The sequence below is a fragment of the Myodes glareolus genome, chromosome 16 (genome assembly GCF_982192425.1).
Source record: "Myodes glareolus chromosome 16, mMyoGla1.1, whole genome shotgun sequence".
NCBI lineage: Eukaryota > Metazoa > Chordata > Mammalia > Rodentia > Cricetidae > Myodes > Myodes glareolus.
The window spans coordinates 7,096,591-7,153,629 of record NC_142041.1 but is presented as its reverse complement, the minus strand read 5'-3'; the positions used below and the strand labels follow the sequence as shown (position 1 = coordinate 7,153,629).

General features: G+C 46.3%; 1 protein-coding gene and 2 long non-coding RNA genes across 4 annotated transcripts; 1 reads left to right on the top strand and 2 right to left on the bottom strand.

Moving 5' to 3' along the window:
- Window positions 1-4,016: 4,016 nt before the first annotated feature.
- On the bottom strand, window positions 4,017-21,633 carry Plekhf2 (pleckstrin homology and FYVE domain containing 2). 2 transcript variants are annotated; one of them, XM_048419994.3, is made up of 2 exons: window positions 21,615-21,633; window positions 4,017-6,643 (listed from the first exon to the last, which is right to left on the bottom strand). In XM_048419994.3, exon 2 carries the CDS (start codon window positions 6,627-6,629, stop codon window positions 5,880-5,882), a length of 750 nt encoding a protein of 249 aa, XP_048275951.1. In that variant the 5' UTR covers window positions 6,630-6,643; window positions 21,615-21,633; the 3' UTR covers window positions 4,017-5,879. The 2 variants fall into 2 exon arrangements, with proteins under 2 accessions (XP_048275951.1, XP_085533144.1); XM_085677018.2 differs by lacking the exon at window positions 21,615-21,633 and adding an exon at window positions 20,754-20,986.
- A 3,967-nt stretch (window positions 21,634-25,600) lies between these two features.
- Window positions 25,601-29,181, bottom strand: LOC146891382 (uncharacterized). Its single transcript, XR_014997240.2, has 2 exons — window positions 26,373-29,181; window positions 25,601-26,178 (listed from the first exon to the last, which is right to left on the bottom strand). It is a non-coding gene; the product is annotated as an uncharacterized LOC146891382 (long non-coding RNA).
- Window positions 29,122-38,068, top strand: LOC146891381 (uncharacterized). The gene is made up of 3 exons (XR_014997239.2): window positions 29,122-29,351; window positions 37,245-37,421; window positions 37,635-38,068. It is a non-coding gene; the product is annotated as an uncharacterized LOC146891381 (long non-coding RNA).
- Window positions 38,069-57,039: the final 18,971 nt, after the last annotated feature.

The following is a 57,039-nucleotide window of genomic DNA, read 5'->3' as shown; positions in this document are numbered from 1 at the left end:
CTCTAGCCAGGGCCGTCCGAGAGCTACAGTCACGTGGGGCTTGTTTGTATTTGCTGTTTCTCTTTGAGAAGCACATTTCGCTTTGCTGCCTCCCACCTGTTTGGTTGGAGGCGTCACCCCAGCCCCTGGCATTCATTTTGAATGTTCAAGTGGAAAGTTCCATTTCAAACCTCCTCCTGGGAGTATCTCCCCCCCTTTCCTTGTTTTTCCCAGAGGGCCACCCGGGAGCGCTGGCATCCATTAAACCTGGGCTTTTTCTAATTCCGCTTGATTTTGGTCTGATTTGGATTATTGCTTTGGAGGAGAGGCTTATCAGGCAGGAAAAACTTTACAGCATCCGCCTTTCCTGTCTTCCTTTCTCCTTCCATCCTTCACTCTCCCTTCTTTCTATCCCAGAAATTTCACAATATTTCACAATTATCATGGCATTACTCTTCCTTCTGAACAATTCATTCCTAAGGGCCGGCACGTGGACCAGGCAAGGTAAGTGTCTATGCAGATGGGGGGACCTGCACAGGGGCACAGAACCTGGGCAAGCTGAAAAATCTTGGAGCTAGGCAGCCTGGGACAGGAGTCAAACTGGGAGAGAGGAGGGGTCCGCTTCGGGGAGCAGCCAGGCATGAGAGAGCCTCCCTGGAGTGAGCAATGTGGCACAGTTATAGACCAAGATGGGGCGAGAACGTCCCAACGGCGAGGCTGTGGTGTCTAGGCTCAGTGAGAATGCTCAGGAATAGCGTGTGGGGTAACCTATGAAAGGAATCGGAGACCAAACCTGCCCTTCAAATAGTGTCGGAGGTGGCAGCCCAAGGGTCTAGGGTTGATGCTGAAGCTCACGTGACTGTCGAGTTGCAGAATGAGGCATCATGGGCCAGAGAACAAAGGATGTCCACAAAGCAGAGGCAGACCAACCCCAAGTGAGGTGAAGGAGTGGTGGGGTGGATGACCGGTGGTCGCAGCCCGGGTAACAACCCTGTGAGAACATGTGCACAGGAGAATGGGAGGGAGCGGGGGGGGGGGGGTCCTGTGTGAGGAAGGGTTCAAGACCCCTGAGTAGGACCAGAGTTGAGTGAGGACAGGCATGGTGGTGACGAGAGATTGGGTCACTATTGCTGCAATGAAACGCCACGACCAAAAGCAAGTTGGGGGAGGAAAGGGTTTATTTCCCTCACAGTCCATACCACAGTTCTTCCTCGAAAGCAGCAGGCGCAGGAATTAAAGCTGGGCAGGAACTTGGAGCCCCACTTTCACCATCTGCACAGGGGGGCCCCACCCACACCGGGCTCACCAATCTCTAAGAAAATGTCTTACCTGCAGTCCAATCTTATGGAGGTATTTTCTCAGCTGAGACTTCCTCTACTGGAATCTCTGAATTGTGTCAAGCTGACATAAAAACTAGCCAGGAGTGACCAAATAGTTTAAATATCTTTTTTAAAAGATTTTTGTTTTTATTTTTTCAAGACAAGGTTTCTCTGTGTAACCCTGGCTGTCCTAGAAACTCGCTTTATAGACCAGGCTGGCCTCAAACTCAGAGATTCTCCTGTCTCTGCCTCTCAAGTGGTGAGATTAAGGGCAGGTGCTACCACTGCCTGGCAAGATATTTTTGTGTCTGTCCATCCAAGCCAGTTTACAGGCAGTTTTGAACTGCATGATTTGGTTACTGGAAACCAAACTTCTGTCCTTTGGCAGGGTTAGCCTGGGCTATCATTTACCTATTTCAAAATTAGGTATTCTGGTGCTTTATTTTTGAGGCAAACTTGGCTGACTTCCTATTCACCATGCTGACTAATGGGACTGCATCCTGGCTGTTGAGCATTAGTGATGAGTATATATATATATTTCTTATATAGCCTATAGTCTAGTTATAGGATCCTAGCAAACACACCTGTGCACTTTGACTACGGTCCCTTTTCAAAGGGCCCCGCCCACCTCCCATTTCTTTCTCTTTTTCTCTGTCTCTCTGTCTCTCTCCTTTCCCTTTTTTCTCTTTCCACTCCTGTCCCCAGGGACCGGTCTCTGACCCACTCTCTCCTTCTCTCTCCTCTTCCAATAAACCTATTTGAGCCCTTTTGTATGCCATGACTTCTAGTGGGCAGACTCAGAAAACAGACGCCATCTTGCAGAACATGCCCAAGACAAAGCTGGTGTTAGTAAAATCTACATCAAAATAATTTGACTTTTCTGCCCAGTTACTAGAAAGGACTTAACTAAATGCATAATTTTTAAATCTTGCTACATAGTGAGTTTGAGACCATAAGAGGCTAAATGAGACAGTTCTCCAAAGGTATGCAAAACATCAACAGTTATATTAAAAAAGTGTTCGGCGTCACTAATCATCAGGGACCAGAACCACGACGGGCTCACGTGTGTTAGAATGGGTATTGTCAAGGTGAAAAGAGACAAGTGTTGGCAAAGGGATGCGGAAAGGAAACCCTGGCGTGCTGGCAGGAACGTCAGTTAGTCCACCCATTATAGAGAGCACCACGAAGTTCGATTCCAGGGACTCAACTGAGTGGAAGGAGAATCATCTTACACTGGTTGTCCTGTGACCTCCACATGTATGTGTGAGCGTGCGCGCGCACACACACAGATAAATGTAATTTTAAACATTATTTGGTAAGAGGAGCGTTAAGCGCTCACGAGTGCTACGGACGTGAACTGTAAGAACGTGTTAGGGACTAGATGGGCCAGCAAAGCCTACACAGTGTATGATTTCTCTGTGAAACAGTTCCCTTCCCCTCAAAAAGGCAAAAAGAAACAGAAACCGCAAGTAGCCACCTAAGGCCAGGACTGAGGAGAAACTAGGGCGAGCCTCCTGGGCAGGATAAGGACACCCTACGAGGGCGGTGACAGCTTTAGTGAGCACGAACCACGGAGCCGAACACAGCAAACAGGAACTGTAGGCAGGTAAAATGGAGTATGTTTCAAATAAAGCTGTTAAAATTGCTAAGTTAATAAAGGCACAAAATTATATTTCTCCAAACAAACTCACAGGAGCGTACTTAAAGAACACCTGGTAAGGTGGCATTTATTCTTTCTTTTCCTGATAAACTTATTAGATGTTACCAAAGCCTTCCAACTATTATTTTAATGTGAATTACTAAACAGAACAATAACTGGACAGCAAAGAAGACAATATCAACCACTCTTCCCTGTTCTTCCTATCCTCAAAAACGTAAGATGGTAAAGAGTTACCAGGACAAGCAACTGTGCCAGCTGCTAACAACAACCCCTGTGCTGGCCTCCTAAAGCCCCACGAGAGCTGGGCTGTGCTCAGGTGGTGGAGTGCTTGCCTGAGTCCAAGGTTCCAGGTCCAGGGCCTCATAAACCGGGTGTGAACACAGCTTGCACCTAGCAATTGGGTGGAGGGCGGACAGATCAGAAGTTCAAGGTCATTCTCAGCCACACACTGAAAGCTACCTGTTACACAGTTTGAGATCAGCTTGGGCTAAATGAGACTCCCCCCCAAAAATATAAATCTCAAAAGAATACGTAAATAAGAACTGTTCACTGCCCTCCCCTAGTGCCTATAATGTATCTGGCATTCATAATTACTTTAATAATAAGGTAAAACTGTGCATAATACTGCCGTGTGCGATCCGGACACTGTGAGGATGCACTGCCGTGTGCGATCCAGACACTCTGAGGATGCACTGCTGTGTGCGATCCAGACACCGTGAGGATGCACTGCCGTGTGCGATCCGGACACCGTGAGGATGCACTGCCGTGTGTGATCCGGACACCGTGAGGATGCACTGCTGTGTGCGATCCGGACACTGTGAGGATGCACTGCTGTGATTGGTGTGATAAAAAGCTCAACAACCAACAGCTAGGCAGGCGGTATAGGCGGGGTTTCTGGGCAGAGAAAGGAAGAGGAGGTGGAGCCTAGGTGTGCAGGGAGCCAGGGAAGAGAGGTGACAGCACAGGGACAGAGATCATCAGTAAGAAGTCTCTGTGCCATCATCTGTGAGCACCTTACAGCCGGCAAAGGGAAAAAAGAAAGAAAGAAAACCAGGAAGTAAGCTGCAAAATATTTTTATTGTAAAAACAATCAATAGAGGTTGATAATGCAAATGTTATCTCAGGACATTTCCCCTGGGTTCCTGAATTTGCTCAACTCCTGCACACAGCAAGTTTCCATCCGAATCTCTCCGATTTTATGGTCCTTTTCAAACATTCTTATTGACTAAATGTATATGTTTGCTTTGAAACAAACAAAAGTCCATCTGATAGTAAAACCAACAAAAACAAGAACAAACCTCCAAGCCCTAGATCTATTGTGCTTTTGTTTCACATTTCCTACAGGGAGACCTATATAGCTCAGATGCTTCCGAACTGAACAGCGACGTAAAATTAGTACTGCAACCACACAGTGAGCTACCAATGAGCCTTCCATCCACAAGACATCTGCAGAATTATGCAGGCTTTTCAATGTGGAGAGAGAGAGAGAGAGAGAGAGAGAGAGAGAGAGAGAGAGAATGTTTAGCCCTGTTTCTCCACATTTAAAGACCTAGCTATCGCAGCCTGCGAGTGACGAGAACGCACACAGCACGCCCAGCACTATGCCGTGAACGGGCCCTCGACTTATGGCTGCCTCCAAACAGAAACTACCATGTCTCAAAGCAATCTCACTGATGGTCACGATTTAGAGACATCAGTGCTCTATTTGCATATATTGCAAAATGATTTCAAAAACAGATTAAATATATGATTGCTTTACAAAACTAGAAACTATTTGGGGCACCACAAACTCCATGAACTACACCACGGTCAATCAAGACAATTTCACAATAAAACTGACAATGCTTGAAGACAGGGAGTCTAGTCAAACTCAGATCTCCTCCAGTAAGACTCCATGTTTTACTGTGGGATTTAAACAAACAAAGTTTATTTTTGCCAGGCGGCAGTGGTGGAAGCCTCTGAGCCCAGTATTCAGAAGGCAGAGGCAGGTGGATCTCTTTGAGTTCAAGGCTAGCCTGGGTTATGTAAGTTCCAGGATAGCCAAGGCTACACAGAGAAACCCTGTCTCAAGAAACAAGGGTTTCAAAAGATTTTTCCTTTTAGAAATAATGTAAAGCAAATAAATTCATATGTAAAAATGTCTTAGGAAAGAAGAGCTAATGGAATATGTCACTCTATGTGATAAATTTCAAATCAAATTCCTGAAAGTGGCAGGCAACTGGTTAATTTTAAACATATCTGTGACCATTATAATTTGGTGCCTAGAAGATGTAAAAATATAATCACAACTATTTTATGAAAAATATGTGTTCATATAAGGGGGAGATTTAGTTTCTCGTAGCTGTCAAATAAATATTCTTAATTCTATCCATCACACACTCATTTATTCACCACCCGTCAGAGCACCAGTGTCTTAAATCAGAGAAATAAGAAGTAGGGCTTGTGTTTCGTGTGGCAACGCTGCCACAGTAAGGCACCATGTGGCATCCAGAGAAAAGGGAAGTAAGGAACTTCCAGCCATGTTCTGTCACTGATGTCTTAGCCACTACACAGAATGCTCGAGGAAAGCTACTGATATTATTAATCCTGTTACACTCGTGTTCCCATCATCTCGTGCTTTTAGTTTTTCCTTCAGTGGAGAAAATGTAGTACAAGACCTGTTAAATAAACACCTTTCCAACTTACAAGAAAATCATGTAGAACTAAGAACAGAAGCCAAGACTCATCGATGTTCACAATCTGCCCTGTGAGGAGCAGGGGAGCGAGCGAGGGCTACTGTCTGCAGGATACAGAGGCACAAGGGCAGAACTTCCTCAGGCAAAGTCATGGCTAGAGCAAAACTGAGAGAACTAGGAATCGGACATTTCCCCAAAGCTGATTCTCAGATAGTCACACCCAATTAAATATTTCAGACCACGTCCTCAGTCACTGCTGTCGTCGTCATCGTCCTCGTCAGACACGTCATTTAGAGGCGGCTTCAGTGACTGACTGTAAGAGTCTGACCTCGCCGGCTGGCAGGCTGCCACGTCCCCAGTGGAAAGCAGCTCATAGCAGAAGTCACATATCCGCACAGGCTTCGAGGACTGGCTGGGAAGAAGAAATCTCTTCTCAGAGCAGGGACCACAAACAACAAAGCCACATTTGCGGCAGTGGTGCCGCCGATTAACTGGTGTGAATTTGGCTTTCTGACAGCGCATACACACGGTGGCCTCAGAGTCAGGAACCCAAACAGCAGCATGTTCACTACTGGGCGTCTTCCCGCTTTTGGAGAGCAAGTCCGTGACACACTTGTTTATGTGGCTCATCCACTCCGACTTCTCGGTGGCGGTGGCAGCGTAGACTGCGAAGGATTTGGTCGGTGTCTTGATGAGCCACCCGTTCCGCAGCTCCCCTTCATCCTTGATGGAGTCGATGGTGACGTTTTCCAAGGGAATAATGTGTTGCTTGTTGTATTTTTTCTTCTGGATGACAATGTTGCCATATACAAGAATATCATTAAACAGGAAAAACTGCCTTGCTTTGGGCTTCTTTCTGCAGAGCTTAGTCAATACTCCCTCTCCAATAAGCACGCGTCCAGGGATGGTTAAGGGCTGACCAGCTGCTCCGAAACAGTTTTCCACTATACTTATTCGTCTGGTGTTTGCTTCACTGTTTGCTAGGCGATCCACCATCTTTTACTAAGAACCTTTAAGGGAAAGAAAGAAAAAGAAATTAGCACACAGAAATTACAAATTCCTATAATAGAAAATAACAAAATTTAATATACCAAGATACTGCTTTTCCCTCCAATATTCTTTCCCTCTAAAGTAATCACGAAACACACTGTATCTTCAGTGTTTACAGATACCCAAACCTCTATCCTCCACACAGTCCTCCTGCCTCTGCCTCCCAAGTGCAGGATTACAGGTGTGTGCCACCATGACCAGAACAAATAAAAACAACAGTTAGCACATTATGTCTGCAAAATAATACACCCAATTCCATGAAACTGAATCTCAAACTGATGCTGGAGAACAGAATGTCTAATACACACTTAAAAACATGGTCACCATTTTTCCAATAAAATACATATAACCCCTGGGCCGGGCCTCTAATTTTCTTTCCTGGATTATTCCCAAATGTTTCCCAACATGCTTCCCTGCTTCCAGACTTCCCTTCTAAACCAGCCATCGGGCAGAGAGATCTAAAATGCTAACTTGACCCTGTTGTTGTTACTTCAAATGATTTCCCTTAAATTTAGCATAGCATGTAAGGCTCTTAATTACCTGGCAGGTTTTTGTTTTTAATTGTTGTTTTATTTTTGAGATAGGATCCATACTATGTAGCCCAGGTTGGCCCTGAACTTGCCACCTCTACCCCAGACCCCTGAGCATTGACAGGCAAGTGTCACCACATCCAGTAATTCCTAGGTCTCTGTTTCTCCAACCTCAACCTAAGCCATTTTCTACCCAAACACAGCATTCGAAGACAATACTACCAACATGTCTCAGTGCATCTCACTGCTGTCTTCCTTACTACTACAACTCCTGCTACCTCTTAACCACCCTCCAGGACTTAGCATCTCTCTTCCGGTACATCTTCTTATGTAGACAAAAACAGAACCAGTGCCGGGTGGTAGTGGTACACACCTTTTACTCGGGAGGCAGAGGCAGGCAGGTCTCTGTGAGTTCGAGGCCAGCCTGGTCTACAAGAGCTAGTTCCAGGACAGGCTCCAAAGCTACCAAGAAACCCTGTCTCGAAAAAAAAAAAAAAACCCAAAAAACAAACAAACAGTAACAGCAGCAAAATCCCATCCCCCATATTTGTTATATTCTATTATTTCTTAGCATCTTTTCTACCTAAGGACTGAAGTCCATGCATCCACTGACTGTAGAGAGACCTGAGAGCCAGAGGCCTCTGACAACCATTTTTAAACTGGCATGATCTCAAGTACCAATGTACTCAGGATAAACAAGAACATTTTACCAACCTACTAATTTAATGATCATAGATTTGATCTCTAGACAAAATACTGAGCTCTCTCAAGTCCCTGAACAGTGCTCTATTTCACCCACTAACCGAGTACTACTACATTAACAACCAAACACACTCAAGAACACCAAGGTTTGAAAGAAAACATTTAAAGAAAAACACAGCATGATTAAGTCATCTTCAGCTCACCAGCTGAGACACTGTAACCTTTCTTCCATGAGCAGCTCACTGGAAGTCTGGCTATTCCCGGCGGAGCACCAGCATGCCCAAGGGTACTTCCAACACTGAATGAGACATTGGATGGCTTCACACCTTGAAGCCTTAACTAAGTGACCAGCCCTCTCTGTCTCCGGCTCTCTCTCCACTCCTTTTGAGACTAGTACCACAGCTCAGTGACAAGGCACAGGCTCCACCTCCAGCTTAAGGAAACTTAAGGAAAGCAAAGTTTACCATCCTATGATGGTACACCAAAGAAAGGGTCAGTGAGGTGGCTCAATGGGCATAGGTGCTTGTTGACAAACTGGATGACTTGGTTCAATCCCCAGAACACACAGGATAGGAGGACTGTCCTCTGACCTCCACAAGCACAACTTGATAAGCAAGGTGTCTATAAGCATGTGTATAACACACACACACACACACACACACACAATCTCTTTCTAAATGTAAAAAAGTAAATTACAGAATTAAAATGACATGAAAAGTCCAAACTCATTTATTATTAAAGCCATTAAAACACTAAAATACTTTTTATCAGATTATATGTGGCTGTGTAGAGCAACAGGCACCTTTGTACTTCATAGAAAAGAAGTATACCCACCAATTTGATATCCAATCAAATAAAACTTTGGGCCAATGAGATGGCACAATGGGAAGAGGCACTTGCCAACAAGCCTAACAGTTCCATCTCAGGGGCCAGAGGACCTGGATGTGACTCTCATGCACAGGTTTACCCACTCATACAAATAAACATGTAGTAATAATAAATTTTACTTGGTAAAAAAGATATGTACATAATATTCAACATAGCACTATTTATAACAAATAGATGCCACGATGCATCCTTAATCAAACACCGAGAATGAGACAAGCAACAGAAACACATTCAATACAGTCAAGTGGGGAAAAGAAGTGAACATCACCATCTCAAATACAGGCTACACTTCATCAAACCTAAGACACTGAAGATCTGGAGATACTTGTATCTTTTTTTTTTTCAAGTATTTATTTATTTATACAGTATCCTGCTTGTAGGCCAGAAGAGGGCACTCGATCTCATTATAGATGGTTGTGAGCCACCACATGGTTGCTGGGAATTGAACTCAGGACCTCTAGGAAGAGCAGTCAGTGCTCTTAACCACTGAGCCATCTCTCCAGTCCGAGATACTTGTATCTTATGTGCCACTGATTAAAGTCTCCAACTAAACATAGCATATTCTCAATAAGACATCAATTTAAACACATAAAATACAATTTATCTTGAGATTAAGTATACTATTAAAGTATAATCATAGGTACTATGTGAAAGTACAGAGAAAACAAAATTTTAAAAAACCCAGCATCTACAATATCTTGGATGGATACTGTTATCTATGGAAAACAGGAGATAAATACCATTTAAAAGGTATCCATTCCTGAAACACTGATTTAGGTGCATGGACAAACACGATACAAGCAAGTTTCCTGCTCTTCAAGGGAAACAAATAAAATCCATTTCATTTGGATTAGTAACTAATGCTATGAGCTCTTCCTCCTTCCTTCCCAGTCTCAAACTTGCAGACTTGCTATATAGCTAGAGACAGAATTTCAGATGCCCTTGCCTTTATCCAGGCTGTGGGGCAGCAGGCCTGTAATCCTAGCACTTGGAAGGCCAAAGTGAGAATTAGGAGAACAAGGCCAGCCTACAAGAGACCCTGTATCCAAGCACCAAAGGAAAAAGAAAAAGTTGAACAGATGACTCAGAAGTCACCCCAACGATATGGTCAGAAAGGTCTTGCCAAACTGGTGAGAGGACATAAGGCTACTGTAGGCAAAAAGGACAACTTCAGAGGACCAGAGGTAGGGCAGACATTGCCACTTTTAAAAACTAAACTATGTGTCCCATTTAACCCAACTCCTAAACACTGCAAACAGGTGTCCTATTGTGGCTACTACTGGGATCAGCACATAAATGTCAACAGTGCATTTCGTACCTGGTACATTCTGACTGAAACCATTTCAAACCGTGGTGAGTGACCAGAGGTTCTTATGATCCCCGGGGAAACACCAACGAAGCCTGGAACTGACTCAGGCAGAGCTGAGCGAAGCATTGAGCAATGTACCCACAGCTGCATCCCCTGCTCACAGCACCTTACATACGTGTGTGGGAGAAGCTCCATGTCATGGGTGAGTGTAGCCACAAAGGGTTACAAGGTTTGGCCAAGGCTGTCACAGCACACCAGGATCAAGGCCGATGTCTCTGTAACACGGTCCCACTCTACCCACACAGAACTCAACTCAAGCTGCCGCTAACCTCCAGAAACCCTACATACACTGCAGACACAGGAGTGCAAGCAAATGACCTAAAACGCCATCATTTCCCTAGCCAGTCTTCCAATAATGTTTCACTGCTCAAATTTTGCAATTTAAGCCTGAATTTTCATTCAGAAATCTCCCCCTCTTAAAAATTCTATGATTATTTCCACTTATTTTAATAAGTATGGCATCCCTCTTCTGATTTCCGAGAGGCTGTGACCTATGTCTGAAAAGCAACGGGTAAGTAGGAGCTAAGGCCTCTGGCTTTAAGCAGACCCTTCCATTATTCTTCTTGGTTCTGAAGTGGTTTCCATGTGTCTGACATGAAAAGCAATGGACCAGAAATTACACAAACCCTGCTTTACACATGCACACGCACGCACGGGGCAGGGTGTTAGTGCACACACTATACTGGGGCGGGGGTAGAGTACACGGGGGGAGCAGTGAAGAAAGTCATCAAAAGGAGCATACAGTCACTGTGATCCACATTACTAGACACCTCAAAGCAACATTCTCTAGTAACCCCAATCCTCTGGCTTAACATCGAAGAGACTTCTCTCCAGCCCCCACCACCACCACCAGCACAACCGCGCACTAAGACTAACAGAGACTGCTGTGATGACCAGAACGCAAGAACACTGGCGCAGCCAAGGACAGAGTCCGCTACAGGCTTTACTCAGGGTCTTAGAGGGAAAAGGGACCCTAACATGGGGTCCAATATGAATGCTGCCTGCTTTTCTAGGGAAAGAACACCAAAGAATATAAAGGACTACAAAAAAACAGTCCCAATCTCTGGCAGAAAAGAACTGCATATTTTTAAAGGAACACGGTCTTCTGTGGAGACCTTAGCTCCCGTTAGAATGTGACACAGTCTTTAATGGGGATCTTAGCTCCTGCTAGGATGTGACAGTCTTCAGTGGAGACCTTAGTTCCTGTTAGGATGTGACGCTGGAAGAGGCAAAAGCAAGACAGAGTCTATTTACAACTCAAGGAGGCCCACCTGCCTAGACACTGTGCGGGTTCCTCCTACTGGAAACCAGGGGAGCTCAGCTATCCTTACAGGTGAGTTTAAACAGAAAATGTATCTAATTTCTTTCTTCCCTTCCCTTTGAAATGGGGTCTCACCAAGCAAGCCTGGCTGGTCCCTCTGCCTGGAGTTACAGGCATATGAACCATGTCTGGACAAACTTATTTTCTTACTCATACTTACGATTTCTAGTATTAATGAATTCCAGAATTCAAACTCAATAGGTTACAGTAGAAAAAAAACACACAAAAAAAAACCCCACTACGAGCCAAAAGGCCTGATTTTAAAAAAGAAAAAGTACCAGCAGCCACCTTCAATAAAACAGTAAGGTACTTTCTGTCTTTAAGATAACGCTGACTTACATACTAAGTGGGCTGGCTGGATTTCCCATTACAGCAAGTCTTATTTGCCTGAATCTACCAGCACCCCAACCTCCGCCCCAACTCCCTATCCCCTGCCCAGGGCTGAGAAGCGGACCCAGGGCAAAGACTCCACCACCAAGCCATATTCGGCAGACTCCATTAAGTGCACCCCGGACTACTGACTCACACTGCAGTGCTGTCAAGTGAGAGCCGCTGCAGAACTGAGACTTCCCAGAGGAAGAGCGCTGGGGTTGGGACAAAGCGGTGTTGCCTGGACACAAAGCTCAGTGACAGAAAGCCTGCTTCAACCTCCAGCAACTCCCGCACAGACAGCACAAAACACCCTGCCTAGGCACGAGGATGAGAGCTAACTATTCCCTCAGTCCATGCAGCCCAAATTCCCATCGACTTTTAATAGCCACACAATCTAATAACCAGCATAATACAATTACTTTGGATAAAAATCTAAATAAAATATTAGCATACTAAAACAAGAAATACTTGAAATTTAGCAAACTAGATTTGAATGGATTTTACTTTTTCAATCAGCAAGAAGAGACTTTGCTCCTCTGGCCTGTCCCGTAAGATTCCTGCCCTGGTAGCAAATCCTGTTAACTGTACTGCGGAATGCAGAAGTCAGTGGTGATAAAGCAAACAGACTGACTACTTGGAAAAGAAGGAACAAACTTTCGTAGTTTATGTTTAAGCTTACTGATGCTATATTTTACATTTAAATTAAAGCTGAGAGAAAATGAAAACTCAAAGAGTTGAATCATATTATAAACTACATTAACTGTTAAGTCTTCCTAGGCACCACATCTGCCTAATACAAAAAGGTAACTTACTTCCATAATCTCAATTATGAAAGGAAAAACAAATATGCTTAATCAATGTCTATTAAGATATTTTACTCTTTCACTTAATAATGTTACGTGGTGGTGGTACATGCCTTTGATCTCTGTACTTAGGAGGTGGAGGCAGCTGGATCTCTGTGAGTTCGAGGCCAGTCTGGCTACAGAGCGAGTTCCAGGACAGGCTCCAAAACTACAGAGAAACCCTGACTTGAAACAATAAAATAAGATTGATGATGATGTTAGGTGAAAATAATTAACTTTATCAAACCAATAAATAGTAAATAAGTAAATGCAAAGCAAGCCATAGAATCATTACACGAGTCCAGGAGGGAACACATCTACTACCCTACTCCAGTCCCCCACCACTCTGAACTCAGCAGAGGACACATTCACCTCTCTCTGGTCTATCTGCTGAATTCTCACCAGTCCCTCCACAGATACTCTAAGGGCCAGACACTAGATCATCGTTAAATCTCCACACCACTTAGTAACATATACTTTACTAAATCTTTCATTAAAATTTGGATACACATTTACTCTAAATATTTGGGAGTTCCTGGAAATAAAAACAGTATTTCCTACAACTACATATACCCAACAGCACAGAATGGACACCAAGTCGGATGGGGCTGTGGCTGCAGGTGGAGTCTGCGGAAGATCGACTCCATCTGTAAGGCCTGCTAAACTTTAAGGGAGACGGAGCTGCTCCCCACCATCAGGCACGTCACGGATCCACAGATTTAGATTGGAGAGCAAACGTAACTCATCTAGCCACATCTAATTATGAATTCTAAATATCCAGCCTGGAAGTTCCTATTTTTTTAAAAAAAAAAAATCCTCAGTATGTCACAATAATCTATAAGAGTTCTTTCCCTACAAGCACATCTGTGCACCAACAACGCTGAGCTGAGCGTGCCCGTGGGTAGCACAGAGCTGACGACTTAGAAAGTACCTAGCAAGCTTACCAACATTTCTTTAGCATTGTTCAAAATACTTCTGATTTGCTTGCTTTTTATTTATATATGGTACCAAAAATGAATGAATAAGACACAGGAATGAAGGATTTTAATATAAAGCACAACTGGTTAAGTACTATAATAAAATCAGCAAAGCAGGAAGTAAGGGGATGAATATATGGCACACATAATTTACCATTCTAACATCTGAAAGAGTAAGTGAAATTTTAAAAGGAAATACATACAAACACAAAGAAAATGAAAACAAAACCCACTAAGCAAAGGCAAAAAAATCTGATGTGTGGTTCTTTTGCTAAGCTAATGCACACAGCTGCAGCAAAGGATCCAGGGAGTCATTAGTTAGAGGAAAGAGAAAAGGACAACACTTTTGTTCCTGAGACTTCCGGCTTCAACTTTTAGAAGAACTAGTCTGATTTGATCTAGGTTTTCCTAACATAACTATGCAAACAGTTTAGGGTCTGAGCTGGAGTTGGGGTGACGTTACTATGACTAGGTGGATGTAAAGTTAAAACTACCCTCCAGGCTGGAGATGTAGCTCAGCAGCAGTGCCCTGGGAGAGGATGGACGGAAGGTACAAAATGATCACTACAGTTTTAAGTAATGTGAACGCAAATAAAATCACTGATAATGACAACGGATTCCAAGGAGTAAAACAGTCACTAGCCATTTGGCACCATACAAAACTCTCGTAAACAAAACACTCAAAACTAAAAATCTTTGTGTAAAAAAAAATTATAAAAGCAAGTATATATAATTCAGGTATGTTTCTATAGTTAAGAGAATGATGGCAGTAATCAACACACACACACACACACACACCTTTGATCCCAGCATTCAGGAGTCAGAAACAGGCGGATATCTATGAATTCAAGGCCAGCCTGGTCTACAAAGTGACTTGACTACCAGGCCAGACAGGGTCCCACCCAACACACACACACACACACACACACACACACACACACACCAAAAAAGGGGGGGGGGTAAGAAAGGGGTCTGGTATCCCTGCAATGTACTAGAAACCGGGAAATAAATAAAAATCTGTGCACTTAAAGTCTAAACAGCAGAGAAGCAATGAGAACCAGCTAATTACCCAGAAAACACACAAAGGCAGTCTTAGGGCTAAGAGTTGAGCTGTGGCAATTCTAACCACGTGCACATCTAGGCCCAAATCTGAAACAAAAGAAGTAGGTTCTCCTCTGAAAGAAGCCCAGGTACAGTTCCCCTCAGGTGAGCAGTCCTTGTATCCAATCAGAGAGCTGCTGGTTGCCATTAAGATATTCATGCCAGTCCCACACCCTTAGGGCTCTTTGCCCTGCCAGTTGCTGTGGTTTACGGCATCACAGCTGGGCAGGACTGCTGTTTACTTCCCGCCCTTGGAAGCCTGTGGTGCCTTCTGTTCCTAAGCTAGGCCTCAGGAGGAGGCCTTCAGGTCACATCCAGCTCAGGTCCCTCTGAGTCCTGTGTGCATGATGTCTTCAGCAGCAGGGCTTACCTCCAACCTCGGAGGCAACTAAGGGCAATAGTAATAGCCTGTAGCATTTTTGGGAATCTTCAACACCCTAGCCAAAAATTCAGAACATGGCTTCTCAAGCCTGGTGTTGGGAATATTGTCACTGGCACTTTATTAAACCAGCTTAATTTCTAGCTACATTCTAAATATTTATTCCTATACCCACTGATAAGTGTAGTTCTCACCCCTCATTAAAGAAACTTCTCTTTGCAACAGACTGAGATCTTTACAAAAAAACCAAAAACCCAGAACCAATCTAAGTGCAGGGAACAAGACATCACAGTATGGTGCACAGTCAACAGATCCAGTTCCTGCATCTAAGACTCATGAGTGATTGCAGAAGAAAAGGGCAGAAAGGTTTTAAGAGCCAGAGAAACAGGAAGTTTGCTGTGAAATTCTGTCTTCTAGAAATGTCAGAGAAGATACACCCATGAAGTCTTATCAACATGTCTGCCTAAACAAGACCCGAAAAACAGTGACACCAATGGATGTGCTAACATGGAAGGGGGAGTTCTTGGGGTGTCAATGCTAGACCAATAACCGCGGCAACCGGGAATGCTGAGAACTGGAAAAATGTCTTCCCCAGCAAAGAGCCTCCTAATCAGTTATCCAATACCAACTGATCAACCCTGAAAGCACATACACACAGGAGACATTTTACAGGCAGAGCAGGTGTCACTCATGTATTTAGGACTATACATATATGTGAAGATATATATATATATGTGTGTGTGTGTGTTGTGTGTGTTATAATGATATATACATATATAAAACAAAACAAAAAAAAGAGGCCACAAATCTGAGAACAAGCGTGGTATGAAGAAGGAAGAGAAGGGAGGAAATGATGTAACTATAATTTCAAATTTAAAATCATTCTTTCAAAAAAGAAGGTTAAACTATTTGGAAGAGTAGATGATGGCACGCATGTCTACCCTAGGAAAGCAAGTAGGAAGTACAGTGGTAGAGTACTAATTTAAAAATAATTTCTACATCTCTGTGTGTGCTCACATCTGGTCACATGACTGCCAGGCACACAGTGCAGATCAGAAGACAGTTTGCAAACAGTGTTTCTCTCCTTCCACCATACGGTCTCTGGGGTGAGCACAGAGCATCGGGCCTGGCAGTAATAGCACTCACTTGCTCCAGCATCTTGCTGGTAAAGTAAAGAGGTGGCAAACTGCAAAAAAAAAGTATCAAGACTAAAGCTGGGTGTGGGGGCGCATGCCTATAATCCCAGCATTTGAGGAAACAGAGGCACGAGGATCAATAGTTCAAAGTTATCCTCAGCTACTTAGTGAGAGGCCTGCTGCTGGGCTATGTGAAGCCTGCTCCTGCAGAGGGAACTGACACCCTCTGCCTCCACAGGCGCCGCCCTCACGTGCACAGATCCACACACAGACAAGCACCAGCACACCTAATTAAAAATAAAGTTTAAAAAACAGACAAAACCAGAGAATGTAAGATTGGAGAATTTAGACTTGAATACACAGGCAACGGGGACCAAATTTTTTAATAGGAAAATATTAATATACAGAGACAGCACACAGGACGAAGTGGAGAGAATATGGAGACACAAGACTGTAAGCAAAGAAAGCAGAAGAGTATTACAGCAAAAAAATAAAAGCCAAAATACATTACATATATGCATAAAGAAATCACAGTGAAACCCAATGTTTATGTAATTAAGGCATGCAAGCAACGGAGGGCAGAACCGACACCATGAAATACAGGGGAGGGCTGAGCAGTCGGTACAATTCAGGAACTGGCTGGGATTCCGGGATGAAAAGGAGTTCAGAGCCTGTGAAAGCTGAAGGAAAGCCTGCAGAGGTCTGCTAAGTGTTCTTAAGAAACTGGTTTGGCTCATTTATCTTGAGGTCCTTCAGAGAATCCAAACGATAATCATTCAGGATGTCAAACAGAAAAGTCAGCATGTGTGGGGTTCCAGAACAGCGGGGATTCAGTTGTCCACAGGAGACAGTTGGTAAGTGGGAAATTCAATCAAATGATACTATGTGCCAAGAACTTACACAAATATCTTAGTGAATCTTCACAACTCTCTGAAGGAAACTTCTAAAGCCATTTCACGAATGGCTCCAGTGGAGCTCCGAGAATCCAGTTAATAAGGAGCCGAGGCCAGGCAGGACTCGGCTTTTCGTCCAGGCTTCCCCGTTCACTTGTTTTCTTTCTAGTGTGTTCACAGCCATTATTAAAATGCCTTCTATTTTCCTTACCGGCCCTCCTCAAATTGTGCTACTCGTTTGTGCTTTATAGATTGAGGAGTCTTGAATGGGGCACACACCACTAAGGAAGCAGAAGCATAAGATGAGAATTTGAGGTCAGCCTGAGCTTCCTAAGGAGACACTTCCCCCAAAACCGAAAACACCCCCAACAGAACAAATAAGGCAGGTACATAGGGAAGGACTACGAGAGGCACAAAGACTGGGGGTCTAAGGTTGTCCTTGACTCCATATGGTGCTGCAGAACAGCCTAGGCTGCAGGAGACCTGCCTCAGAACACAGACTGAAAAAAGACTTCTTAGGTGAGGACAAGAAGTTAATTTAAACTGTACAGTCCTTACAAAATTACAAAACACCTTAACCTAGAAAAGTTTTGCAACTTAAATTAGCATTTGAGGATTGCTACATAAGCAGAGAGCTTGTATGCAGAGCTGAGTCTCAAAGATAAATCTCAATAGAAAATGTATGGTACACATACAAACTATAACCGTCTCATTTTCCAGGCACTACTATTTCTAGTGGGGCAAATATTCAATCAGACTTTAACACAGTGACTGTCACCCTTTTGTTCATCCACAGCGGCTTTCCACCAATCACATATCAGTCATTATCCGACTCAAGTCTGTATTCCCACATCAAAATTCAGTTGCCAAAGTTAATTATTATTATTAGTTTTTTCGAGACAGGGTTTCCTTGTGTAACAGTCCTAGCTCTTGTAGACCAGGCTGGCCTCGAACTCACAGAGATCCGCCTGCCTCTGACTCCCAAGTGCTGGGATTAAAAGCATGTGCCGCCACCACCCTGCAAGTTAATTATTTTTTAAAAGAAAACACTACAAAGGAACAGTCTGACCACCTAATCTGTAGATGGAATGAGGTCACAGCATGAAGGGGAAAGACCACAGAAACTCAACAACTATCTCATGGAAAGCACATGTACAAGGAATCCATTCAAACCTTTCCTGAGCCTCTGTTGTGTTCTCAGTTGAATGGAGGACACGTAAATCAGACCTCACTCGCTGCCTGCAGTCAAGGCAGCAGTGCAGACCTGTGCAGCACTTCCAGGACGCCTTGGGGGAAGGGAACGGACTATCTCCTCCCTCCCCTCCCTGGGGGTGGGAGGGGGAGAAAGAGGAAGCTCGACAGCAATGTGGGCGGAAAGGCTTCAAAGTACAGATTTAGGAGGCTGTTTTGGTCCTGTTGGGGTTTGGTTTGACCCCAGATCAAACTCTGCATCCCTGCCTCGGTGTCCGTGTGCTGGGATTGCAGGCACACTCCACCAGGACACGCCCAGCGTTACCTGAATGGCTGTAAGAAGAAAGCAATCAGCACCACACCCTTGCATTTCCAGCTTTTTAGGAGACAGTTATACTGGAAACCGATATTGCAATCAAAGGATAGGGAGGGAAAGAAGAAACAAGATGGGCAGAGAAGGCCCACAGGGACGAGCTATGATAGGCAATAGCAAAATGAGAGGGCTTCAGTCACTGACTTGCATTAACTCTCCTTGTGAAAGCAGCCAAGTAACACCTTACAAGTAAATAAATAAATAAATAGTCCCAAACCATAAATATACATAATGGAATTGACCCTGACAATAAAGCAATATATTTTTTTTTAAAGAACTAAGGAAACTGGCAAACCTAAGAAGGTACTTTTACGTTGGAAAGAATGATGGGGGACAGGGGGCACCGGAGGCCAGGCCTAACAGCCAGAGTTCTATCCTTGGGGCCCACACGGTGGAAGGAGAGAAGCAACTCCCCAAAGTTATCCTTTGACGTCCATACTTGTGACACGTGACTGTGTGCACGCGCGTGTACACACACAAATAAATAAAAGATAATTTAAAAAATAAATAAATAAGGGCCAGAAAGGGGGCTCAGAAAGTAAAGAAAGGCGCTGGCCCCCAAGCCTAATCACCTAAGCTGGATCCCCACAATTCATGTGATGCAAAGAAACTCTTCTGACCTCTCCGAAGACAAGTGTTCTGACCTGTGTGCCCCCACCACACACAAATGAGTGTTTTTTTTAAAAAATTAAGAGTAAAAAGAGACATATTTTTGGGCATTTACATTGTTAAGAGCCTTTTCCCTCAATTAACATAATTATATTAACATATATATATCACATAATTATAAAGCCGCTTTTTTTAAAAAAAACGATATTTACTAGGCTCGTTCATGCTTCACACCAGTTTCGTCTGGGGAGGACGATTACATGTGCTTTCCAAATAAGCAACTTAATACCATCCACCTCTCAATGCTATCATGACCCACAGTGATTAAAAATAGCCTTTGTTAATTCTGAATTAACCCGAGGCCCCCATAAACTACAAGAGTACAGAAAGAGATAAAGGGCAACATTTTAATAAGGAACCAAAAGGAAAAAAAAAATGGAAAAAAGTTGAGACGTCAAGATCACATCACCCTATTCTGTTTGTTGTGGTTGGTTGTTTCGGACAGGCTCACTCTGTAGTCCAGGATAGCCTCGAACTTAGAACGATCCTCTCGCCCCAGTATGCCGAGTACTCGGAATACATGTTGGCAAGAGCCAATACACCGGACTACTTTATTCTTCAGAAAGTAACGTATGCCTTAACGTCTCAACTGAACGTTCATGTCTAAATTTTTCTTTAATAGGTCTCTTAGGCAACGTAAAAAAAAAACCATAACAAAGGAGGCATTTACCAATTTCACGTATTAGGAGCCTGAATTGCTGCTTAGGTGTAACCTGAATTCTTATTCCTTTCCATTGCACGCTCAACTCAACTTATTGCTTTACTATTCTAGGAGTGTACAAGGCTACTCCAGCAACTTCGGAAACCAGTTCTTGGCCTTTTATAACATGAAAGAAAAAAAAAAACTCAGCAAAAGATCATAACACTTTAAAATACTCCAAACAGACTGTAAGTCACTGCTCCCGTCAGAGCCACTCTCCGCGGTGCCATTTTCCTATAAAGTCACATAAAACGCGCTGCTGAAGTCACAGCGTGCTCCCGACGCCCAGTCCCCGCAAAGTTTTCCGAGCCCACAGTTTGCGGGCCCGAATCCTAGAGCCCCACCACTCGGAGCGTGCCGCGGGGGCCGGGTCCCAGGCTCCGGGGCGGCGCGGAAGGGCGCGGCGGGACCCAGGCGGTTCCAGCCCTAGCGCCAGCCCGCAGGGGAGCCGCCCGGGAGCGCCCCGTTTCCCACAGACCCCAACATGGCGTCGGCCGCCGCCGCCCGCGCCGCCGCCTCTCCGCCCGCGCCTGGGCCCGCGGGAGCCGCCGCCCGCAAAGTTTCGCTTCCCTCCCCTCCACGGCCCGGCGCCGCCGCCCGGCGCGCCCCGACCCCCGCGGCACCTACCCGGCCCGGCGCGGGCGGGCGGCGGCGCCCAGGCTGCGACTCCTCCTTGTCGCCGACTCCGGCCCCAGCCTCGCAGGGGGTGTGGGGGCCCCGCGAGGCCGGCGCGATCCGGACGCGACGGGCGCGGACGCTCGCTTGCTCGCAGGTGACTTCACCGCCCCTCCGGTCCCAGTCGACAACGGCCGCCCGGGCTGGCTTCCCTCCTGCGCGCGCAATAGCGCGCCCTCGCTCAAGCGCCCTACACGGGCACGAGCACGAGCACACCCGCCCTGCCCTTTCTTCCCGGTTCCCTCGCCCCGCCCACCGCCTTGGCCCGCCCCTCCGTTTCCCCCACCGCACGCGGCAGGCTCGAGGGGCGGGGCTTTAGGGCGAGGCCACACCCGCTAGGGCGTCCTCGGGCAGGGCTGCGGAGCGCACGACTCTGCTCAGAGGTGACGGCGAGCGGGAGCCGACTGGGGCGTGCGGGCTGGAGCGAGAGGGCTGGGGCGAGCGAGCCGGGGCCGGTTGGGGCGTGCGGGAGCCGACTGGGGCGTGCGGAAGCGGACCGGGGCGAGCGGGCTGGAGCGAGCCGGAGCCGACTGGGACGTGCGGGAGCGGGCCGGGGCGAGCGGGCTGGGACAAGCCGGAACCGGATAGGGCGAGGGGGCTGGGGCGAAACGGAGCGGATAGGGCGAGCGGGCTGGGGCGAGCCGGAGCCAGATAGGGCGAGCCGGATAGGGCGAGCGGGCTGGGGCGAGCCGGAGCGGGCTGGGGCGAGCCAGAGCGTGCTGGGGCGAGCCGGAGCGGGCTGGGGCGAGCCGGAGCGGGCTGGGGCGAGCCAGAGCCGGATAGGGCGAGAGGGAGCCGGCTGGGTCGCCTAACCTGACTTTCCTGACTCCGAGTCGCCTTCGGGAAGGGCTGTTGTGCTGTCCGCGAAGTTCTCTGGAAGAATGGACGGAAGCCGCCTCCACGCCTCCCCAAGGAAGAGGAAAGAAAAGGCTTTGCCTCTCGCCACCCAAACGCCTGCCAGCCCCGCCCGGCTCAGACGAGCTGCCGGGCGCTACCCCCTGGAGCGGGGTCTGCGCGTTCCCTTGTCACTGTCGCCTTCGAGCTCCCCTCTGCTCGCAGCTTCCCAGGCAGGTCTCCAGCTCCGCTACCTGCTTCGCGTGCCCAGAACCCCGCACTGGGAGAACATTGATGAGCTGAGCCCTCGCTGCGCAGACCCTCAGAACCGGGCGTTTGCTCCAAGCAGGCCGGGCGGGGATACCGTTTAGAGCATACCGTTTAAACAGAGGAGGGGTAGAAAATGGGTGAGAGTGAATTTTATTTCAGAGTTAGCTTTTTTTTTGGGGGGGGGGGACCTCTTGTTCAGCACTTTTCAACCTACCCTTTTGAAGTCGAACAACCCCTTCACAGGGTTCGCCAGAGACCAACAGAAAACACAGATACTTGCATTACGATTCATAACAGCAGTAAAATTACAGTTATAAAGTAGTAACGAAAATAACTTTATGGCGGGGGACTGCACTAAATGGTCGCAGGGCAGCATTAGGAAGGTTGAGAATCACTGCTCCAGCTTCTTTTGAATTAGAGGGTCCACCAACCACGCTCTCCACAAATGAGTCTGGGGGAAAAGGGAATGAGCGTCTGGTTTTTTTGTTTTGTTTTGTTTTTTGTTTTTTTGGTTTATGGAGACTAGTTTTGGAGCCTGTCCTGGAGCTAGTTCTTGTAGACCAGGCTGGTCTCGAACTCACAGAGATCCACCTGCCTCTGCCTCCTGAGTGCTGGGATTAAAAGCATGCGCCACCACCGCCCAGCGTGTCTGGAATTCTTTATGTTCTTTCTTCTCCTATTTCGACGTCCCTGCAACAAACACAATTGTTTAAAATTAGTATCCAGAACAAAATTACAAAATTGGCAAAGGAGCCCAATTGTGACCCTAAGGATAGTCACAGGGTTTCCATCATGCACACAACAATCTGTTCTGTTCTGTTCTGTTTTCTGTTCTGTTCTGTTTTGAGGCAGGGTTTCTCTGTAGCTTTGTAGTCAGTCCTAGAACTCTCTCTGTAGACCAGGCTGGCTTTTGACTCACAGAGACCCGCGTGCCTCTGCCTCCTGAGTACTGGGATTAAAGGCGTGCGCCACCTCCGCCCGGGACACACACAATCTTTACATGTGTTAGACTAAGCACACTCTAAGGTCCCTTTAAATCTGGAGATTGGGAACTGCTTTGTCTGTAGGGTCCATTCTAAAGCTTTAGAACCAAACATTTTCAGTTGCTCGTGTCATAAAAATGTTGCCCTCCCTACCAATACACTTATTTAACTTAAAGTATACAGGTGCAAGCCCGAATGTCTGCACACTCAAAGTCCACCAGCTGTATAATACCTGTGTCCTTGGACACACCCGGTTACTCTTAGTTCCTTCATGGGTAAAAGAAATTACCTCAGAGTCATTAAATAAACCAATATCTGTAACATATCCCAAGCACAAGCTAAGTGCTATGTGAGCACAATGAAAATTATTAAGCATATATATACTATGTATGTGTGCACACGTATATCTATTAGAATTTACCTTATTTTTAAGTATTAGCTAAAAGATACCAAATTAACAATTTAAATATTTGGAGTGCTATGTTTTCTTCCGGCAGTCTGTGTATTCTCCCTTCCTGGGATGTGCGTTCCCCAGTTTGAGTCATACCGGCAAATATGGGAACCACTAAGCACCTGTATTAGTTAATTTTAAATTTAAGTTCTGGTTCTTTACTGACACAGTTCTGTTGAATGGCACATAGCAAGCTGAACAAAATGAGAAACCAAAGTCCCCTAAGGGCATTTGGCCCTCCCGTCTCAGCTGGTAACTCTAGTACCTGTTCACATGGTAAGATCTGCCCCTCACCTCCTGTCTCCCCTGTGACTTGAAGATGAAACAGGAACTACTCGATAGACGGCTGGGGTGGGGGGTGTCACCCGTAAAATGGCACGACCACATCCACACACCTGATGAGCCATTATCCTTTCATCCTCTGCTGGAATCCAAAATATAGAAGGATTCGCTCTGTGGTGGTGCTCAACCATAATCAAAGCACCTGGGAGAGGGAAGCCGGAGACACCCTCAGCAGGGCACATCAGCTCGGGATACAGGAGACCCTATCTCAAAGCAATCGGGGCTGTGGGGAGGGCTCAGTCAGTAGAGAGCTTGATATGCAAGCATCGAGGCTTGAGTTTAAACCCCAGCACCCACAGAAATGTTGGGTGTAAGGGCACACCCCTGGAACCCCAGTGTGGGGAAGGTAGAGACAGGGAGATCCCTGCGGCTCACTGGCTAGCCAGCCTAGCCTACATCTGGGTCCCAGTGAGGGACCTGAGACTGACCCATGTTCCACAGTGCTTAAAACTGAGCGTGTAGGTGCATGGAATCCCAGCACCTGGGAAACGGAGGCAAGAGGATCAGAAGTTCAAGGCCGTCTGCCCTCAGCTACACAGCACATTTGAGACCAGCCAGAGATCCTTGAGAGGCTGTCTCCGATAATAATGTCACAAGACGATAAAATCCATCAGTGGTTGTCGGTTATCAGTGCAGAGGGAGTGGGGAGGGCAAGCACTCTATGACACTACCATGACAATGGAAACATGCTCCTTATATTCCGCTCAACCCCAAGGATGTATGACGTCAAACCCTCTGTCCACGGTCCTGGGTTGGATCCTCAGGTAGATGTAAGTTACTCTATTCCAGCAGATTATACAACCCTGTTTCAGGACAGTTATGGTTGGAGAGATGGGGCGGGTATACACGGAAACTGTGTACTCTTCCCTCAGAATCGCTATAAACCAAACCAAAAACTGCTCTTAAAAAATCGAATCTATTCAAAAAGAAAAAAGGCAAAAAAATATTGCATATGTCTCTTGAAGAAGCTGGGATTTAAGCTTAGAAAACTTAGGAGTGGTTTGAGATGCTTTTGGCAGGCATTTCAGAGCATTTCGTGGAAGAGTCAGTTATTGCGTATCTAAGGCGACTGCTCTTTTTGCCATCTGTCAAAATCTCACCTTAGACTTTTTAAAACAGTGTTTAAATTTGAATAGAGATCCTTATTCATATATCTAAATTACAGTTTCTTTTGAAACAAGCTAACTTCACTATGTCCCTAAGGATGGTCTTGGACAGTGTAAGCAACGTGGAGAGGATCTAAGGAAGCCAGCTGCCGTCAATCCCCAGCCTCCACATGGCTGAACACGGAGACATGTTCTCACATGTGCACGTGCACACACACACACACACACACACACAGCACACACAGCAGAGTAAACATGGATAGCATCTAAGGAAGACAGCTGACATCAATCTCCAGCCTCCACATGGGTGAACATCGAGACATGTTCTCACATGTACACGCGCGCGCACACACACACACACACACACACACACAGCAGAGTAAACGACAGCATCTAAGGAAGACAGCTGCCATCAATCCCCAACCTCCACATGAGTGAACACAGAGGCATGTTCTCACATGTACACTCGCACATACACACACACACACACACACACACAGCAGAACAACAACATGGATAGCATCTAAGGAAGACAGCTAACATCAGTCTCCAGCCTCCACACATGGGTGAACATGGAGGAATGTTCTCACATGTATACTTGCACACACACACACACAGCAGGGTAACATGGATAGCATTTAAGGAAGACAGCTAACATCAGTCTCCAGCCTCCATACATGGGTGAACAGAAACATGTGCACACACACAAACAGAGAACAAGAGTGTGGCACGTGTTCATACACATGGGCATACACACACACATTCACATACATACACACGGGGGAAACATGCTCACACATACACAGGCACAACTGCGGTTAAGTTTTATTACAGAGTATAATCTTACTGAAATACTCTTAACACAAGCAAATATATAATGTCTGCTTTCTTCTGTAGCAAGTTCCTAAATTCTATACATGTTACCTTTATCAGTAGAGGAAAATTTTCATCTCTCTTGGGCGAGGCAGCTCATGCCTTTAATCTCCACACTGGGGAGGCAGAGGCAGACAGATCTCTGTGACTCTACAGCGTGAGTCAGGCCTGCCATGGCTACACGGGGAGACCCTATCTTCAGAACAAATGAAACAGAACAAAATTCCATTTATTACTACTATGTGTGGCAGGCAATTATTGAATAACCTTTCTTTCCATACTACTCCAAAATAAATATACATCCATCAAAGAGCAGCTTTTAAAACTTGGCTCTAGATTAAATAAAAGTCAACAGAATATTTAAATCCAAATATTGCCAAGAGAATCTATTTAAAAAAATAGCTTTTGATAGAACACTGGCATCATTCACGTGTTCCTTTGTGAATAGAAATTTAAGTATGATTTCATTTTAAAATTTCTTCTCAAGTAGAAACACAATCTGGGGGACCAAACAAAAACTCCTAGGCTTGGGCTGGAGAGATGGCTCAGCGGTTAAGAGTACAGGCTGCTCTTCCAGAGGTCCTTTCCCAGCAACCACATGATGGCTCACAACCATCTATAGTGAGATATGACTCCCTCTTCTCGCCTGTAGGCAAACATCCAGACAGAATGCTGTATACATAATAAATAAATAAATCTAAAAAAAAAAAACCTCCTAGGCTTTGGAGTCCAACAGAGCCGGTGAAATTGGTGTCTTCTTATCCACCATTTAACCATGTGGAAGGGGAAAGCGTACAACTGCTGCACCAGTGTTTCCGGTGTTTAGAATTCATAAAGTGAGGAGGATAAACTCTAACTTCCAGGGTGACAAAGATCAAGAGAAACACGGCTGAGCACCTAGCATGCTCCTGGCAGATCATAGATTCTCAACAAACCAGCTGCAGCCGTAATCACTGTAACTGATTGCATATTAAATCTTGACGTGTATGATTCGTAGGTCCTCGGTTCTTGCTCACTTAGTCTGTCTCCAGACAGGCTCCTGTGTATCTCGGAAGGATAACCTTGAACCAATCCTCCCTGTTCCTCCCGAGTTCCTGGGTTGTGGGAAAGTTCCACCGTGCCCAGTTTATGTGGTTCTAGAAAACAAATCCAGGGCTTCCTCCAGGCTCTTGAGAACCGGGCTCCGTACTCCATACCCCTCAGCCAATTCTTACAAACTCTTTCCTTCACAGTGCATCTCCCGTCAGTACTTCACCTGAAATTGGGAACAAACATCCTGTTCACTAGCAGGAAAAACACCAGATCGACATCCATCCTTGGATCACCCGGTCCCACTCTTTACCTAGTCTCCTGCTGGGTAAAGCATCCCCAGCACCCTTCTCCAATCTGACTTTAACTAAATTCATTCACAGCTTTCTTTACTTTGGGGGAGGGGAGGAGTTCGAGACAGGGATTTCCTGTATCTTTGGAGTCTTTCTTAGAACTAGCTTTGTAGATCAGGCTGGCCTTGAACTCACAGAGATCAGCCTGCCTTTGCCTACTGAGTGCTGGGATTAAAGGTCTGCGTCACCACCACTACCTGGCTTCTTTTTACTTTTCATTTCAAGCTCAGATACAAGATCATACCAGGACAGGCAGGTATGACAAGAAGGAACAAGGCACTGGTTTTAAAAGGACTAGTGGACTGCCCCAGAGAAAGGAGCATCTTCACTACACAACAGTTTCCTTGCCTACTTGAACACACACATACATATATGTATGTATGTATGTACGTGTGTGTGTGTGTGTGTGTGTGTGTGTGTGTGTGTGTGTGTATAATCGTTAATTTTTGCAGTATGGCTAGCTGCTTTCAGCTTTTAGTGCTGAGGATGCTGGAACCCAGGTCCTCACAAACACAAGGCAAGTGCTCTATTACGTGTGTTTCACTGCCCCGAGACTGGAAGCCAGGGTCTAGCAGTGTAGCTCAGCTGGAAGAACACTCACATTCTAGAGTGCCCAAGGCTCTGGCCTCCATCCTTAGCATCACCTGCAAAAGCAGGGATAGCAGTGCATGCTTGTATGTCAGCAAAGAAAGTAGAGGCAGGAGGACCAGAAGTTAAGGTCATCCTCAACTACACAGGGCATTTGAGTCTGCTCTCTGCCACACGAGAACATGTCTCAAAAAAAAAAAAAATCAGTTCTCCCTTTGACTCTGGAACACTATAGTGATGTGCTTTAACCAACAGATTATGGCATCTGTAACATCCCAGAACATCCAGGAATCGGGGTCTATAAGACACTTTCTAAATTGCCCCTATTTCGGGCACTTCTGTGTGAACCTAGCACACACACAATGAAAGTCCCAAGTCACACATGTGCTCCAGTTGTGGCCTCCAGGACACTCAATAGATAGGCATCATCAATCCCAGCCTGCTAGGAACCATCTTGGACTCCAGTTCAGTTGAGTTGTAAGGAGACCGCAGCTCCAGCGTCAGCTGGCTGCAACCGTGTGGGTGACCAGAGGACGGCTAGCAGACCCCTGGTCAGCCCTCACAGAGCCACCAGCCAGGAGCAAGCTGTGCTTGTCCTGGGTTGCCATGGCAATGCTTGTGGAGGTCAGAGGACAGCCTGGTTCGCGTTTCTGCTTCTATATGGCTTACTCCAGGAGAGCAGGCTGGTGAGTTCCAGGGCAGTTCTCCTATCTCTGCCTCCCATCTCACTGCGGGAGCGCTGCGATTACAGATGCGAGCCGCTATATCTGGCTTTTTATTCGGATTCCGGGAAACAAACTCAGTTCATTCAGCTTGTGCACCTCGCACTTAACCTGCTGAGCCATCTCCTCGGCTCCAAGCTGAACATGGGACAATAGGCTATACAAAAATCAGCGAGAAGAACATCTGGCTGTTCTCCAGGGCAACGGACTTGATGACTCATGGATCCAGGCTTCTGACAGCTGTTCCTCATCCATCTCTCTCCTCTTTTTCTGTTCATTTCCACCAAAAAGTCCTAATTATCAGTGCCAACGCTGTTAGCAGCCATATCAAGTCATTTTCAGTTTTTCAAGACACAAGTGTTTTTGCTTCAAAATACATTTATGTACCCCAAATGTACCGCACCCCAAATATATGTCACCATGATTCAAAATTACGTGCAGTGGTTTGGGGAGTAGAGTGGTAGGCATACATAGCTCCCTGTCCAAAAGCATGTCCAGGCCGCATTCTCTTGACCAAAGAATTACCACCTTCAGCATGTAAAAAGAACTTTAAAGACTGTTCCAGACCTCCAACTGTCAACGTGTACCATTCCTTTGACATTCACGGGTCTGTCACTTTGAGGATGCACCTGGACAAATGGACATTCCTCTCTGAGGGCCAAGCTTCTGCTGGGTTGGGCAGCCTAGAGGCAGCCTTGGGGCACGTGAGGAGCCTACTAGGAGGATGTGGCACGGACATCATGTGCCTAGAAAAGCCTCTGTTGATCAACAGGAAGTTAACTTCTTAGCCTCCTGCGAGATTGTGTGGATGAGGAAGCCTCCCAAGTGGCTCAGTCAAGGACAGCATCCAACAGATCCAGCAGGGAAAGAGGAGAAATGGAAAGCCGGCTTCCTGTGAGAAGAGGAAACTTTTTCTTCCCCTCTACCGCGGTTCTCTCATCTCCTTACCACATTTAAGCAGGCAGATTTTGTAAGATGGCACAGGAGGAGCCCTGACTGGTGAGGACCATGGGTGGGAGACAAATGCGCCTGCAAACAGAACTTAAGTGAGGGGTTTGTTGAGAGAAGGGTAAAGGGGAGAGAGGAGGGGAAGAGAAATACAGAGAGGGAGAGGAAGAAGAGACAAGGACCAGCCTGCCTCTTCAGATGAGCTGTAGTGGTGGTGGGAGGAACAGTATTGGGTGGGGCTTGTCTCTTAAAGGGACCTTTGCATCTGTGAGTAGCAGCCATAGTACCCCTGGACTGGCCAGGGTACTGCCTGGGTTCATCCTGCTGCATGACAGGGACCAGCAGAATGCCTGAATCCTAATATTCCCTTCTTTTTCTTATTATAAAAGTGGGAGAATTAAGGGGATAGCAGCTGACACAGGAATGGGGCGCCGGGTTCTCAAGACTGCTTCCTGCTGACTTGTGGGTGTTGAAGTCTTGGACCTGAGAAAGCTGGGGTGCTGGCCATGTCCTAGAGTAGCTGGTTGTTTCCCTGCTGTCCAGGCCCTGTGGAACTGTCCGTTGTCTCTTGGACATGGCTGAAATTTGTGTTGTAGAAACGGCAGTGTACTCACATCAGAAGTGATGGTGACAAACGTGTTTTGCACAATGAAAAGTGTCTTTGAGGTCTACAGTTAGAAAACCAGCAAAGGGAATTTAAACTCTTAAGCTTATAGCTATGGGGTAGTCCTCTGTCAGGGTTGGATTAATAGCTCATTAGAACTTTATTGATTAATGTTGACTATAAACTTAATTTTCATGAGAGAGAAATCTGATAACATGCATTTGTACACCTCGAAACACTTTCTTATACCCTGAAACACTCTTAGATCCCCACACCTCCTCACACCTTAAGCTTTGTATCCTAAAACACCTTTTATATAAACCAAGGAAAGGTAAGATAAGAAGCTATGCTGAAATCTGTTCTGAGAATTTGTTCCTTTTAAACTGGCAAAGCTACCAGCCATCCAACTGCCTCAGAGTTGTCGAGGAGGATAAAGTTTACCTGAGTTATTTAATTAAAAAGTGACAGAGACTTACTGGATTGACTACCTAGACAATCTTTCCAGGGTCCTCCTGGTCGTTGAGGGCAGGTCTTAGGGCAACATCCGTCTTACACCGACAGCACAGGGCCTGCCAGGCTTCAGATCCTGTGAATTAGGAGTTTGTAGGAAGACCAGCCTGCCTTTCCCTGGGCAATATGAGGCAGTCATTCCTCCGTGCCCTGTTGTCCATGGTCTGAAGAGGTCTTTGTAGTAGTTGAGGTGAAAGGCAGGTTTGCTCAGTGGCTAGTGCTGCCACTTGTGAAGCAAGCTCCAGGTGTGGGTTCTTCTGTTCGTATCCGTATTCTTCGGAGGAAACGGGGTGGTGCCAGCAGCCAACCTGTCTCCTCTAGATCTTTGAGCATTTGAGGACTGTCTATTGGGCACATATGAGTCATGACTGTAGTATAGGATCTGCCTGGAGAGCTGGATCCAAGTTGAGAGGTTGTGGAGCAATGTTTTACCCAGAGTCCGCCAGCTTGACTGTAACTGGCTTTAACTTAGAAGGACAGATTTATACTTGTGAAGGACAAGGAGGTAAAGAAAAAAGTAAAGACTGACAATATTGAAGAACAGCTTACAGACAATCTCTAGATCTCTAGATTAGCTTTTGTTAATCTGAACTACGTCTTTATGGCCTTAATTTTTTTTAAAAAAATTTCTTCTCTTTTTTTAATTGATTTTTATTGAGCTCTACATTTTTCTATGCTCCCTTCCCTGCCTCTCCTCTCCCCTTCATGACCTTAAATTTTTTATCACCATGTAGAATATATTTTAAAGCAGGGTTGAATCACATAGACAGTATGTTGTAACAGAGCTAACCGGATATTTGTCATCATTTAAACTTATATACCAATTTAAAATATTTGAGACTTTTTGTCTAGGAGGAGATACAATGAACAGAGTTTATTAGGACTATTTAAAACATTTTTAACAATAAGTACATGTACACATACACACAGTTGAATTTAAGTAGCATACATACATACATAGTTAGAGCTGGCTTATATTTACACATAAAGTTAAATCAAAAGTCACATGTACACTGGGTGAGAGGAAGCTGCCCTTTCCATCTCTGACTCACGTGAGGTAGCAAAAAGGGCACTTAGACAGAGAGAGAGAGAGAGAGAGAGAGAGAGAGAGAGAGAGAGAGAGAAAGTGGAGAATTAAAGCTGCCAACAAACAACAACTCTTCCCTGTTCCAGAGCTGAGAGGCTCAGGCGCGGCTGGTCACGTAGCCACCCTTAGCCAAGATGGCACTTGCCCCAGTGTTACAAGGCACCGTGCAGACTTTAAAACATATGCCCTTGGTAAGACATGCATAAAGGGTGCGGCCATTCAGAATCACACACGTGTAGCCACGCTATTCACACATACATCCCGAGCATGCGCTGCCAGCCCACAGCTGGGTGGGAAAGAGGACCCACCTACCTGGGCTGAGGCAGAAAGGATGGGAACAGAGACAGAGCAGCAACACAGGCCGGAACTTACCACCCGGGGCTTGATGGCCAGCAGGGGCGGGCAGAAGAGACGCCTTCAACTGGAGCATGAAATGACTAGCGATAAGGAACCTTTAGAGGAGGGGGACATTCCCAGGCTGGCTAGGGTACTGCCTGGGTTCATCCTGCCAGATAACAGGGCCCAGCATAATGCCTGAATCCCAACAGTAGAGACGTACCAAGGAAAGAAAAATGTGGCCACGTTTGAAACACCTGCCTCCTAGAAATCTCTGGTAAGCAAAGCACACATGGTTCAGTGCTCTCAGCCCTATGATTCATCTTTCTTGGGTTACTATAATTTCTTTCCTTCTCTCTTCCCTAAATCAGGTCTCTCAGCCCTCTTGGTGCTAAAAATATTGAATTGTTCAGGCTAAATTCTTTAAATTTCCATGAGCTGGTCATGGTGACATGTGCTGCATTCTATGACATAGAAGGCCGAGGCAGAACAACCATACATTTGAATTTGAGACCAGCCTAGGCTAGAACAGATAGGACAGCCCTGTCTGTCCTCCCCAAGGAAGAACTTGCCCCCTGAGGAGTGAATGGGGTTGGGAAGAGGGGAGGGGGTGGGAGAAAGAGAGGGAGGGGAACTGGGGTTGGTATGTAAAATGAGAAATAATTTTTAATAAAGAAATATGAAAAAAAGACCCTATCTGTCTCCTGAAGGAGGAGGAGGGGAAAGAAAAGAAGGAGGGGAGAGGAAGAGGAGACAAACTAACCAATAAGCTTCAAAGCTAATGATGGCAAAACAGACCCATTATCCATAAAACAGAAGCCTAGCATTGCACATGCCCAGTACTCAGGAGGGTAGGGCAGGATGACCGTGAGTTTGAGTCCAACCTGAGCTACAGATACATAACAAGTTTAAGGCCAACCTGAAATACATATCCAGATTCTGTCTCAAAAACCTTAAGAGGGGTGAGGGGAGGAGGCTGGAGAGGCTCAGCAGGTAAGAGCACTTCTGCTCTTGCAGAGGACCAGGGTTTGGTTCCCAGCACCCACGTGACTGCTCACAACTGTCTGTAACTCCAGTTCCAGGGGGTCTTATGCCCTTTTCTGGCCCCTATAGGCACCAGACACTCAAGTGAAGCATACACACACACATACACATAGGCAAACACTCATATATATAAAATGATTTTTTTAAAAAAATTTGAGGAGTTGGTAATTTGTCAAGATAGATACACAGTTTGATAGACAGGCCCTTCAAAAGCAAAACTCAGTGTGTATGTATGTGTATGTGTGTGTGTGTGTGTGTATGCTTATGTGTATATGTACATGTGTCTATGTGCATGTTCATGTCTGTGAGTATATGTGTATGTGTGTTTGTCTGTGTCTCTGTATATATGTGTCAGTTGAGTATCTGTGTGTTTGTATATGTGTATATGTCTGTGTGTTTATGTGTGTATGCATGTGTATGTGTATATGTGTTACTTTTATAAAATACAGAAACAAAACTCTTTCCTTTTATGTACTTTTTAAAAAACAGTCTTTTCTCATTTTACAGGCAAATTCTAGTTCCAACTGCTTCCCCCCCCCTCTTCCCCCATCTCACCTTCTCTCCACCCTAACTGATCCACTCCTCAGAGAGGGTAAGGCTTCCCATGGGAAGTCAACAAAGCCTGGCACATCACCTTGAGGCAGGACCAAAGCCCTCCCCATATATCTAGGCTGAGTTAGGTATCTCTCCATAGAGAATGGGCTTCAAAGAGCCAGTTCAAGTACTAGGGATAAATTCTGGTCCCACAACTAGGGGCAGTGTTCCCACAGTCTGCCCCAGTCACACAACTGTCACCCACATTCAGAGGGCCCAGTTCAGTCCTATGCAGGTTCACCTGCTGTCAGTCCAGAGTCAGTGAGCTCCCATTAGCTCAGGTCAGTTGTTTTTATGGGTATCCCCATCATGGTCTTGACCCCTTTGCTCATATTATTGCTCCTCTCTCTCTTTGACTGGACTCCTCGAGCATAGTTCTCTATTTTTATTATAATTCCCTAAGATTATCTACTAAAAACATTTGAGCAACTAGAGAAGTAACGAGATATGATAAATTTCCTGCATGCCTCTCTAGGACTGAGCACAGGGCCTTGCGAAGTGTGGCGTGCGTTCTTTCAGACACTCTTGTTCTCTGTGAAGCTCACAAGAGCATTTCCATCAGCTCGTTTGTCACTTCGGATCTAAACTGAAGCCCTGTACCAAGTTTAGCTTTAACCATTCTGTGAAACGGTCAGGGAAACTGTGCCGGCCCTTTCCACTATTGAGGCCATCTTGATCTCACAGAGGAGAAAGGTAGGCAAAGAAAACAACGTAATTGTCGCCCATATACACTGAACAAAGGAATGAGATTATAGAGCAGAGGTAAAAACTCGATACAGAGAATCAGCATGATGACTCACAAGGACAGTCCCTGAAATAGCTCAGCTTTGGTGTATGGTATGACAGTCTGCCAAAACCTGAGGGAACAGGATCCCCAACAGCTTGTCACTGGGGTTGTTTGGAAGAGTCCCTGGGAATACATCTGTATCCGCCATGCCAGAAAATGCCAACTTTGGTCAAACATGGCTATCAGCACATGAGGGTTAAGACAAGCAAACTGCCCACTAATACTGCATGGTATCAGTCGCTCTTGCATTCAGGGGGCTCTCTCACCATCTCTGCCACCTATGTGCCCACAGCCTCTGGGGGCCACACCTCCAGCTAAGGGTGAAAGGGCCTCCCTGGTTTTCCTTCCCTCTCTTGTGCAAGCTGTCGGCTTAGGGCCCTTCCCTCTTTCAGTTACCACATCTCTGTTTATTTTTGGCTTCACATCCCTGCTCTAACTGGAGAGGCAAGTTTGCAGTTCAGCCCAGTCCTTGCCTTCTCACAGAAGTCTCTGTGTCCTCTTAGCTCCGAGGCTTTGCTGCAGACGGTACTGGGGTTGCAGACGAGGCGAGAACAGCCATGTCAGGGAGCCTTCAAGCTCCAGCAAGTGTACCAAGTTCCCTTCTCTGGGACCTGGCCACAGTTCCTGCCTCCCAGCCTTTCCCACTTAGTCCTATCAGAGCTCAGCTTTCCCTGAAGGAGAGAGTGGGGCAACTGACCCCTACACACACACACACACACACACACACACACACACACGAGCCTACATGCTTCTCTAAGGAGGCTGTCTCCTGACTCTCCAACCCGCGTTCCTGTGGGAACCGAGCGATGGTCATTAATTAGGTTCCACCCTGCACCATTTTTCTGTGAAGTAGAGCTTCCCTTTCTGAGGGCATCCAGACTGGATGTCCCCCCCCCCTTTTCATGTATTCCTTCCTCTGTAGAGAAATTTTTCCTCTCCAGATGTCTGTGAAGACATCGGACTTCCTTCCCCACTCGCATTCCCTGCTACTGTGTGACCTCCAGCATATAAATGAATCTCAGCCTCTGTCGGCTCATCCAGAGGCTTGTGACAAAGTTTCAGAAAGAATGGACTGAGCAGAGACCAGCACATGGTAAGAACTGGCATCAGGGGCTAGAAGATAGCTCAAAGGGTTAAAGAGTGTGCTTTACACACTGGCCAACTTGAGTTCAGTTCCCAGAACCAGCAATGGAAGGAGAAACCTGACCCCTGACCCCTGAAAGATACGCTCTGACCTCCCCTACCCCCTTCTCCTTCCCTCCCTCCCTCCTTTTTCCTTTCTTCCCTCTCCTTCCTCCCCCTTACACACACACACACACACACACACACACACCAGCCATAAACCGTCAATGTCTGGCCCAGTTGAGGACCTCTCGGACTTTGCTATGTCACTGTGGCCACTGTTCACGTGGGCTGTTGTTGACAACCATTCCAACCTGGCTGCTACACCCTTTTCATCTTTAGGCCATCTGTTCTAGCTGTGCTGAATGCTAAGCACGCAAAGAAATGTACACTGGTGGACTATCAGAGCCCGGCAGAGGGGAGTCTGGAACCACAGGCTACCATGTTAGAGGCATGGGAGAGAACCCGGCCAGGGGACTTCTGTTTTCAGCATAGTCAGCTAACAGGGTCTTGATGACAATGGTCTAATAAAGAAACAGGAAGAAAGTGATTATGCCAGTGACTGTAGCTCCCAGACAGATGCCTGAAAGCCGTGAGCCTCGCCAACCGTGATTTTCTCTCTCAGCTCTGGAGGCTGGAAAGCCTGTGCTCCTCTAAGGCTCCAGTGCCCTCCCTGCCTCTTCTGCTGCTGGAGGCTCCAGAGGTCCTTGGTTGTGACAGCCTCATCCACTCTCTGCCCTCATCTTCACAGATACTTCCCTACCGAAAAATCTCTCTGCCTGGCCCCTAAGGACCCTGTCACTGGAGATGCCCAGAAATCCAGGAGGACCTCACTTTGAGATCCACAATGTCATTGCATCTGTAAAGAACATTTTCCAAATAAGATCATGCTCGCCGGGATTAGGGGGTCGAGATTTGAACAATATTGAATGATAGTGTCTCTGTCAGACTCTATTGAGTCTACTAAAATAGATACAAAAGCAGAAGCCTTTGTCTGTGAGGACACCTAATAGACACTGGGGTTCATACATGTGAATCTAATGCTTGATGATTCTCAGGCTGTATTCTATGACACTGGTATCCAACGTGAACCGCACTGTTGCTCAGACACGTTCCAGCATCCTTCTCCGGCTCAAGAGACAACCCTTCACTTCCTCGTGCTTCCTGTTTCTATAAGCTACTGCCATCCCTAGCTCATGACCCTATATCCCTCCAGTCTCTTCCCATCACTCATCTCCCTTCTCTGATTCTGACCCGACTACTTCCCCCTAGAAACACCACCATGACCACATCAGCCAGGTAACCCTGGACCATCTTCCACCTCAGAATCCTTAACCAAACCACAGCGCAAAGCCGCCTTTACTGTAACATGACAGGGCCAGGGATCAGGATGCAGAGAGAAGCCTTTGGAGGTAATTACCCTGGGAACCGCCGTAGCGGAGAACGCAGGTTGTGCTCTCGGAGGAATCAGTGAATGATGAATGAACACTGGGTGATTTTGTGTGTCAACTTGACACAAGCTATGAAGTCTTCAGAGGAGGGGGCCTCTGCTGAGGAGAGGCCTCCATGAGACACAGCTGTAAGGCATCTTCTCAATTAGTGACCAGTGGGGGAGGGTTCAGCCCGTGATGAGGGGTACTGGTCCTGGGTTCTATAAGAAAACAGGCTGAGCAAGCCTTGGGGAGCAAGCCAGTAAGCAGCTCCCCTCCATGGCCTCTGCATCAGCTCCTGCCTCCAGGATCCTGCCCTGTTTGAATCTCTGTCCTGACTTCCTACAGTGATGAACAGCAATGCTGAAGTGTAGGCCAAATAAACCCTTTCCTCCCCAACTTGCTTTTTGGTCATGGTGTTTTGTTGCAGCAACAGAAACTGTAACTAAGACAGAAGTTTTCAAGGAAGGGAGTGGAACCAGCAGCATCAGAGACCAAAGCAGAAATCCCACCAGACAGCAGAGGAAAAAGCCAAGTCACAGCTGGAGGCTTAGACAGCAACACCGAAGCATCCTGCACAGGGTTTTTATGCTGACGGACATGGCGGGTAACTGATAAATAGTGTGTTCCTCCTTTTGTACTCCGGCTTCCTCTTTCTCAATGTATCCAGTTAGATTTATATAGAGCCTGTGTACCAGGGCTCTTTTGGTTAGTGTTGTTAGGTGAACAGCTGGACAAGACAATCTGGTGATGACTTTGGTCATGACGGCAGCCTCTGCAGCGGGCAAGGTGCAACACACATCTGTATGATACCTTACAGGGCACGTTTCCATAGCGCCTGCCACAGCACACCCGAGGGGAGAAGGAGCCAATTGGAAGAAGACAAGGATAAACAGCTACGCACAAGATCAAGTCGGTCCACATTCCAACACAAGTCCTGCAGGCAGAGGAGTTCAGCAACCCCCACTCTTAGCTGCAGACTTGCTGACAGTTGATGTTGGCTGTTAGAAAGATGCTCCTGGTTGGTCAGCCAAGCCCCAGGGGATGGCCCTACACCCATGTATATATGGGCAGCACAAATTGAACTGGATGGGTTATTTAAAGCAAGAGACTGGGCATTGTGGCTCATGCTTTTAATTCTTCCATTCTAAAGGCTGAGACAGACAGACACCTACAAGTTCAAGGTCAGCCAAATTTACAAAGAAAGTTCCAGAGCAGCCAGAACTGGAGCTCTCAAAAAAAAAAAAAGATGATGTTGTGAGGGGGGGAATTGGGGACTTGGGGGTGAGTCTGTGGACACAGAAAAGTTGGGAGAAGAACAGGGTGCGTATATTATATACATGTATAGAGTCTCAAAAAGTAATAAAATATTATATAAAAGGATGGACTGTGTTGGTTCCTGGAGAAATTTTATTAGCAGGAAGAGCACATAAAGCCGCTCACACGGAGCACACACACAGAAAACCGCCCACATGAAGCACACACACAGAAAGTCGCTCACACGGAGCACACACAGAAAACCGCTCACACGGAGCACACACAGAAAACGGCTCACACGGAGCACACACAGAAAACCGCTCACACGGAGTACACATGCAGAAAACCACTCACACGGAGCACACACAGAAAACCGCTCACACGGAGCACACACAGAAAACCGCTCACACGGAGTACACACACAAAAAACCACTCACACGGAGTGCACATGCATAAAATCGCTCACACAGAGCACACATGCAGAAAACCACTCACACGGAGCACACACAGAAAATCGCTCACACGGAGCACAAACAGAAAATCATTCACACGGAGCACACACACAAAAAACCACTCACACGGAGCGCACACGCATAAAATCGCTCACAAGAGCACACACACATAAAGGAGTGTAAATTAGCATAGCTTTGGAGAGCTCCCACTGATGCAGGGAAAGGTCACTCATCCTGTGCTTCTGGAGCGGCTGCCTGTCTCTGACCCTGCACCCAGATGCCTGTCTCTGTCTGACCCTGCACCCAGATGCCTGTCTCTGTCTGACCCTGCACCCAGATGCCTGTCTCTGTCTGACCCTGCACCCAGATGCCTGTCTCGGACCCAGCACCCAGATGTCTGTCTCTGACCTTGCACGAAATTGCCCAGAGCTGCCCAGCGCGCCTTTCAGCAGCTCTCCAGCTTGCCTCTGCCTGTTCCCGCTGCTGCTCTTTCCCCACCCCGTGATAATTGCTCAGGTGACCTACAGTAACAACAGTCCCACCTTCAGGGTCTGCTCTGGAAGGGTTGCTTGTTTTAGCTCCATGCTCACACCTGTAGAACCTCAGCCTTGCTGGTCTCGCCTCTGCTTAGTCAAGTCAGGCTAGCCAGTTTTCCAGGTAGAGCACCAGAGAGATGGTATAAGCATTCCTTTCCAGAAGTGGGTGATTATGGTAGGACACTGAATTACCCTTCCCGGGGGAATTAGATTAAATAACTTCCAAATGATGAGGAGTTGGGCATAGTGGTTTATATATCTAATCCCAGCACTCGGGAGATGGAAGCAAAAGGATGGCCGAGGGTACAGAGTGAGTTCTAGGCCAGCCTGTTACACAGTGAAAAACATGAAAAATAAATAAGCAGAGGGAGAAAGGGGAAGAGGAATTGACAAAGAGGAGGTAGCTGGCAGTGTGGCTCACCCTGGAATACTAAGAGTGTGGAGGCTGAGGCAGGGTTGTTGAGACTAGACAATACAGAAACCTCTGGGACAGTCTGGGCTGCAGTGTGGAAAACTCAAGGAAGGGTGGGGAAATGCCGGGGTCTGGGGGTGCACACCTTTAATCCCAACACTCCAGAGGCACGTCGATCTCTGAGTCTGGGGTCTGCAGAGTGAGTTCAAAGACAGCCAAGACTGGATGGAGAAACTCTGCCTCATACAAAGGGGGAGGGGAAGAAAGGGGGTGTAAAGCAAAGACCCAGAATGACACGGGTACACTTCACACTGTCCGGAGATCGGGCAGGATAGTCAGAAGTAACCAGAAGGTTAGGGGACACAGCTCAGTGCTTGCCTAGCAGGAGACCCTGGGCTCCCACCCCAGCACCAAAAGGAAAAATCATGGAACAGAAGGCACCGCCGCAGCGGCAAAGACAGACTCGCCAGCAACACCAGCTTTCCCTCTGCTTAGCATCTTTTCTTTCCTGATTCTATTCTTTAGAACCTCATTCTCTCAAAAGTTCAGATTGACCCAGCTCACCTCTCCCAGGAGGCCTCAGTGCCCATGACCGCGCGCCACATCTCTGCCTCAGAAACAAATCTATGACATGTGTTTAGAATATCAGTCAATTAAACGGAACAGGAACAATCCAGTGCCGTATTGGGAGGGCCGAGTGCCTTCTCCCTAGGTTGTTGAAAGGGACATTTCAGGCCTGGAGCGTGTATACTTCGAGGCAGAAAGGGCGTGCGCAGGGCCTGCAGAGAAGAGGAAGACAAAGATGTGCCTGCTGCTGAGATACCGTCTCCACTGTAAGTTCATCTTTAATCACTTGCTGAGCAAAAATTTAACATTTCTCTGCAGCGGTGAGGATACAGACGCGGCATCTGTCAGTAGAGGGCGCCGGGGAGACACTGTGGAAGAAAGGAGTCTGTTTTCTGGTTCTGGTACGTTCCACGTGAACTCGTGCTTCAGGGTCCAGCTCTTGCAACACCCACGGCTCTTCTGACTCTTGGCTCTTTCTGTTTCGTTCAGTTAAACGGGCATCTCCCCTGGTACCTTCAGAAAGACACTTCCCCATGAACAGCTTTTCCCCAGTGAGTTCCAGGGGGCTGCCCTGGCACCATGTGACAGCCACCCTGTCAATCATAAAACACAGTTGTGCTCAACGACACTCAAGATTTCAGCCCAGGCTCGGGGACTGGGATGGCAGGTTTGTGTCTTCCTCGGGTCCTCTGTCTCAGTCCTAGGTGGTCTCCACTTCTGAATATTTCTATATTTATCTATATTTCTTTCTTTCTTTTTTTTTTTTTCTAAGGCAGGGTTTCTCTACGTAGTCTTGGCTGTCCTGGAACTTGCTCTTTTATTAAAGTGGCCCAGCCCTTTACTCTCTGAAAGCAGAAGCAGGCAGATCTCTAAATTTGAGGTTAACCTGGTCTACAGAGTAAATTCCAGGACAGCCAGGGCAATACAGAGAAACCCTGTCTCAAAGGAAAAAAAAGAAAGGGAGGGGGGAAGGAAGCAAGCAAACCAGCCAATCAGGTGGTGGTGGCACAGGCCTTTAACCCCGGCATTTGGGAAGCAGAGGCAAGTGGATCTCTGTGAGTTTGAGGCCACCTGCTCTACAAAGCAAGTTCCAGGACAGGGTCCAAAGCTACAGACAAACCCTGTTTTGAAAAAAACAAAGAAACAAAAAAAGGAAGGAAGAAGAAAAGAGAATTATCCTACTCAGATAAACCAGAAAACCAAAAGACAAAATCCTAAATATCATAATCCCAAATGTTGAAATCAAAAAAGTCCAATACCCCTAAGTCTAAAATAGCAAAAGATTAAAATTCTAAAATTAAACACTTCTGAGGAAAAATTAAATTTATTTTAAAAGCCTTTTATTTACATTTTAAGAAGAGATTTATTTGAGACATGTAAAATGAAATAGAATATTTCACAGGCCACTTTACATGTGAAACAATAATAAAACACACACATTTTACATATATGTGTAGAGAGAGAGAGAGAGAGTGTGTGTGTGCAACAGCGCATGGATACACTAACGAGAACGGCGTGGGTATAACGTTTGCGAGCTGGTGAGCCATGTCCATGCATAGTTCAAAATGCAAAGTTGCAAAATACACAGAGCTTAGAAGAGCTGAACTCCAGGGTCTTCCTTAGTTACATATTGTGTTCAGGGCCAGCCTGGGCAGAGGCTGGAGAGATGGCCTAATGGTTAGGGGCATTGGCTGCTCTTTTTAAAAAAAAAGACAAAAACCCATTAGAGAGCATGGCTGTCATTCAGTACTAAGTAGTGTACTTGCCTAGCACATGTGAGGTCCTGGGTCCAATGTCCAGCACTATGAGAAAACACACACAAACAGGTCAACACTGTTAATATGCAATTACCTTCTTAGAGGTCTTGAGAATTTTTTCTTTTGCAAATGGAGATAAACGAAAAAATAATCCCTTTGTCTAAAATGGAACTTTGACCTTTTTTGCTGTTGTTGGTCATTTTTTTATTTTTCAAGGCAGGGTTTCTCCGTGTAGCTCTGGCTGTTCTGGAACTTGCCCTCAAGACCAGACTGGCCTTGAAACTCAGAGATCTTGGGGGCTAAAGGCTTGTGCTACCTCACCCAGATGAGATTTTTAGAGTGTTACCACACCAAATCAATGGTAACAATGTTTCTCCACAGAGTTAATTTTTAAAAAAAAATGCATCTAGAGACTTGTGGTGGTGACAGCACTCAGGAGGCAGAGGCTGGAATCTGATTGGAGCCAAGCTGCCTCTAACCAGAGCTGGAGGGTCTTGCCTGGGATCTCAGCACTGGGGAAACAGAGGAGACAGGAGAATCAAGAGTCTGAATCTGCATAACGGAGGAGACAGGAGAATCAAGAGTCTGAATCTGCATTACAAGGGCTTATCTCAAGGTTTTTGTTAAACATTTTTGTTTATTTATTTATTCATTCACCTACTTATTTGTGCGCACCCACACACACTCACATGTATACACACATGCCCATGTACATGAGCCCACATGTGGAGATCAGAGGACAGATTTCGGGGTGGTTTTCTTTTACCATGTGTGACTCAGGCCGTTAGGTTAGAGTCACATACCTTTACCTTCTCTCTCTCGCCCCAATCTCAAACATTGTCTAAATTATCTCTCTCACTGGGTCTTGCAATTACAGAAACTTTTTTCTTTACATGAGTTATTTTTGTTGTATTTTTCTACCTCTGGCAAATTAAAGATTGGCATTCATATGAGTAATGAAAGAGGAACCACAAAGGGAACAAAACATGCTTACCAAGAGAGTCACCCTGTCAGGAGACCACACAGACCGTACACACTTGTCAGAGCAAAGGTCAACTCTAATTATTTGATTTCAGTTGTCCTAGCAACATGTTAGGGCCAAAGAACAAAAGTTACAGAGGGGTAAAATTGTAGAGCATTGTGGCAGCATGACAAACTATCCAGCAAGTCGGTATTTAAAGTGGAGTTAAAGCCAGGCGTGGTAGTGTGTGTGCCTGCAATCTCGGACCTTGTGAGGCAGAGGCAGGAGGATCTGTGTGAGCTCTAGGTCAGCCTGCTCTACACAGCAAATTGCAGACCAGTCAGGGCTATGTAGTGAGACCCTGTCTCAAAAAATAAAATAAAATAAAAATCAATTTAACTCCCTGTTCAGCTGTGAGTGCCTAGTCATCGAGATGTTGGGAACAGGGGGTGACGGTCACTGCCCAGAACACTGCGGTAGAGATGATTGCATTGGGTATGAATTGCAGCTAACTGATCCCATAAAGTCCCTCCAAATCTAGGATTCTAGTAAGCAAGCTGACTAAAAGACAAGCAACCAAAGGCAGTGTTGTGCATTCTGTCAATCACTCAGGAACTGCAGGTACTGTCCGAGGTCATTAGATGCAAAGAACAAGGACCGCGTCACCAGACAGCAAAGTTTAAACAGACTTCTTTCCCTGTTGAGAACACAAAGTATCGCATGAAAAGCAGCAAAACAGTTACTATAAATAAAATTATCCTGGAATGAAATTTATCATTTGGCTAAAGCTCATTTACCTGACTCAGAATTGCATGGTTGAAACAAGCGAACGAAACCTGCCCTAGGACCTGGCCTAAGCCGGTGTGGGGCGTGAAGCTGGGAGGCAGCCAAGGCTGATTTTAATCCTGCTTTTTAGAGTAACCTTGAGGAGTGGAGGGGAGAAGAAAGCAAAAGAACTTGACTTTGCTGAGCTCTAGTCTGTGCTGCCACAAGAATAAACAAAGCTGTCACACCTGCCTTGTACAGTGTGTGAAGCCCGGCAGGAAAAGCCCAGGAAATAGAGAACAGTGCATCAGCCGGAGGACACAATAGCTGTCCCAAGTCAGAGCTGTTCACGGAGAAGTTCCTGAGCATGAATTAAGCTGAGAACTGCATCGTTTTAAGCAATATGTTCCAGCACCTTCTGAGTTAATTTCATTTCTAAGCATGTCGATTTCCAGCTAACTGGCTCTGGTTCTGGCATAATTATGGCGGTGGATTTGATGACCTGATACCCACGTGGTCAGAGGCCACGGAAAGTGGGAAACATCCAGACCAAACACTTCACCCAATCAGATCATTTCATCTTCATTACCAATATTGACTTCCTTTTAAGAAGGAAAAGAATTTCTAGCTACAATTGCCACGCTAACATTTGTGTTACTCGCTTGTCCTTTCGAGTTTAATTACCTGCTTTGCCGTTCTATTTACTATTGTTTGTTTAGTTTCTGCATGCAGACCTGAAGAGGAAATCAATCTGGAACATAATTCTTACAGATATCCCCACTTCAGGGTCACTTTGTGATCGCCCAGTTATTCCTTGCAGATTGGGTGGACAGAGGGGAACCGGTTAGTTGACAGGGGTCGGGGTAGATTGGATGGGGCTGATGTGGGCAGGAGGCAGATGATTGGATGGGGCCTTTGGAGTTTCCTCCCTCCATCAGTTTAAGTTCGTTTTCAATTCCCAGGTCACACAAACATGTTTTATTCCAAGCCTTATTCTTGAAAATGAGGACAACCTGTCTGCATCCCACAGCCGGGCAAGAGCCTGGACTTGTTTGTAGATGTTTTCTGTGAGGCCTGGGGCAACGAGGAGGTCAGCAGGGGAGTTGTTCAAAGGTTGCTCCTTCTAGGGGAGGATTAATTATTTTGCAGGCAGTTACGGATGTCCTATGATAGGAAATACTTCCGAGATGAGACAGCAAAGGGGGCATAGTTAGGAATAAGGGATTGGAAGGTTTAAACTCTGTGTGGCGCATGAAGATATGGGAGAAGAGAACATTCAAGACACAGGTCTCCAGATGGTTGGGGCCCAAACCAGGTCTCTGCCTCATCACCACAGCCTTCAGTGTGGGGCTTATTATTACAACACTTTGGGGGATGACTGCAGGAGGATCAGGGGTGCAAGAATAGCCCAGGTTACCCAGTGGGTCTGAGGGCAACCTGGGCTACCTTAGGCTCTGTGTCAAAAGAGAAAAGGAGAAGGAAGAAAGAAAGAAAAAGAGAGGGGGAGCAGGAGGGGAGGGAGCAAGCAAGGAAGATTAATTTGGTAGGGAGGTAAGGACATCACTCCTAAGAGCAGGTCTCACTCGAAGCCGGCCGTGTGTAAACAAGTTAGCAGTAGGGCATTTCCTTTCACTTCAGTGTCTCCTAGCAACTCCAGACAGCAGGAGACAGACCCAAGTCAAAGTCTCCCTCTGACCAGCACATCCCTCTCTCAGAGTCAACACTTGGCTTCAGAACGCGGGCCTTGGTCATGGGTCGAGGCCTAGAGAACCCAGGTTGGCAGCAGAGGAGCCACCATTAGCAGCAGCTGGCGAGGCGTTTCTCCAGCTCTCACGCCCTAAGCTCCCCAGGACTTTTGCGAGATAGTTTAGAAGTCAGATTTTTTGGAAAATACATCAGTTTCTAATTGCTCAACTTCCAACACAGGTCAACCACACAACACGGACTCCGTGGCACAAGTAGGACCGCGGGCTCTTTCTTTTAACCTTCAGGTGATTTCCAACATTCTGCTTTCACCGATTAGGCCATTCCAGTAAGAAAAGAGCTTTTTTCCAGCCTCGGTGTTGTAATATTTTGTTATTTCTGCCTCGTTTTATTTCCTTCCCAGCCAATGATCGTGGCCTATACACGCTTCCGTCTGTTCTCATTTTTGAGACAGGTCCTTGTGCAGCCCAGGCTGACCTCAAGCCCTTTACAACTGAGAAAGACCTTAAATTTCAGATCTACCTATGTCTACCTCCTGAGTGGCAGGATTACAGGCTTGCTGGTAAAGTTCTTTCCCTGTGAACATGAGATCTGACCCCAGAACCAGGGAGCCGGAGCCAGGAGGGACAGAAGTTTAAAGTCATCTTTGGCTATCACAACTTAGTTTCAGGTTGGACTTGGCTACATTAGACCCTGTCTCAAAAAAATAAAGAAATAAAATGAAAGAGAGGAAGAGAGAGAGAGAGAGAGAGGAGAGAGAAATGATGCAAGTGAGAAAGAGGTGTTTGGTTCTTGGGTAACACCCACAAACTGCCAATGATGTGCCCGAGGGATGGATACCTCTTCCTGGGGAAATCACCAGCATGGATTATGCTCATTGTCAATAAAATGCTGATTGACTGATAGCCATACAAAAAGTATAGCGGGAGTTTAGACTGAGGATGCTGGGGGAGGAAGGTCAGAGTCAGGGGACACCAGCCAGCTGTCAGGGGAACAAGATGTGCTAAAACCATGAGCCATGTGACAGAACACAGATTAATAGACATGGGTTGATTTAAATGTAAGAGCTAGTTAGTAATAAGCCTGAGCTATCAGCCGAGCATTTACAATTAATGCACACTTCGGTGTGGTAATTTGAAAGCAACTCCCAGGACAGGAAAGTTCCACCTACACCCCTATTCTATGGACTTCATTCAGGGACTCTGGGACACACTGGCCTGGTACGGAGAAGACAATCAGAGGGCAAAAGAAAGGAAGCAAGCATCTTCCACCAGGATTGCACCCCACTGAAGGGTTCTGAAGACTTTTCTAGGTTGTGGTTGTTTCTGGGCCAGGATCCAGAGAAGTGGGATTAACTAAGGGTTGAATGCTGCTGTCGTGGGAAGGGGTAGAGGCTTAACAACAGGACATCATAGTAACCACCGCAAGTCGGCCTGTGTATCACTGGTACACATGCGCAGTCACTCACAGGGAGGGCTGCTGTGAGGTGAGAAGCTTTGGGAGACACTGACTTCTGTTCCCGTCACGCAGGCTCCGCCTGTCATCCAGGTCAGCTACAGGTAGGGCCTGTCCCCTGTCTTTGTGCGAGTCTCACTCTGTGAATCCCGGCAGACTTTTCTCTTCCTTTGTTCATGGGCCAAAAGTGACATCACACCACAAAATCTATATTTCCCACAGGCAGACCAAAGCGCATAGGTAATAAACAAGTGTCCCTCCTGCCGCTGGACAGACTGTGGACCGTATGACAGGACGGTGACTGGGAGCCACCCATTTGAAGACCACACACAGACAAAGCCTAGGAGACTGGATTATGGTCAGGGTTTGTAGTTCACTTGTGAATTAAGACCCACGTTTATTCAGACTTATACCTAGGAGACAAATTAAATCCCTGTCCCCAGTCTGCAGAGGCTGCGGAACCAGACCGCAAGGTATTCGATGGGCCACCTGATGAAATCCTGACCCCCATCTCCTCTCAGACATGGTCACACTATATAGTCCAGAATGCCCTGGAATCCACAGAGATCTGTCTGTCTCTGCCTCCAAAGTGTTGGAGTTTCAGGCACACACCACCACCCGTTCTGAGGCATGAATATTCAATTGATTAGCCAGGTTCAAACCTTCCTTGAATGGGTTCTGGAAAAACAGCTCAAACCCTTTATTCAAGGAGTTTATCCCCAAGTTTGTTTGGGCCTTACTTGATTTCACTATTTTGCTTTGGGGCTTTTGTTTGTTGGTTTTGTTTTGTTTTGTTTTTGAGACAGGTGGAGGTAAGAGAATTAGAAGCTCAAGGTTGACCTCAGCTATATAAAGAGTTTGAGGTCAGTCTGGGCTATATAAGACTTATCTACAAATAAAAACATAAAAACTAATTAATTGGTCAATCAAGTACTTAAAGTCTCTTAATTACATACACCCCCTCTATCTACCAGCTCTTCCTCAGGTTAAATTTCTGTGGATGTCAGGTTACAAAACCTGCTTTCTCTGCTATATGGTACCTCCTGTGCTAATTAGTCCAGTTTCTGTTACTACAATAAAACACCCAAAATGAGATTTTGTTGTTGTGTTCATTTAGCTCAGTTTGGGAGACTGAAAATCCATGTAGCATGGAGGGCTTTACAGCAAAGGCCAGCACAGAACAGGGACATACGCTAAAGGAGGAGATGGCATGGTCACACAGAAGTGGGGAGCGATTTAGGGTTTGGGCTCGGCCATAACTCACGCTCACAGGGAGCTCAGACGTCCTGGGACAATGACCTAACCTCCTTCTGTAGCAGCCCCACAGTGACCCGTGGACATCTGTTCTCACCATGTCATCCTAGCTGGTCCTGAACTGGCAGTGATCCTCCTGCCTCAGTTCTCAGGAAACATGAGCCTGGTCTAGACTCTCTATGTCTTTAAGATTCCACACTATCACCCAACAGCATCTCCCAACGAGCTCCTAACACAAAGAATTAGGGGACAGCTTACACCCAAACTACAGGAGTAACAAACACTGGGGGCAGATGGAGCCTGTGTGTCCAGGTAGGGCACAAGAGGACTTCAAATGTCTAGTGACTTCACCCGCTCTGATGCTGTGGTTTGCTGTCCTCCGAAGGAGTCTGAGTCCAGTTGGCTAGGACTTGGAATTGCCATCAAGCTATGAGATTGGTACCAAAGGAAGCTTAATGGTACACATTAGAAAGAGGTTCCCTCTGGGCAGTGGGGCCACACGCCTTTAATTCCAGCACTCGGGAGACAGAGGCAGGTGGATCTCTGAATTTGAGGCCAACCTGATCAACAGAATGAGTTCCAGGAAAGCTAGGGCTACACAGAGAAACCCTGTCTCAAAAAAACAAAACAAAACAAAACAAAACAAAACAAAGAAAGAAAGAAAGAAAGAAAGAAAGAAAGAAAGAAAGAAAGAAAGAAAGAAAGAAAGAAAGAAAGAAAGAAAGAAAGAAAAAGGTTCCCATATGTTTGGCTAAGTCCCAGGCTGAGGAGTCAGACTCAAACCAAAAAAAGAGGAAAGAACATGAAGGCTCTGCATGGACATTTTTGAGACCTAACTTAATTAGTTATGGGAAAGCTACTTAACATGAATAAATACTTGCTAATACTAAGAAAGTTTTTATTCCACTGTTTTCCCTTTTCACTATTCAGTGTGGAGTGGGTCAGCCCCACGTAAAGGAATCAGAGGACAACTCTCCAGAGTCGGTTCTTCCCGTGCTGGTTCTTGCGACGAGACCTCAGCTTCAGAACAGGCAGCCTCTTTCTGATCGTCCAGCCCAGGCTCTTGGGAGTCTCGTTGGGACACTCATGAAACTGGGGCCTCTTTGTTCTCAGAACAAAAGACGGATGAGAGGGCTCCTCCTCTGGAGACAGTGTTGAGTGACAGCATCCATTTCTCCACTGAATTAACAGCGCTGCCAGCAGCCGGGCAGCTGCCTGTTCCCTGGCGGACTTCCTCAGAGTCCCCTTGGCCCTGTCATTCCAGGGGAGATGGGATTCCGCTCTTTCTCTGCTGTAGCTGCTTTCTCTCCACCCCAGTTCTCATCGATCTGGGCATCTCTTCAGGATGCTCACCACGGTTCTCTGCTCAGCACTTTGAGAACACTCCACTCTTGTGTATTCTCTATCATCTCGTGTGGATCAAAGCAACCACGATCCCATCTTTCCCCATGGTCTCCTTTCGCCCATGGTCTTATTGTCACCTTATTAAAGTCCTCAGCCTACACAGGAAAACACACTCACCCGGTCACTCCTTGTCCACTTACTGAGCACTTGCTGGCTGCCAGGCCCCTCTGTAGCAGTGAACAGGTAACGGGCTAATGCATGGAGCTAATGAGCCCTTGGGAGACACAAGGACTAAACAGTTAGCAACCATAATCAATGAGTCATGAGACGCATGCCATTTCAACAATATAAAATGGATAAGGTTGTGTATGTGTGAAATCCAGCTATCCATTCTGCTGTTGGGATAGCATAATTCACAGAAGGCTCTGGGCTACAACTTCATATTTATTTTTGATGACTTATTTGAATGTTGGGCTTTCTTACAGTTGGGGATATAAAAAATTATGTTAAATTAAACATCAACACGTGCGTGCACATGAGTTCTGGAATCCTTGGAGGCCAGAAGAGGGTGTCAGATCCCCCAGAGCTGGCATTATAGCCAGTTGTGAGCTGCCTGGCATAGGTGCTGGGAACCAAACTTGGGTCCCTTGTGTGCTCTCGACCGCTGCACCATCTCTCAAGCCTCTCCGAGCAGTTTGAAGTGTTAGCGATGTTTCCTACTCAAATGAAAATCTGACTAGTGTCAATCCTGCTGCATAGTTTGCTGTGGTTTCTTAGGCAATCCGCACCTTCACCATTCATATGCTCAGGACATCCTTCCCCCATGCAGGGCATCCAGACAAGGGAGGCAAGGCAGGTGCACTGTGGTTCTGTGTCTCAAGGAGAAGGCCTCTTCTTATCTGAGAGGCATATTATGTGGGGACAGATGTGACTCTGGGCCATGGAGTGTGGATTCGTATTCTAGATCCTCCACTTTTGAGATTCTAAATACAACACTTCTCATTTCCTTTTTCTCCTTCCCCTCAAATCTTCCCCAGACCCCTCCTTGCTCGCTTTCAAATTCAGGACCTCTTTTTCATTGTTATTATAGGCATATATATGTATATGCATAGACATAAATGTATGTATATATATTACTAAATATAACCTGCTCAGTCGATAGAATGTTCCTTGCATGTATCCTCTCAGGACTGACCATTTGGCATTGGGTAACCAATTGGTGTGCTCTTCCCCGAGGAAGACTATGTCTCTGGCTGTCAGCATTCCTTAGTTACCTGAATTTCTTTGTGTAGACTTAGTGCCTCATGAACAGCTCAATTAATATGCATGACAGCTCTTGTGGCCATTTTCCTGCTTCTGTCTTTCAAGTCACATGGCTGGCTCTTATTGGCATTGTTTAAAGTGACTATTTGGGGCTGGAGAAATGACTCAGCAGTTAAGAGCTTTTACTCAGCCATCAGCATTCAAATCCCAGGACCCGTGTCAGATGGCCCTCAGTTGTAACCTGTAACTCCAGCTCTAAGGGATCCAATGCCCTCTTCTGGCCTTCCTGGGCACTGTATGTGTGTGCAAATACACTCAGACACACAACTAAAATAAAAATATGTTTTCTTTAAAGAGTAACTGCTTTGGTTCCTAATTCCCTTACCCTATTTATTGGCTGATGATCACTTTACCACACTGCTCTGCCTTATGCGTATTCACCCAGTCTTTTCTAATGTGGTCTTGAGTGCACAGTTTCAAAGACATAAATGCTTTCTAGTATCCAGTGGCTGGAAGGAAGGCAGGATTTTATTTTATTTTAGATTGAACCCAAGGCTTATGTAGGCCAGAACTGCTCCCACACTGAGTACACGCCACAGCCTTTAGCATGACAATGTAGGCAAGCATGTCTCTGCTTCTTCAGTTGATCAGGAAGCTAAAAAGAAACTAATATTTGTTCCATTCTGTTCTAGTTTATCAAGCTTTCAAGTTTGGATCAGTGCACACGGGAATGCCTTTGACTACGACTCGAGCAATGAACGACCTAGCCATTGCCCCTCACCTCGGCGCTAACAGGGCTGGAGAGAGAAGCTGCATTCAGGAAATGTCCAAGGTGCCACAGTCAGAAGCACAGCCCCCTTTAACACTTTCTGTCCTGAAAATCTTAACTCAAGTTGCACTCATAACGGAAGGAAAGATAGGTTTCCACCATCCAAATTCACAGAAGCCCTGGATCTTATGCATGAATCTTAGCTTAAGGCTCTCTCTGCAGTTAAATTGTAACAACGCTAGGTGATATTCTATCACGGTGGATGTTTCAGAAATCAACATGATAATAAAGTCACCTTAGCTAGACATGGCGGAACACGCCTGAAAAGCCCAGAACTTGGAGGTGAAGATGGGGGGTTGAAGTTTAAGACCAGCGTTGCCTGCACAGGCGCTGGTAATGCAGCCAGACTGCTTGAAACTGTCTCAGAGCAAACGACAAATGAAACCCACAAAAAATCTCGCCTTTTCTCAATTTATTTCTTATTATATATTTATCTAGGAACATTTGCAAATGTCACGCCTTTCTTGCTGCTTTCTGCTGTTGCTTCTTGAGACATGGCTCTATTTTGTAACTCTGACATTCTGGAACTCACCGTGTAGACCAGGCTGGCCTCAAGCTCATAGAAGATCCCCCTGCCTCAGCCTCCGGAGTGCCGAGATTAAAGGTGTGCACCACCATGGCCACTCTCGTTGTTTGCAGAGAGATTGGTCATTTCTCTTGGTGGTATTCCTAGGGTAGTTTTCCTATTGCAAAAGAAAAATTTTCCATTGAACATATTTTCCCTGTGATTATTCCTTATCCAATTCTGAGTCTTAACTTACATTTTGTCAGCGAATATTTAGGCACATAGCTCTGGAAGATAAAAACTTCTTAGCTTTTTTGAGACATGGTCTGTTTTAATACCAGATTGGTCTAAAACTTGAGGTACTTTGAGGTACTCCTGCCTAAGTCTCCTGAATGTTAAAAATACAAGTGTGTGCGCTAGCACACTGAGCTCAAAGACTTTTTAACAATGCCAGGATTCCATTGAAAGAACCAGGGCAGTGGGATGGCTCAGCAGGTAAAGGACTGGCCCCCAGCCTGAGGATCTGCGTTCGATGACAGGGGGAAATTCCTTAATTCCCTAAGTTTTCTCTCCTGTAGAGTGAGGAGACAGTAATTTTCACCAGAAGAAAAAGCAGGTAAGAACGGGCAAGCCCGCTCTCCTGCCCCATTTCCACATGTTTTCAATTCTCTCTGTGCGGCTTCTTGCTAAGTCTTGCTACGGAAGCACCAGGAGGCTAAGGCTTTGTCTCACTTTTATAACTACGGCATCCACAACTCTGGATCGTCTCAGTCAAGTCACCAGTTGAGTTAGTGTCTTCAGTCAAATAAACTGGTACCAGCTAAAACCGCTCACACCAAGGCACCTGGGGGTTTGCTGAAGTGGGCAGAACAAGCTCTCAATCTCTGATCTTTATTCAAAATGTTTCACCTGGCCAGAAGTGGGCAATTTCTACTCACAAACTTTCCTATAAATGCTGGCTCACCTTTACTTGCTTTTATATTTGGATTTTTGAGACCAAGTCTCACCTAGGCCAAGCTGGCCTCAAACTCACTAAGAGGATGACCCTGGTCCTCCTCCCACCATCCCCCAAGTGCTAGGATTACAGGTGTTCTTTCTTCCCCTCTCTCCCTCCCTGAGGACTAAGGAAGTTCTTTATGCCAAGAAATTAACAATACTGTAAACACCAAATGAGGCCCACCTGAGGTAACTCCAGCTCATCAAATCTGTAACCATCAAATTCAGATTGTCTCAGTGAATGCAGAGGAGGGGCAGATAGAGGGGAGAAGTGGGACAAGAGGAGGGAGAGGAGGCTGTGGTTGGGATGTAAAAGAAAGGACGGGAGGAGGACAGAAGGAAGAGAGAGAGTCTCAGGAAGTGTTCAAGTGTTTGCTGAGCCACCGAGAGCCTGGTAATTCAGCTGAGTGTCTCAGCTCCTCTTCTGAAAACCCTTAGGCAGGAACCAAGATGTTTAGCAGTTGATTGCTTCTAAATTTAACCTGGAAGTCATGGTCACAGTGCTAACAAAGACTCAGGAACTTTTCAGCACAGGCTCCTTCAGAATCCCAAGAACCACGTCCTGATTCTTGTACTTGCCTCCGAGGGTCAGCCATAAGATGCCGTGAAGACAGTTCGAACCGTGCCGGGATCAACCAAACGCCTCTGACACTGCACACTGGACATCCAGTCCAGCGTACAGTCTCTCCTACCTGCTGTCAATCAGAAGGCTTTCTATGTACTGGGGCTAAGATGAGGCAACGCAGCCTTGTCCTTGCCAAGTTCCAGTTGGATTTAACTTGCAAAAATGTGTTATTTTAAGCCACCACTAACTCACAATTAAAGCAGAGACTAATTCACAGTTAAAACAAAGACTAGACTCACCTGCCAAGTACCATGAGGATTTGGGGGGGGGGGGGGGCTTGGGGAAATAGGGAGAAAGAGGCCTGAAAAGGCAGGAAAAAGGACCGGCTACAGTCCTGATCACAGGACTCAGAGTCTCACTCACGGTCCGAATCTGCTAGTTCGCAGCTGTGTAAATACTTTTCATCTTTGCAATCAGTAAGTATTTTACAATTTAAAATTTAGATGCTTTAATTGTAGAACTCTGGCGGCAGAGGCAGGTTCTAGGCCAACCTGGTCTACATTAGAGTTTCAGGCCAACCAGAGCAACACAGTAAGACATTGTTGCAAAATAACAACAAAAATGAATAAATAATTAATAAAATTTAATTACCAAAAGAGTCTGCTGCACACCGCGCCCCCGTGTCTGCGCTCTGTGCGCTAGAACCCAGTGCGCGAGCTTCGGGCAAGGGGCTGGAGGTTGAGAATACACACGCAGAGACAGACCGACACACGGCCCTCCAAACGCTTGTTCAGAAAGCCCCCTTTATTAACACCATGTAGGCTTAAATACACTGCAGTCAATGGCCAACAGGTGATAATCCTGTCCTCTGATCCTCTAAACTAGGCACAGTTTCTAGTAACTTTAATTAGAAGCTTCTAGGAGGGAAGAGCAGTGAAGGCCAGAACTCATTAGTCCCAACAGAGTCATTTCAAAACCAAAACCAAGCAAACGAAAAAGCACACACCATACTGGGCATGGTGGTAAACATCTTTAATACCAGCACTTAGGAGGCCGAGGCAGGTACATCTCTAGAAGCTTAAGGCCAATTGGTCTACCTAGTAAGTTCCAGGTCAGCCAGGTCTAAAAAGTAAGACCCTGTCTCAAAAAAGCAAAAGGCAAACAAAATGCACAATCCCTTAATGGTTGTTCAAAACCATACTGTTAGTATAATTTATACTAATTTAGATTTCTGCCAACACAATTTTATTCACAATCATGGTAATGCTGAATGGCTGGAATTGTGGCTTCAGTTAGTTGAGATTAACAAGAAAGTAAACACTTCCAGACCAACCAGAACTGAAAAGTTAAATAAGTATCCAACGGGGATGCGCACCTGCTTAATCTTTTCTAACATAATTTCTTTATTGATTCCTTGTGAACTTCACAGCATGCACCCTAATTCCACTCACCTTCCAGTCCTCCCATATCCTGCCATCCCCACCCCTACAGTGCCCCCCTCAAAAAAATTAAGAAAAAAGCAAAACAAAACAAAGCAAGTAAACAAAACAGAAAACCCTCTTCTATCCTCCATCTTTCCAGCACCTCTTTATTCGTCCTGGTGGCATTGGGAGGTGTATGTCTTATCCAATCAGTTTTACTAGCAAATGTTGATGGCAATGAGTCATTGGCCTGGTTCAGGGCCTCCGGTTTCTGGCACACCGTCACTGGATTCTCACTGATGTCCTGCGACTGCTGCAAGTCACAGAGACTATTCACCCACAAGCTCCAGCGGGTCTAGATGGGCAGATATCAGGGTGAGCCAACACAAGGCCCTACTGTGGCCTGGGTGGTAGCTGAGCTGGTCAGTCCTGGCCACTGGGGCCACCTGCCTCAGGTGGCAGGGCAGAGCCAGCTCCCCTACTCCCAAGCCATCAGGGTCAGTTCTCCCTTGCCTGCTACAGTGTCTAGCAAGAAGCAAGGCCAGTTTTCCCAGGGCCAGCAAAAGGCAGGGCCAACTCAACATGGTGCTTTGATTTCATCTCACACGGTTCCTATGGCCGCTGAGGTGACAGAGGCCACAGACATCAACACAGACCCCAGCTGCAACCATACCACAGACCTAGTCATGGCCCTTGGCAGCTTGGGCCTGGACATCCCGATGGCCCCAGGTGGCAAGCCACTGATGGCAAGCCATCAGCCCACTCCTGTCTTCATTTCTTCCTTTTGGCCTCTTTCCACAGTGCATGACCCCCCCCTTTCTTTCTCCCCCATTTCTCCCCCATGTATTTGTTCATCAGAATGGGATCCACCTGCCCAGTGCCACATGGATGTCTTCCCACCAACGTGGACCTTCAAGGGTGGTCTGTGGGTGGCTAGCACCCACCTGAGCTGCAGGCGGTGGATCGCTGCTTAATCTTAACTCAGGTTTTTTCATCACTATGGATAAATTGAGTTAGAAAGACGAGCATTAGGGCTACACAGCCCTCAACACAAGACTCAGACTTTACATTCATTTTCATGCCCTAAACTCAGTGGTCCTCAGCCTCCCTAATGCTGCGACCCTTTTAACACAGTTCAAGTTGTGCTGACCCCAGCTATAAAATTATTTTTATTGCTACTTCACAACTGTAATTTTGCTACTGTTATGAATTGTTACGTAAATATTTACGGGGTCATGACCCACAGAATCACTGTCCAAAATGAACGCATTTTGCAGCTACAGGGAGCATGTGACCCTTGGCTAGCAGCTGTTACAGTGTGAACCCAAGTCCTTTCCCCTTTGGATCCGAGGGGTGAGGCAGAGAAGGGTGACTGACTTTCCCTCTCACCAGGCTTGTCCTGGGACCCCAGCTTCCCAGTGATGGCACAGCAGCCCTGTATGGGGAGGGCAGGATGGTAGGATCTCAGCAGGGTCCCAGCCTGCAGCCCCCAGAAGCTCTACAGATGTTCTGTGAGCTATTTAATCCGTGCAATAACCCTTTCTCCTTAAGTAAAAAGTTAGCTCTGGAGGCTGGGACGCTGGCTCAGATGTTAAGAGCTCTTACAGAGGTTCCCTTATCCATATCAGGTGCCTTACAGCCAAGTGGAACTTAAGTTCCCGGGGATCTAACACCCTCTGGCCTGTGGGTGCACATAAACTGACAACGGCAGACACACACACACTCAGAAAAATACTACATGCCCTCCCCCAGCTCTGGTGCTTGGAAAACAGCACAACGGAAAAAGCATGAGGGCCGACCTCAGATCCCAGCACCACACAGGCAGCTGGGGCAGCTAAGTGCCCCCTCTTCTGTGGGAGATGCTCTTGTACACGGTAAAGATTTGTCACTCATATTGGCTTAATAAAATGCTGATTGGCTAATAGCCAGGCAGGAAGTATAGGCAGGGTGAAAAGACTAGGAGAATTCTGGGAAGAGGAAAGGCAAGGTCAGTCACCAGACAGAGGAAACAAGATGAGAATGCCCAAGGAAAGGTACCAAGCCACGTGGATACACACAGACAAGAATTATGGGTTAATTTAAGTTGTAAGAGTTAGTTAATAAGCCTGATCTAATAGGGCCAAACAGTTTATAACTGTTATAAGCCCCTGTGTGTTTGGGGCTGCAGGACCGGGTGGGACAG

What these genes read in the sequence shown, in the direction of transcription:
- Plekhf2 (XM_048419994.3), bottom strand. Translation starts at nt 6,629, where the DNA reads ATGGTGGATCGCCTAGCAAACAGTGAAGCAAACACCAGACGAATAAGT.